Source organism: Pinus tabuliformis, chromosome 3_2 (genome assembly GCF_031772625.1).
Source record: "Pinus tabuliformis cultivar Carrire ecotype Pingquan chromosome 3_2, CPIR1, whole genome shotgun sequence".
NCBI lineage: Eukaryota > Viridiplantae > Streptophyta > Pinopsida > Pinales > Pinaceae > Pinus > Pinus tabuliformis.
In genome coordinates, this window is record NC_142302.1 from 783,666,522 (window position 1) to 783,738,610 (window position 72,089).

Sequence of the window (72,089 nt, forward strand, 5' to 3'; positions counted from 1 at the left end):
TCCAGTAGCTCGTCCACGATCGCCAGTTGCTGCCCCAGCAGCAGAGCCTGCTAGGAGAGTTATTATTCGCGACCTTGGTGATACTGAGATACTTGCAGCTGTGCAGGAGCAGGTTGAGAGCCTTACTCGTGGTCTTCCGAATGTACAGATTGACGAGTTACCTTTACAGTTGCAGCGGCACACCATTGGCGTGCCTAGACAATGGACTCATCTCTTGCGCATGATCGCACAGACCGTGACGTACTTTCATGAGCACCACTAGGCTAGGGTGCCCCCTAGCATCTTTTTGAGTTCTAGGTCATATGACCAATTTTGTTTTGATTACAGCACATTATGTACAAACTATAAACAGCTTTATATATTTTGATTTTCGGAGTTTATTTCAGTTTATTTGTGATCCACTTACATAGCACCGATGCATCTCTTTTTATATATGTTGTAAATGTCTATCTAATACATAGTTTGCCAATGAATCTGTTAATGTGTTCAAGTTTCTGGAAATATGCTGGTATTGAATTGAATCAAACTCTCTTTCCAAAATCTTAACTCTTAGAAACATACGATAAATAGCTGGATTGCGGACTGAATATATACCCGTGAGTTGTAGTATCACAAGTTGTGAGTCTAGCCTAACAATTAGTCGGCGTATACCATGAGCGATGGTATCAGAGAGGAGTTCGATCAACGCACTTATACTCAGCGATATTGTTTGTTGACCGTCCAATACACACGCCTCTGAAACTCACTAACTCGCCGCTTGGATAAAAAATGGCCCAGGCAGCGGAGGACAAATTCCGCGTACTACGACTCGCTCCGTCGGCATATCCCACATATGTATCAGAATAATTCGACATCTGCAACAAACGAGAAGGGTGGATTACTACCGAAACAAACATTTTAGCGAAAACAAAATACAACAAAAGCACTCAGGTTACCATTTAGGCATAGTAACGCTTGAGGTACAACCCGTTACGAGGTTGCGCCAGTGGTATTCCGTCATAATCCATTAACTCGTAGGCTCCTTTTGCTAACACCCTTTTAACAATATAGGGACCCATCCATAAGGACTGAAATTTTCCTGCTCCTAATTTATCGGATTCTTGGTCGTAAAGCAAAACCAAGTCACCCTCAGAGAAGTTGCGTGGTTTGACATTCTTGTCAAACTGTGCTTTGACTCGTTTCTTATGAGCCTCGTTCGCCAAAGCGGCATCACGACGGTTTTCATCCAACTGGATCAATTCCAGGAAACGAGCCTCTTCTTCTGAGGTTCCGGGGAGGAGGTCAATTGCGAGTTTAAGAGACGAAATTTCGCACTGGATCGGTAAGACTGCCTCTAGGCCATACACCAATTGGAATGGTGCAAACCCAGTGGCGTTCTTTACCGAGGTTCGGTAAGCCCATAATGCTGAGTACAGGATTAGATGCCATCTTCTTTTGTGAACCCCGATCATCCTTTGCAACATTCGCTTCAGGACCTTGTTGATCGCCTCAACTTGTCCGTTGGCTTGTGGATAATACGGGGTAGAGCTGTCGTGTGATAGCCCTAGTTTGGCAGTTAACTCAACCATCATGTGATTGCGAAAATGCGATCCATGATCTGTCACTATAGCTTGCGGAACGCCGAACCTGGCGACTACATGATTGAAAAAGAAAAGGGCATCTGTTTCACCAGTGTTATCCAATGTAGGCATCGCCTCGGCCCATTTGGTAAAATAGTCAACAGTGACTATAATATACCCATGCCCCCCGGTCGAGGTGGGGTTACATTGCATGAAATCGATGCCCCACTTGGCGAAGGGCCCAACAACAACTATTGGCTGTAAGGGTGCGGGCGGTCTTCTGGTTTTGCTATCAAAGATCTGACATGCATGGCAACTTCTGACAGCTATTATGCAATCTTTAAACATAGTTGGCCAGAAATATCCTGCTCGTAAGATTCTTTGTGCTGTTGCATATCCAGATTGATGCCCCCCGCACGCGCCTGAATGACAATCATTCAGGGCTTTTTCGGCCTCCTCATGGGTAAGGCAGCTCCTCAGAACCGTATCGACGCCACGACGGTAAAGTGTATCACCGATGATCATGTAGTCTTTAGATTGGTATCGTATACGTTTCCGTTCCGAGTGTGAGGTATTAGGCCTAAATTTTTGGGTTTGGAGATAAACAATGATATCTCCATACCACTCATCGCTTACTGATATCAGAAACAAATTTTCATCCACGATTGACTCTTCTGATGTTTCATCGTTGGACGATGATGGGAGATCGCACAATAATTCCGCAAAAACTAGAGCTTTCTTCGATTTGGATTTTACAAAATCTAAATCAAACTCTTGAAGGATGGCTATCCTTTTTGAATATTTGCCCCCAAGCAACTGTCGCGACAGTATATATGTCATGGGATTGCAATCTGACAAAACGGTAGTTTTCCTAAAGAGGACATAATGTCGAAACCTTTGAATCGCTTGAACAACAGCAAGTGCTAGTTTTTCAACATAGGAATATTTACTTTCTGTATCATTTAAGTTTTTACTTAAATAATATATAGGATGTTCAATTCCATCGACTTCTTGCACTAAGACCATCGCAATGGTCGTATCTGCTGCAGCTAGATACAGGTTAAAATCTCTTTGATAGTCCGGGGCGTAAATTAATGATGCTCTTACTAGACAATCTTTCAGAGCGTCAAAGGAAGCTTGCGCAACCTGGTCCCAGACAAAAGGTACATCCTTTTTCAAAAGACGAGTATAACCTTTGGCAAGTTCTGCATAATTTGGAATGAACCTCCTCAGAAAGTTTGCTTTCCCTTGGAGTTTCTGAATCTGAAGCAAATTTGAAGGTGGAGGCAAATTAATGATTGCCTGAACCTTATAGGGGTCGAGACGAATCCCATCCTTAGAGACCACAAAGCCAAGTAAACGACCAGAACCGACGCAAAACACACACTTGTGCGGATTGAGTCTTATCTTGTAATGTCGGCAACGTAGAAATATTGCTCTCAAATGACGCGGATGATCGGTCTGCTTCCGCGAATGAGCCGGAAGATCGTCGAGGTAAGGTTGAACAATGTTCTTGATGTCATGGAAGGCATAATTCATTGCCCTCTGAAACGTCGCCCCTGCGTTCTTTAAACCAAAGGGTAATTTTCGATAAGCGAATGTGCCCCACGGACAGATGAATGCAGTCTTAGACTGGTCCTGTGGGCGGATATTTATTTGATTATACCCGGAAAATCCATCCATAAAGGAAAAGATTTCACATCCGGCGCATTCATCAATTATCTGGTCGATGAAGGGTGTAGGGTAGTTGTCCTTTGGACAAGCTTTATTCACATCCCTATAGTCGATGCACACTCTTATCCTCCCTTGTTTTTTCATAACAGGGACAATATTCGATACCCAATCGGTTAGAGGAACCGGGTAGATGAATCCAGCATGGAGGAGTTTTTCAACTTCCGCCTTAATGGCAGCGGCTTTCTTCGGATGTACCTGCCGAAGCCGTTGTCTTACTGGTTTGACATCAGGATACATTTTAATCTCATGTTCAACTATGCTCGAGTCAATGCCTGGCATTTCATCATATGACCATGCAAAGACATCTCTAAATTCGCGAAAGAGAGCACTATATATTTCCAGTTCTGAAGGGGAACAACTTTTGCCGACATGAATATTCTCAACAACATTAGATTTCGTCGAGATGTTTATGGCTACTGTCTCTTCAATATTGGATAGGTTTCTCTCTGAATCCACCGTATTTACAGTATTTGTTAGGAATTCAAACACTGAAGGGTGGTATAGGTCGTGATGAGTTTCTTCTTCACACTCTGGAAGAAGGGAACGATGGTGGTGATCATTCCATGGTGCCCCCTCAATCATCATTGATTGTAAGATTCCTTCGTCAGTCCCATGAACTTTTGACCATGGATCTAATGGGGTACCATATTCTTCGGACCTATCTACCCAAACGCTTGACGAGCGTTCATTTGGGCTCACCTCCCATGCCTGAAACATTGATTGCTACAATATTTCAATGGGGCTAGGAGGCAATACCACTTGATGATCCATGACGACTTTGTCTTCTGCGACTTTCGATGAAGATATCATGTTGCATGTTGCTACAAACGGGATATTCCCTTCATGGAAAGGAGGTGGCAACGCGAAAGTTCCCATCATTGTGGGATCTTTTAGCAAGCCTACTCCTATATCTTTTATCGAATGGTCGCTCCCATGGATCAGGGGAATGCTTCCAGTAACTTGTGAACCATTAGGGAGGAAATTCTGTTGGTCGACGATCGTAATTCCCCCTTCAAATGGGAATGCGATCTTCCTAAAGTATGTCGACACTACAGCTGCCATGGCATATATCCATGGTCTTCCCAGTAGGATGTTATAGTCAAGATTGCCATCAATGACTTCGACATCAATTTCCACTGTTTTTCCTCCTAGTTCAACCTTAAAGTTATTTAGGATACCGTACGGAGTGTACGATCTACCGTCAAATGCTTTCAATGTCGTCGAAGATCGCGACAAGGTTGGAGATCCAAGAGTTTTCCAACAACTCATCGACATGATACATGTCGATGCGCCCTCATCAATAATCGTTCTATGAACAGTTTTGTTGAGTGCTTTCACTTGAATAAGGAAAGCTAATTGCGCTGGTAACTGAGGATCATATCCTTTGTGATCAAAGGATAGAAGACTGGAATCTTTAGGATCCACTCCACCAATTGCAGATAACAATGCCTGTCTTTGGGATGGGCAATTTTGTAGTACCTCAAGAGTCGACATAGCAGATGGCGATTGGGCCAAATCCTCCACTATATTATAGTGTTGCGCCGCTCTGGCGCGAGGGTTGAATGTCGATTTGTGGACTACTCCCTTAGGTGGCTTTATTGTTAATTCATGCGTGAGGGGGGGTACAACTTCTGCCGAAGTCGTTGTCGAACTACTGGGTTGATCTTTCCCTTTGTCGTTCGACACCGGCGGATTCCCATAATCTTTATTCCTAGTCGAGATCAAAGCATCACTTTGCTTAGAAACCGACAGCATAAGCACTTGAGACGGGGAAGCATTTCCACTATCAACCATATTCTGACCTGGGGTGGGAAACGGATCAGTCAACACAGCTGAAGTTTGGGAACTTTTTAGGAACCTCTTTAACTCAGCCTTGAACGGACAGTTCTTTGTTGAATGATTTTCATCACATATTTGACATGGAGGAAATTGTTTCTTTTGCCCAGGAGGGTTTGAAGAAGTTTTTTGAGGGGATGATCCACCTTGTTTCTTCTTCTTCCCTTTGTTTTGTTTCTTCTTGCTTCCTGGTTGATTGGAGTTTTTGTCTTTATCCGTAGATACAGCATTTACCTCCGAAGCAAGAATCTCCTGATTTGCTTTTTGATTCGAAGTCTTACGGGCTTTCTTATTCGAATCCCTTGTCGACTTAGCGTTTGCAGTTCCAATCACGCCGTCACCGGCATGAGAGTCACTGTTCGATCCGGGAGGAGGAGGGATTGAAAATTCCGGTCTGGGGGCGTCAGGTATCTTATCATAGAGCGTGCCCGACTGAGTATACACTAAGTCCAAATATTGAGCACGAGCAATAACTTGCTCCTCTGTTACGACGCCTCCCTTGGCCACATCTTCTGTTATTGCCGGCAGAAGCGACTTTATAAACCACTCAGCTAATAGCTGATCTGGAACATAGGTCTTTACCATTCTGCGACGACGACGCCACTCATGTATATGATCAGATATATGTGTGGCTGTTGTCTTCTTGAAATTGGTCAAGATTTCTGTTCCAGTTTCGTACCTTATAGGTAACTGAAAGTGTGTTAAGAAAGTCGTGGCTAGGGAACTAAAATTGTCGAAAGAGGCTCTAGGTAATTCAATATACCATTTGGCCGCCGGACCAGTCAATGTCCTCTGGAAAAGGCGAAGCCTTATCGAATCATCATTCAAGGTATTCGACGAACACCACAGATGGAATGTCATCACATGATTCGACGGGTCTTCGCCCGGATTTCCATTGAATTTAGGAATGTCCGAAGGAAGTTTGTGAGGAATCGCTGGCCACCAATGGGCATAGGCGATTGGATCGTTCGTCAATCGATGTAAATCTAGTAATTCTAAGGTCGCCACGAATGGCAACTGCTGATTCAGGTTTGGCGAGGCATACCCAGGATATGATGGAATCGCCTGAGTAGTAGGTCTTTGCACACCAGCATAATGCAACTGGTGTTGATATGATTGATATGGCTGGTGGGCTTGGCCACTGTAAAGTGGTTGGTTTAACCCGTTCTGAATATAGGGTTGCCCACTATTTGCAAAGATCTATTGTTCAGACCCTTGGTACACCTGTTGAAACTGAGGTTGTTGGTATTGCACCATCCATGGTTGTGAAGCCATGTTTTGCTGTGCGACACTAACCGACGGACCAAGATGCGGGGTTATGGTTCCCGTTTGTATCTGTGTCGTCCCGGCAGTTGGCGATTGTGGCTGTGTTGCAGGGTCAATAGGCTGTTGCATTACAACTTGGGGTTGACATACAACAGGCATCGATTGAACTTGCGACACGGTTACAATTGCTGGCGTCGTCGGGATACTGGACATAGGTACACATTGTTGCATGGAATATACAACTCTTGGTTGTTGGGGTAACATAGGTACCCAACCACTCGTCGTTACCTCAGTTAAACTTGAATGTGGTTGAAAACTGCCGTATGGGTATCCCCCCGGAAGGGGAAGTGAAAGGGCATATTGCCCCCCATACGGTAACAATCCGGAGCTCAAGGGTGTAGATGGCCTTTGAGGACTGGATGGCCCAAACTGATTCCCAAAGGGATCAATTTGTCTAGTTTCAACATAAGAATTACCGGGTATTATACCGGAAGAACAAACTGGAACAGACCAAGTTGTCATAATAGTGCCTGGGTGGACTCCTTCTAGCTGATGAGAGCTAGTCGGGACGGCTGGTATGCCGGCAAACATCGTTGGATTGGCAGCAGGAACTTCTGCTGTCACTGTGTCGTTTGGCACAGTCCTAGATGTCGACGGTTGTTCAGACATTTTAAGTCTATCCAATAAACTTCCTAATGATTCTTCAGGAACTTCTGGTGGTGATAGACAAACTTCTGATGCAGAAGGAAAAAGAGGGGTACCTACTCCAAAATGAATTGGAGTATTTGCTTGTTGGTCCTCTACGATTTCCTCTATTGCAATCAGACCAGGAGGAAGAGGAAGACTGTCAGGTCCGTAAAAGATTTCTGGTGCCGAAGAAGGGGTTGCTTCGACAGCGACAGTCGTTTGAACAACAAGACTCTGTGGACCGGTTTCAGATGGAACTGGTTCAGTTATGCAAGTACTTGTCTTCAGACTAGGATCAGTACCACTGTCCTTCTGTTGCTGTTGAACTTCTTCAATAGAGGCAGGGATTCCAGAAATATTGGGAGTGACCAGAATCTCAGATGTTGTTGGAACTTCCGTTCTAACTTTAAAAGGAGATTTTGACCTGGTCAAGCGAGTTCGCTTTGTCCGTACTACTCTCGGTTCCGGAGACAAAGGCGGTTGACTCGCAAGCCTCCCTGAACGACGGGGTTTTAATTGACTTTCCTCCACGGTTGCGGATTACTTGATCAACTAAAATACAAAAAGGGGAATTATGTTTCCGTATTGAATGAATTTTATTAGACGCTTTTAGACACAACTTTGCTTTTTCATGTTTTAAGAGTCGAGAAAAAGCTAAAGATGACTCTAGTCGCCTTCGATGTATTAACGAGCCCGAAGTGACAAATGCTCGGTTGGACCTTTTCAGTTATAGAGTTTGAAAAAGGCCAAAAGAAACTGCTCTGGAGATCCGATAAATTAGGAGCAGGAACTTCTGCTGTCGCTGTGTCGTTTGGCACAGTCCTAGATGTCGACGGTTGTTTAGACATTTTAAGTCTATCCAATAAACTTCCTAATGATTCTTCAGGAACTTCTGGTGGTGATAGACAAACTTCTGATGCAGAAGGAAAAAGAGGGGTACCTACTCCAAAATGAATTGGAGTATTTGCTTGTTGGTCCTCTACGATTTCCTCTATTGCAATCAGACCAGGAGGAAGAGGAAGACCGTCAGGTCCGTAAAATATTTCTGGTGCCGAAGAAGGGGTTGCTTTGACAGCGACAGTCGTTTGAACAACAAGACTCTATGGACCGGTTTCAGATGGAACTGGTTCAGTTATGCAAGTACTTGTCTTCAGACTAGGATCAGTACCACTGTCCTTCTGTTGCTGTTGAACTTCTTCAATAGAGGCAGGGATTCCAGAAATATTGGGAGTGACCAGAATCTCAGATGTTGTTGGAACTTCCGTTCTAACTTTAAAAGGAGATTTTGACCTGGTCAAGCGAGTTCGCTTTGTCCGTACTACTCTCGGTTCCGGAGACAAAGGCGGTTGACTCGCAAGCCTCCCTGAACGACGGGGTTTTAATTGACTTTCCTCCACGGTTGCGGATTACTTGATCAACTAAAATACAAAAAGGGGAATTATGTTTCCGTATTGAATGAATTTTATTAGACGCTTTTAGACACAACTTTGCTTTTTCATGTTTTAAGAGTCGAGAAAAAGCTAAAGATGACTCTAGTCACCTTCGATGTATTAACGAGCCCGAAGTGACAAATGCTCGGTTGGACCTTTTCAGTTATAGAGTTTGAAAAAGGCCAAAAGAAACTGCTCTGGAGATCTAGGCAGAGGGTGTGCCAAACCTTTCGCGAAACCACAGAATACGTTTTACGGTACGGGTGGTCGATCTTCGTGAATGTTGTGTTCACTGCATCGCGATTAGTAGGGCGGTCGACACGGCTTCCTAAGGATAAAGGATAATTGCCTATAGGGATCTCCCAATATACGCGACGGTACGCGGGAGCACAAGTCCGTATTAGTGCTATCGTCCCTCAGGAGGAATCACCCACCTTCGTAGAGATCGACAGTCACTACGTTTAACGACGCCGGAACACGTCTCTACCTAGACCTCTATTGTGAGCGTTATGTTACAATGCGTTTTTAGATTCATTCAATATATTTTAAGTTGATCTTGTTTATCAGTTTGTCTTTCAGGATCACCAGGAGATGTATTGGTACAAATTCCTAAATGCAACTAAAATGATAAGCAAGCTTTCACAATCCTTTTTTAGATTTGAAAATCCTAACTACTGAGGGGAGAGAAAAACAATATCTTTCCACACAGAGCACCAAACACAAACTAATGCACTTTCTCCTAGATCAGACACCCAAACTTATCAAAATGCAAATGCAAGATGCATGTATTTCTTTTCTTTCCCTTTAATGTTGATGTAGACAAAAGGGAAACTGTTGTATGACTTTCGAATTCAATTTGAAGTGTAAACAAACCAATTTTTTCTAAAATGAAAAAACGCTTTACAGGTACTTGTTTCAACACTAAAAATATATGAATTCAAACCATAAAGTGAAAAACAAACAAACTCAAACAGCCATGAACAGTAATAAAACTAGCTCATAAGATCACAAAGACACTTTTACAGTTCAGGATCTAAGAGGTCACAGCTATACTGGTTCGCTTTTCACAATGGGAAACTGTAACTGAAACAAGAAATACTGAAAGAACATTCATAGTTTCATCACACAACTGAGGCGGAATAATGTCAAGGAGAAGTGGCTTACATCAAGTACAATAACCAGCAAGCAATCAGCCAAAAACAAGTGCAAATAGGGCCAAGACACAATAGGAAGACTGAGCAAGACAAGGGCTAACTGGACCAGCGCAGGTTCTAGTCTGCCAATTTCACTCTCAGCGCAGTTCCCGAAGGGAGTACCTGCACTGTAATGCAGACTGCCTGTGTACAGCCTGCACTGACTCACGAGAGTTTCGTCTACAAAGTTTTCCGGGTCATAAAAAGCTCAAAAATGCACTGTTTTTGATGAAATAAAAAGCTATAGGTCAAGTACAGGCTAAGGTATGATCAAGATGATGAAGATCTATCACAAAGAGTAAAGAGTCTTTTGTAGATAAGCTCTTCAAATCTTGAATTTGCTCAGCAAATGAGCAAGAGTAGCAGTCCCTCTACTTCGCTTTTGATATAGTCAAAAGCTTTTCGATTTGGTACTCTTTTCTTCAAGAAATGAATAGCAAAATACTACAAACACCAACAAGATACTAGGCTCCCCAGCGGAGTCGCCAGTTTGTTGTGGGGAAAAGTATCCGATGCGGATGACCCTATCCCTACTCTAAAGGTGATAGTCTTTAGCAACAACTGAAAGCAAAGCTTTGATGTTATCCTTTATGAAAGTACAGAGAGGGGGAAGAAATGATCAACCAACCTGGTATCCTTCGCTTAGTCGATCTTGATCCTCTCTCTTTGTCTCTTGTTCCCAGCTCCTTGCTCTCTTTGCCGGTCCAGCTACACACAAGCCCTGCACAAAACGAGAGAGGAAACTACAAGATACAAGTACTCATAACTGATGCATGGATTAGAGTGAATCAAATATACATGTAAATACAATACATCAATGCAATACAAGTATATAGGAGAACATGCAAAACTTTATTGATAGAAGTAACAGGGTTCTGAGAAGGTTACAACCAATGATGGCTCCAATCCAGCAGCACCTCCCCAGCAGCAAGAACTCTCCTCTTCACCTCTAGTAAAACAATCACCCAATAGCTCTAACTGTAATCCAACAGCACCTCCTTGCTTTACATAAAATTCCAGCCTCCTTAGACCTCATAGAAGAGCTCTATATATAGGAGAGAAGAAGAGAGGATGAGTCAGCTTGAGGCTGGCATAGAGCTGACTAGTGTCCTCTCCCTCTTCAGTTAATCTTCAGTTCTTGAGTCCACTTGGAGATCCTTGGTTACACATGGTGATCAAGTACCTCTTACTCATCACAAGGCGAATCTGATGAACCAAGTGTCAGTTTGGAAGCTTCCTGGGCAGTTGACACCTTGCAGGATGACTATGCCACTTGGCCAATCTCGCCCAGCGCAGGTAGCCTTCATTACTTTTGACTTCCAGCGCAGGTACAGAGTGGGACAGTTGCATTACAGCGCAGAAGCTCAGTTAAGCAGCTGACATGATCCAAAATAAGCCTGTTTTGAAGTGTTTTCAGGTGGAGAACTGATTGGAAGTGCTGTTGTTTGATGACCTTGTTCTTTTAGGGGTAAGAACAACATGTTTAGGGACTGAGGATCCCTGTGATTATTGACATTTCATGCTCCATGATGCGAGGCACAAAAATGTCTATAACAGTCAGGGTCATATCCGACCGTCTACTCGGTCCCACCTACAAGCAACCTAGTTGTTTCCTTCGATTGGAACCTACTAGGCAGACCCCGTCTACCGGCTAGTGTACCATTTCAAATCATTGCTCAAATATACAGAATCATCATGGCCGGTACCATCATAGATGAAGGGGCTTCTGTGATTATCCTTTCCTCAATTTCTTGGGAAGCGCTTGGTTCACCATCGCTTCTGCCTGAGATGAGAAATCTGACAGGCTTCAACAAAGGAACCAGTCAACCGTTAGGGATCCTTCCCAATGTGACCATAACATTGAGAAGGAAAATCGTTCACATGAATGTAATGGTAGTCCAAGGACCCTTGGATTATAATCTACTCCTTGGGCACGACTATATTTATAGCATGGGAGCCATTGTCTCCTCACTATTTAGAGTAATGTGTTTTCCGCATGAAGGCAGAGTGGTCAAGCTCGTAGACCAGCTATCGTTTCCTGGCTCACACATAGCTAATAGTCAAATACCATCCCTGAATGGTCTTTTCACGCAAGGAATGTCTCATCAATCCCCAGTCCATCCACCTGATGAGCGCGAGTGATTCAGGAGGACATGACTGAAACCCAGGGGGCATGCACCCTGGTCTGTTTCGGCAGGAAAACCTTGGGTATAGGGTAGGTTTTTGCGAAGGATATATGACTAGTTTATGAGTTTAGACTGGAATAAGATTCCTCCGTCAAAGTTATGTGAGTGGAGGCAGTTTCCACCACTCACCTTTGTCTATTTCGGTAGACATCGCCGAGGAAGTGTTTTATCTGAAGTATGGATAGAACAATCTTTGGTAACCTAGAAATTTTTCGCTATACCTAGGGGCATGCAAACCTTTTGGCATGGAAGCGATGAGCAACCATTTATTTTTTTAAATTTATAGGTCCTCTAACCCTTTAAACTCATAGGATTGGTCGTTTCCTAACTTGCATAAAGGACGGATGCGGGGCAAAGCTTTGAAAAAATGCCATCTTAAATGAGACATCCTTATTATACGACTAGATCGAGCAATTTTTACGTGGAGTCCAAGCTCGTTAAAAATTAAACATAAGCAATGAGCAAATGTTTCCCCTAGAGTTTAAGCTCATTAAAAAATGAACCAATTTCCGGTAAATAACCATTGTGAATGTATTATCATCATTCCCGGATGCGGGTGCAAAGGGGATATGGTAATGGCGCGCGCCATCACGTGGGCAGGTGGCATGCCTATGGTGTCCGATGGTACCATGAGCAGCAGGGTATTAACCCGCTTGAATGCAGACGGCCGACGGCATTAATGCTTGTCTACTCGGCTTGAGGGAGAAAGATTCTTTTCGATGCAGAGAAACGTTTAGAACAGAGCAAGATGGATCGACAGAAGAATATGTGCGCACATTGCAGTGAGACCCTGCTCCGCTCAGACGGAAATGGGAGTGAGAATCTGAGGGGTATTCCGCCGGTTTATGAGCATGGTAAGCACACCACCTGCAATGGTGTGGAGCTGAGGGCGCTGGTGTTGGTTCTTGCAACTGTAGGAGCTCAGAGTGCTTGTGTTGGTCTCCAGAGAGGAAGGAGTGCTGTAATGCCGAGGGAAAGGCCGCGAATGGGTAGCCGAAGAGGGGGAATTAGAGGCAGGGCCCTCCCGCAGCAGAATGATTATAATTCACCCTCTTCCTCCATTGAGGTAACGTCACTGCCTCAGAGATTTCAGGGCACCAATGAGGAGGAGGGAGGGCATAATGGCAGAAGCCCATATTCTGAAGAAGGGCAGATGGAGCTCCCAATGCTCAGGTATTGGCTCCCCTGCCCTCAAGTTAATTCCACTTTGGTTGTTTCTATAATGATAGAGCCTGGCGTCACTCAGAACATGGAGGCCGAGCCTCGGCCGGATGGGCAGCGCTCCAGCAGAGAAGAATCTCCAATTGCGTGCCTTCCGGTTGGAGCTGGAACGGGTTGGTTGGCACCTGGACGTGAACATGGGCCGGATCTTGAGCGCCCAGCAACCAATTTCGACCCGGACGCTGGCCCTTCTATGCATGCTGGTTATTCACTTGCTGGTCCGAGCAGGCCAGCCCAAGAGGGAAGCCCAGACGCGGTCATCCAGCTTTCTGACTCCGACGACATGCTCCGTTTCGGGTGCCGAATTGAAGAGGCGCCCCAGACTACTGAAGATGATTGAACTCGCCTCGGTAATCTCTGCTATTTTTGTTGGGATTTCGTTGTATAACTCGGCTAAGTGGCGGCATTATCTCTGTCAATGTGTCGGCTGTAATGTTCAGGTGTCAATTGTAATTGTTCAGGTGTCGATTATCTTTGTCCAGCTGTATTTTTGTCTTTGTCCAGGTCATTCCAAGGCCCTGGTGTCTGTTCAGTTAATACATGTTATGTAATTGTGTCGGCAATGGTCAAGCAACAACTCCAATTTTGAACTTTTCAATTTTGGAACTGATAGCAGGGCAAGGCAAGGGCTGACAGGCAAAATTTCTTAGCCTTGCCCAATGTACTCTATTTTGTATCTTTGTTTTGTACGATAATAGAATTAGTCACATTCAGAAGAAAAAAAAAATGTATTATCATCAGCCTCTGAAACCTTGGTCGTGTTCTCATCATCACCTCCACTCTGTTTTGGTTGATCATTCACCTTCATTTGATTGTTTATCCTTTTTGAGGAACAGCTACGAAGAGTGATCCTGTTAGCCATCCTTGTGACACTGCCGTGATTGGAAAATTCCAAACCTTACCTGGAATCAGCTGCTACCCAAATTTATCACTCGTTTCTTGAAAAACGAGTCTCCTTTAAGCTCTTTTCATCTGACTCGTAAAATATGAAAAGATTACTGAGCAATTGGCCTCTCTAGCTCGTTAAAGTGACCGGAAGTGCTATCCCTCCTCTAGATTTTAATCTTTTTGGACCTGAGGGATTATTACACAAAAAGATCGAGCGCTTGTCTTGTTCGGCTCGTTAAAATTACCGAAAATTCATCCCTTTCGTATTGTTTTATACTTTTTCGGAGCTAAGGGATTATATGATGAAAAAGGATTATTGGAGTTTTCTTTACGTCCCTTTCGGACTCTCTAAAATTGAAAAGGACCGAGTTATCTTTGTCGTTAGACTCGTTAAAACCTAATAGCAACAAACTTGTCCACACAGACAAGAATGAGTTTCACTATCGCTAGGCTCGTTAAAACATAGCGATGGGATTGCCCGAAGGGCGAATCATAGAACAAGAATATGTTATCCTCCTCAAGCTTGACAAAAATAAAGAGGTACCGGTCAGCAATGACTGGGGAAAAATTGGGAAGAAAACTTGAAGAAACTTTATTGGTAACAAGTCGCTCTTGAACATGACACTTTCACTCCGCATCTGAGTCGGGTTGGGTTGTTCCGTTCACTGGTCATATCACCATTGGTCCATCACACCATCCACATTTGGGGTTAACACTACCAACCCATCATGTCAGTGTCACCAGTATGTTCAAGAGAAGTGTTATAGACATTTTTGTGCCTTACAGCTCTAAGCATGAAATGTCCATAAACCAAGGGATCCTAAGTCCCTAAAAGTGTTGTTCCTACACCTAGAGGGACAAGGTCAACCAATTACAGCTTCTCCCAGAAGTTCTCCACCAGAAACTGCTAAGAAACAGTCAAATCAAGATCATTTCAGCTGCTCCACTAGCTAGCTGCGTTGCATAGCACCCCAGTACACTAGCTAGGTACGTTGCAATGCACCTAAATGCACTACCAGGGTGCGTTGAGCGGGAAATGACAAATGGCAGTGTCATTCTGCGAGGTGGATAGACAATGGAAGCTTACAGAATCTTCCCCAATGACACTTGCCTCACTGAGTTCGACCAAGGATGAGTAAGAGGCTCTCAGTCTCCAAGTGGAAGCAAGAACTGACAGAGAGAGGCCACTAGTCAAATCATAAGCTGACTCATCCTCTTTTCATACATCTATATATGGATCCCTCATCCCAGAGATCCAGAGGCTGGAATTTTGTACATTGCAGAGAATTGTTGTAGGTTTTGAGATAGAGATCAGTGTATTGGGTGATTTATGCTTTGTTGGAGGTGAAGAGGGGATTCCTTTGCTGGGGGGTTGATGCTGGATCAGGAATCATCGGTTGTAACTCCTCCTGGACCTTCTTGTTATATCAATAAAACTATTTGAGTTTCTCCTACATGCTTGTGTACCAATGATGTTTTGTTATATTTGCATGTTTAGCTTAAATCTGATCCTAAGCTATTTATGAATGTAAATCCATGTCTTTGTGTAGTTTTCCTCTTCTGTGATCTTACAGGAACTTGGTGAAGCTGGGCAAGTAAGAGAGCAGGTATCTGGAAGCTGCCAAAGAGGAGAGAGATTGGATCAAAGGACTAGCGCAAGACACAGGTTGGTTCATTCTATTCCTCTTCGTTTATAGTTCATAAAGAAGAATACGAAAGTAGTTTTCCTTGTTTGTTTCTAAGGTACTGTCACACCTTAGTGGGATAGGGGCGTTCTGAGTAGACACTTTTCCCGTTAACAAAATGGCGACTCCACTGGGGATCGTGTCTAGTTAGTTTGTTTGTGTTTCTCTTGTTGTTTGTTTCATAAACACAGAAGTAGCAATCGAACTGCATTTGCCATTATCAAATGCAAAGTAGACACCTGCTACTTCAATCCATTCACTGGATTTGTTTATGATTTGAACAGTTGATTCACAAATGATCTGATTACCCTTTGTGATAGCTCTTAGACCTCCTTTAAATCCACCCTCTGATTGTGCATTACTGATTGCTTTTACTCGGCCAAAAACCATAGATTAAACTGCAAACCGTGACCCAGAACCCGGATAGAAGTCTCGTTTCTGCCCCAGCACAGGCACAGTGAAGAGATTCTGCATTTCAACGCAGTTCCTGAGAGGGATACCTGTGGTGCAATTCAGTTTCTCTGTGTAACGGGTGCGCTGATCAGACTAGCCCTGTGCAGCTGAGGTTCTTTGCTTCATTTTTTCAGTTTTGTCTCTGATTTTGTAGCCTGTGATCAGTGTGTGTCTGTTTAAAAAACCCCTTTTCTTTGCCTTAATTCCGCCTCCTTTGTACAAAAAGACTGTAGATGTTCTTTGTGTGTTTGTTACATCATTTACAGTTTTCCATTGGAAAAGTAGAATAGTCATACTGTCGTCCTTGGATTTAGATCTGTCGCAAGTGTCGATTTTGATCTTAGGAGAAAGTTTATTTGCTGTTGACAGTCGATTATGCTTTTACTTTTACCTTTGGTTTGAATTTGTCACTTTCTAGTGTCGAAACGAGTGTTTATTTCAAAATCATAAAGTGTCATAATCTTCTCTACCTTTTGATTTCGAAAAGAAGCTTGTTTGTGTTTGTCGCTTGAAAGCAAATTCAGATTTGTACATCAACTTTCTTTCTGGTGGGTTTGTTGTTGTTTAGATCTTGTACATCAACGTTAGGGTGTTTGAGATGTGGAACCTTGTTTAGCTATTGTGTATTTGGTTCTAGCAATGAATTTTGTGGTTGTTTTAAAGAAGTTAGGATCTCATCGTCAAATTGTTATACAGATTTATAGTATAATATGGTAAATTTTAGACCACTATTTATCAGTTTCGATAATATTATCTTATATATGTTTAGAGAATTAGGACATATCTTAATCTTAATTATAATATTAACCACGCGATACCAGCTTCCTAATGTTGGATCTGATATGGCCTTGGGAGAATTTTGATTTCATTCATGACGTTATCAGTTGCACTTCTCTTGTTAGTTTCCTTTATTCTTTGGTGTCATTGATATCACATCATGGTGCTTTTGGCATAGTTATCTTGCATTTCATTACATTTTAGGATTCACTAGTTTCCACTACATTAAAAAAGAAATCAATTTTCAGGGTGTTGAATCAATGTGAGTTCATGGTGGGTATAGAAGCATCTTCATATTTAAAATCAAGTAACTTTACATATATTCAATTATCTGGTTATGATGGGTTAATATTAGCTAAGGATTTGAAAGATGATTGGACTTGTATCGAAGTTTTGAATTATTGTGAATTATAGTTCTAGGGCCAGATTTATCAGATCTTTTTTTTCTTCAATTTTTTCTATTTGAGATGCAGTTTGTGTTGATTCTGATTCTCTTTCTTATTTTGCAGTTTGACAACTTGTATGGATGTAGGCACTCTCTCCCAAATCATCTTATGAGAGCCACAAATGTCATGATTGCTGGTAAGGTTGCTATTGTTTGTGGGTTTGGAGATGTTGGCAAGGGTGGTGATATAGCCTTCAAGTCACTGGAGTGAGGGTTGTTGTTATAGAGATTGATCCTATCTGTGCCCTGCAAGCGCATATGGAAGGCCTTTCTATTCTCACCCATGAGGATGTAGTTAGCACTGCTGATATCTTTGTGACAACCACTGGAAACAATGACATCATCATGGTAGATCACACGAGGAAAATGAAGAACAATGGCATTGTTTGTAACATCGGTCACTTTGACAACAATATTGATATGCAAGGCCTTGAAACTTTCCATGTCGTTAAGAAGATTACCATCAATCCTCAGACTGATAGGAGGGTGTTCACTGACACCAACAATGGCATCATTTTTCTTGCAGAGGGACGTCTGATGAAATTGGGTTGTACAAGTGGCCACCCATGTTTTGTCATGTCTTGGTCCTTTACAAACGAGGTAAATATTTCTAATGACCTGCAACCATTAATTTTACATACTAGATTGCTCAGGCATACCAATCCCTTGATTATATTGTTGTGTATGATCCATTCCTATTTGCTAGAAATCCCCATTCCCTGTACCTAGCCCCGTTACATTCAAACTCATGCAACATATGGTAGAGTGGGTCATGCATGTCATAGGAGTGTCCACTTTTAGCAATAAATGTCATAGCCATGCTCTCTCTGCTTTTTCATAAAAATTCTGCTATTTTTTAATATATGTTTTCAAGTGGGCATGGTGGGGATGTTGAGATCTCTTCTAGAGTTTTTGAAATGGGATATTTCTTATATGTTGTGATTTGGATTTGGATTCTTGCCTCATTTTGTTTTCTCTTGTTGTTTTTAATAGATGTTTTCAGGTAGATGCGTGATTTTTTAGATCTGGTCAGGGTGCTTTGAAGTAGGATCTTGTCTAGGTGTTGTGGTTTGGATTTTAAATTTGTTCTCATTTCATTTGAACTCACACTTTTCTGGTGGGTTTGTTGTTGTTTAGATCTTGACAGGGTGTTTGAGATGTGGAATCGTGATTAGTTGTTGTGTTTTTGGTTCTAGAAATGAGTTTTGTGGTTGTTTTAAAGCAGTTAGGATCTCATCATCAAGCTGTTATACAAATTTATAGTATAATATGGTAAATTTCAAACCGCTATTTATCAGTTTCGATAGTGTTATCTTATATATGTTTAGATCATTAGGACGTATCTTAATCTTAATGCTAATATTAATCATGCGATAGCAGCTTCCTCATGTTGGATCTGATGTGGCCTTGGGGGAATTTTGGTCTCATTCATGATGTTATGAGTTGCACTGCGCTTGTTAGTTGCCTTGATTCTTCGGTGTCATTGAGATCACATCGTGATTCTTTTGGCATAGTTAGCTTGCATTGCATTACATTTTAGGATTCACTAGTTTTCACTACATTAAAAAAAAATTCAATTTTCAGGGTGTTGAATCAATGTGAGTTCATGTTGGGTGTAGAAGAATCTTCATATTTGAAATCAAGGACCTTTACATATATTCAATTATCTGATTATGATGCATTAATGTTAGCTAAGGTTTTGAAAGATGATTGGACTTGTATCAAAGTTTTGAATTATCATGAATTATAGATCCAGGGCCATATTTCTCAGATCTTTTTTTCCTCAAAATTTTTCTATTTGAGATACAGTTTATGTTGATTCTGATTCTCTTTCTCCTTTTGTAGTTTGACAACTTGTATGGATGTAAGAACTCTCTCCCATAGGGTCTTATGAGAGCCACAGATGTCATGATTGCTGGTAAGATTGTTGTTGTTTGTGGGTTTGGAGATGTTGGCAAGGGTTGTGTTGTAGCCTTCAAGTCGCTGGAGCTAGTGTCGTTGTTACAGAGAATGATCTTATCTGGGCCCTGTAAGAACTTATGGAAGGCCTTTCTGTTCTCACCCTTGAGGATGTAGTTAGCACTGCTGATATCTTTCTGACAACCACTGGCAACAACGACATCATCATGGTAGATCACATGAGGAAAATGAAGAACAATGGAATTGCTTGTAACATCGGTCACTTTGACAATGACATTGATATGCAAAGTCTTGAAACTTTCCTTGGTGTTAAGAAGATTACCATCAATCATTAGACTGATAGCTGGGTGTTCCCTGACACCAATAGTGGTGTCATTGTTCTTGCAGAGGGACGTCTGATGAACTTGGGTTGTGCAACTAGCCACCCAAGTTTTGTCATGTCTTGATCCTTTACAAACGAGGTAAATATTTGTAATGAACTGCAACCATTTCTTGTACATACTAGATTGCTCAGCTATACCATTCCCTTGATTATATTTTTGCATATGATCTATTGCTATTTGCCAGAAATCCCCATTCCCTGTACCTAGCCCCATTACATTAAAACTCATGCAACATATGGTAGAGTGGGTCATGCATGTCATAGGAGTTTCCAATTTTACCAATTAATCTCATAGCCATGCTCTTTGTGCTTTTTCATAAACATTTTGTTGTTTTTTAATAGATGTTTTCAGGTGGGCGTGGTGGGGATGTTGAGATCTCATCTAGAGTTTTTGAAATGGGATATTTCTTATATGTTGTGATTTGGACTTGGATTCTTGCTTCATTTCTTTGTCACTTGTTGTTTTTTAATAGATGTTTTCAAGTAGATGCGTGATTTTTGAGATCTAGTCAGGGTGTTTTGAAGTAGTATCTTGTCTAGGTGTTGTGGTTTGGATTTGAAATTTGTTCTCATTTCTTTTGAACTCACACTTTTCTGTTAGGTTTGTTGTTGTTTAGATCTTGTGAGGGTGTTTGAGATGTGGAATCATGATTAGCTGTTGTGTTTTTGGTTCTAGCAATGAGTTTTGTGGTTGTTTCAAAGCAGTTAGGATCTTATCATCAAGTTGTTATACACATTTATAGTATAATATGGTAAATTTCACACCGTTATTTATCAGTTTTGACAATATTATCTTATATATGTTTAGATCATTAGGATATATCTTAATCTTAATGCTAATATTAATCATGCAATACGAGCTTCCTCATGTTGGATCCGATATGGCCTTGGGGGAAGTTTGGTCTCATTCATGATGTTATGAGTTTCACATCTCTTGTTAGTTTCCTTGATTCTTCAGTGTCATTGAGATCACATCATGATTCTTTTGTTATAGTTAGCTTGCATTGCATTACATTTTAGGATTCACTAGTTTCCACTACATTAAAAAAAATTGAATATTCAGGGTGCTAAATCAATGTGAGTTCATGGTGGGAGTAGAAGCATCTTCATATTTAAAATCAAGGACATTTACATATATTCAATTATCTGGTTATGATGGGTTAATATTAGCTAAGGTTTTGAAAGCTGATTGGACTTGTATCAAAGTTTTGAATTATTGTGAATTATAGATCTAGGGCCAGATTTCTCAGATCTTTTTTTTCTTCAAAATTTTTCTATTTGAGATGTAGTTTGTGTTGATTCTGATTCTCTTTCTTCTTTTGTAGTTTGACAACTTGTATGGATGTAGGCACTCTCTCCTACACGATCTTATGAGAGCCACAGATGTCATGATTGCTTGTAAGGTTGTTGTTTTTTGTGGGTTTTGAGATGTTGGCAAGGGTTGTGCTCCAACCTTGAAAGTTGCTCGAGCTAGGGTAATTGTTATAGAGATTGATCCTAAATGTGCCTTGTAAGCGCTTATGGAAGGCCTTGCTATTCTCACCATTGAGGATGTAGTTAGCACTGCTGATATCTTTGTGACAATCACTAGAAACAAGGACATCATCATTGTATATCAAATGAGAAAAATGAAGAACAATGTCATTGTTTGTAACATCGGTCACTTTAACAATGAGATTGATATGCAAGCCCTTGAAACTTTCCCTGGTGTTAAGAAGATTACCATGAAGTCTCAGACTGATAATTGGGTGTTCCCCGACACCAACAGTGGCAACATTGTTCTTACAGAGGGACATTTGATGAACTTGGGTTGTGCAACTGGCCACCCAAGTTTTGTCATGTCTTGCTCCTTTACAAACCAGGTAAATATTTCTAATGCCCTGCCACCATTTCTTGTACATACTAGATTGCTTAGGCATACCAATCCCTTGATTATATTGTTGTGCATTGTCCATTTCTACATAGGTGGATGTTCCATAGATGGTGGATAATCTCTACTTTTTGTTGTAGGTCATTGCTCAATTAGAGCTCTGGAAAGAGAAGAGATCATGGAAGTATGAGAAGAAGGTCTATGTGCTACTTAAGCATCTAGATGAGAAGGTGGCTGCTCTGCACTTTCCCAAGTTGGGTGCCAAGCTAACAAAGCTTTCTCCTGATCATGTAGAGTATATCAATGTGCTTGTTGAGGGACCTTACAAGCTTGCTCACTACCGATACTGAAAAGATCTGAAATTTGGGATGGCTTGTTGGACGAGTAGAAAATGTCCTCGCTGTTTCCAAAAAAAAGAAACTGTAGCATTTATTTTTGGCAGCTCCGTTGCTTTAAGGGACTTTACAAGCCTCCTGACTACATACTAAAGAGATGACATTTTGGGTGAGACTTGCTCGATGAGTATCAAGTAGCAATGCTCCTCGACATCTCCATTGTTTCGGTAGAATTATAATAAAATTTTTCCATAACTCTTCACGTAATTCTTTAAAGTGTGTTGGCTCAATGGAAGAATGCCTGCCTTACAAGGAGGTTGGTGGTTCAATTCCAGTGTGCACTAGCATGATTTAATCAACTATTTTGTAGTTTATTTTTTATTAAATGTTTTTATATCGATTTATTTTAATGGTGATATATTTCTGGATTCACTGTTTTATATTGTCTCTAGAGAGACAAAACTGATCTTTAAATAAAAAATTTATTGTCTCTAGAGAGACAATAGCTAGTATTAAAAACATATTGTCTCTAATCTGAGTGTTGTCTCTAGAGAGACAAAAATGAAATTGTCTCCTAAGAGACAATAATGCTTGTGTTATATATTGTCTTTATAGAGGCAAGTTTTTAAGACAATATTTTTTAAGACAATAATTTTTTAGATGCCCGCTTAGAGACAATACACAAGTTTTGTTTCGTCTCAAGTTAAGAAAATTTACCCAAAAATTGTCTCAAATATTTTCTTAAAACCCCCCTTTATGTAGTAGTGACAATACTGCAATTGGATGGATTTTCATGGAATTCAACTTCTGCTTTATTTTCCATGATAACTTATGGACTCAACTTGCTCCATTTATCATGGAAAATAAGAGAGAAGTTGAGTTCCATGCAAATCCATCCAATTGCACTATTATGGGAATGTAATATATGACATTGCTCAATGCCTACAGATTGTTGACATATCTGCTCAAGAAAGAGCCATAATGAATTATCATGTGTATGGGATACAAATTTATGGCATTATTGTATGCAACATCACTTTTTGAACCGAACATTGAATTAATATATTTATGAGCACTGATCCATTTTAAATAAGGATATGCCAGAGAGGTATCTAATTTCTCATCTTACAATAAATGCAAATCCAAGCCAACACCCTAACACTTAGCATGCCCCAATTATATAATATAAGAAAGTCGTAGGTATCCCAAAGGCGCAAAGGGGATCTAATGGATAGAACTCTCCATAGTCACAAGCCTTCCAATCAATATATAAATATATAAATGTAGATTTACTATAATTTTTAATTGGAAATCTTTAATTAAATAATAAAATATAAGTACATCTCTCCCAATCTATATTGCTTATTAGCATAATTCGATACCATCATAAGTCTCGCATTCTTTAACTAAGAATACTAGAGAATATGAAAGGTGCTACAAACCAACATATTTTTCAAACAACTAATCCAACATCAGTACCTTATAACTTTTTCATGAACATATCAGATTTAGAAACATTTGAAAAATGGTTTGCAAGATTAATATGAAAATCTATATCCAAGAGTGCAGTATCTCATGGGAAATCTGGTCAGCGACGATATCCACTATGGGAGTGTGTGGAAAGAGTGATAGGACTTCACTTTTTTGAATTTTTTTGTGTTAAATGAGAAAAACCAATATTAATGGAGATATTGGTATTTTTTCCTAAATTTTGTGAAGTGAGTAAAAGTAGCTTTAACCATTCACCTCAAGATGTTTCTTACAATATAATTTCCTAAGTCTATTTAATATCTTCATTATCATAAACACCAACCTATATCCATCTTAACCCACATCTACCAAGCTCTTAGAGGGATCAAGTGTATTTATCAGTATCAAGCACTTGGTAGATCCGCAGTTAAGATGGATCTAAGTTAATAGAATTTCCGCCTTTAAATAGTCTATGCTCACATGAATACCATGGTATTACCATGGGTCAATACCATGAGTTATCATAATACCAGAGCTTAAAAACTACTAGTAGTAATTTATAAAAATTACTAGAATTAATAATTGATATATATATATATATATATATATATATATATATATATATATAAATATATATATATACTTTAACGGAGTTAAATTTTTTACGTGATGTTAAATTAGAAGATCCATCTTTACTCTTGATCTACCAAGCGCCCAAAGGGATCAAATATTTTTTACTCTATGCTAAGTAGATGTAGAGTAAAGATGGATCTATTGTCGTTTAATTCCCCCTTTTAAATAGTCTGCATTCCACTTGAATAGCATGGGTCAATACCATTGTATCTAAATACCATGGGTCAATACTAATATTAGAGTTAATAATTTTTTTTGCATGGTATTAATAATAATTTGGTCCATGGTATTTGGGCCATACACTTCACCTAAATAAAACCTCTTTTTTGAGTGTACTTAAATATAAGGTGACTTATGGAGTAAATATAAAAAATGTAAAAAATGTTTTATTTATTTACCATACATCCACTTTATTTATATTTTTATTTATTTACCATACATATATTTTGGGTGTTTGTAAACCTCTTTATATTTTAAATTTATATTATGTTTATATTTACTAATAATTAGATTGATTTTTAAATAGGGCCAACATGCCAACATTAGATTAGAAATGTTAAATTTTGAGCATTTCGTTTACATGTTTAATTTTTATGTGAAATCTACCCCCATACTGGGTTGTTTACATTTACGTTATAAGGGGGGGGGGGGGGGGGGGGGGTTTTAAGACAATATTTGAGACAATTTTTGTGTAAATTGTTTTAACTTGAGACAAAAAAAAACTTGTGTATTGTCTTAAATATTTTCTTTAAGGGGGTGTCTCAAAAATTATTGTCATAAAGATTATTGTCTTAAAAAATATTGCCTTAAAGATTATTGTCTTAAAAAGTTGTCTCTATAAAGACAACATATAACACAAGCATTGTTCTCTCTTAGGAGACAATTTCATTTTTATCTCTCTTGAGACAATTTCATTTTTGTTTCTCTAGAGACAACACTCAGATTAGAGACAATATGTCTTTAATACTAGCTATTGTCTCTCTAGAGACAATAAATTTTTTATTTAAAGATCACTTTTGTCTCTCTAGAGACAATATAAAACAATGAATCCATAAATATATCACCATTGAAATAAATCGATATAAAAACATTTAATTAAAACTAAACTACAAGATTGTTGATTAATTCATGTTAGTGCATAGTGGAATCAAACCACCAACCTCCTGCTTGGAAGGAAGCAACTCTTCCATTGAGCTAGCACACATTAAAGAATTGCGTAAAGTGTTATGGCAAAATTTAATATAATTCTACCCAAACAATGGAGATGCCGACAAAGAGAGGCCAGATCTTTATATGTCAAGGAGAATTTCTACTTGATACTCACTAAACAGGTCTCACCCAAAATGTCATCTCTTCATTATGTAGTAAGGAGGCTTGTAAAGTCCCTTAAAACAGAGGAGCTGCCAAAAATAAATGCTAGAGTTTCTTTTATTTTGAAACAACGATTACATTTGCTACTCGTCCAAGAAGCCATCCCAAATGTAATATCTTTTTAGTATTGGTAGTGAGCATCCTTGTAAGGTCCCTTAACAAGCACATTGATATACTCTTCCTGATCAGGGGAAAGCTTTGTTAGCTTGGCACCGAACTTGGGCAAGTGCAGAGTAGCCACCTTCTCATCTAGATGCTTAGGCAACACATAGACCTTCTTCTCATACTTCCCTGATTTCTTCTCTTTCCAGAGATCTAATTGAGCAATGACCTGCACCAAAAATTAGAGATTATGCACCATCTATGGAACATCCACCTATGTAGAAATGGATCATACACAACAATATAATCAAGGGATTGGCATGCCTGAGCAATCTAGTATGTACAAGCAATGGTTGTAGGGCATTAGAAATATGTACCTAGATTGAAAAGGAGTAAGACATGACAAAAATTGGGTGGTCAGTTGCACAACCAAAGTTCATCAGACGTCCCTCTGCAAGAACAATGATGCCACTGTCGATGTCAGGGAACACCCACCTATAAGTCTCAGGCTTGATGGTAATCTTCTTAACACCAGGGAAAGTTTCAATGCCTTGCATATCAATCTCATTGTCAAAGTGACCGATGTTACAAACAATGGAATTGTTATTCATTTTCCTCATGTGATCTACCATGATGATGTCGTTTTTGCTAGTGGTTGTCACATAGATATCACCAGTGCTAACTACATCCTTAAGGGTGAGAATAGGAAGGCCTTCCATAAGTGCTTGTAGGGCATAGATAGGATACATCTCTGTAACAATGACCCTAGCTCCAACGACTTTCAAGGCTACAATATGACCCTTGCCAACATCTCCAAACCCATAAACAACAATAACCTTACACACAATCATGACATCTGTGGCTCTCATAAGACCATTTGGGAGAGAGTGCCTACATCCATACAAGTTTTCAAACTGCAAAAGAAGAAAGAGAATCGGAATCAACACAAACTACATCTCAAATAGAAAAAAATTGAAGAAAACAAAGATCTGAGAAATCTGGCCCTGGATCTATAATTCACAATAATTCAAAACTTCGATACAAGTCCAATTAGCTTTCAAAACCTTAGCTAATATTAACCCATCATAACCATAAAATTGAATATATGTAAATTTCCTTGATTTTAAATATGAAGATGCTTCTACACACACCATGAACTCACATTGATTCAGCAACCTGAAAATTGATTTTTTTTAATGTAGTGGAAACTAGTGAATCCTAAAATTTAATGCAATTCAAGATAACTATACCAAAAGCATCATGATGTGATCTCAATGACACCTAAGAATAAAGGAAACTAACAAGAGGAGTGCAATTCATAACACCATGAATGAGACCAAAATGCCCCCCAGGCCATATCAGATCCAACATCAGGAAGCTGGTATCACATGACTAAGATTAGCATTAAGATTAAGATATGTCCTAATTATCTAAACATATATAAGATAATACTATCAAAACCGATAAATAGTGGTTTGAAATTTACCATATTATACTATAAATCTATATAACAGTTTGATGATGAGACCCTAACTGCTTTAAAACAACCCCAAAACTCATTTCTAGAACTGAAAACACAACCGCAAATCATGATTCCACATCTCAAACACCATGAAAAGATCTAAACAACAACAAACCCACCAGAAAAGTGTGAGTTCAAAAGAAATGAGAATAAATTTCAAATCCAAACCACAACACCTAGACAAGTTCCTACTTCAAAGCACCCTGACCAGATCTTAAAAGTCACACATGTACCTGAAAACATCTATTAAGAAACATCAAGCAACAAAGAAATGAGGCAATAATCCAAATCCAAATCACAACATATAATAAATATCCCATGTCAAAAACTCTAGAAAAGATCTCAACATCCCCACCACGCCCACCTCAAAACATCTATTAAAAAATAGCAGAATTTTATGAAAAATCACAGAGAGCATGGCTATGACATTAATTCGTGAAATTGGACACTTCTATGACATGCATTACCCACTCCACCATATGTTGCATCAGTTTTAATGTAACGTGGCTTGGTAAAGGGAATGGGGATTTTTGGCAAAGAGCAATGGATCATACGCAACAGTATAATCAAGGGATTGATATGCATGAGCAATCTAGTATGTACAAGCAATGTTTGCAGGGCATTAGAAATACGTACCTGGTTTGAAAAGGAGTAAGACATGACAAAACTTGGGTGGTTAGTTGCACAACCCAAGTTCATCAGACGTCCCTCTGCAAGAACAATGATGCCACTGTCGGTGTCATGGAATGCCCACCTATCAGTCTCAGGCTTGATGGTAATCTTCTTAACACCAAGGAAAGTTTCAAGGCCTTGCATATCAATCTTGTTGTCAAAGTGACTGATGTTACAAACAATGGCATTGTTCTTCATTTTCCTCATGTGATCTACCATGATGAAGTCCTTGTTGCCGGTGGTTGTCACAAAGATAACAACAATGCTAACTACATCCTCAAGGGTGACAATAGGAAGGCCTTCCATAAGCACTTTCAGGGCATATATAGGATTAAATCTATAACAATGACCCTACCACCAATGACTTTCAAAGCTGCAACACAACCCTTGCCAACATCTCCATACCCACAAACAACAACAACCTTACCTACAATCATGATATTTGTGGATCTCATAAGGCCATCTGCGAGAGAGTGCCTACATCCATACAAGTTTTCAAACTGTAAAAGAAGAAAGAGAATCAGAATCAACATAAACTGCATCTCAAATAGAAAAAATTTGAAGAAAAAAAAATATGAGAAATCTAGCCCAGGATCTATAATTCACAATAATTCAAAACTTTGATACAAGTCCAATCATCTTTCAAAACCTTAGATAATATTAACCCATAATAACCAGATAATTAAATATATGTAAAGGTCCTTGAGTTTAAATATGAAGATGCTTCTACACCCACCATGAACTCACATTTATTCAGCACCCTGAAAATTGATTGTTTTTTAATGTAGTGGAAACTAGTGAATCCTAAAGGTAGTGCAATGCAAGCTAACTATACCAAAAGCATCATGATGTGATCTCAATGACACTGAAGAATCAAGGCAACTAACAAGAGGAGTGTAACTCATAACACCATGAATGAGACCAAAATTCCCCCAAGGCCATATCAGATCCAACATTAGGAAGCTGGGATCACATGATTAGGATTAGCATTAAGATTAAGATACATCCTAATTCTCTAAACATATATAAGATAATACTGTCCAAACTGATAAATAACGGTTTGAAATTTACCATATTATACTATCAATATATATAACAGTTTGATGATGAGACCCTAAATGCTTTAAAACAACCCCAAAACTCATTTCTAGAACCAAAAACACAACAACTAATCAAGGTTCCACATCTCAAACACCCTGACAAGATCTAAACAACAACAAACCCACTAGAAAAGTGTGAGTTCAAAAGAAATGAGAACAAGTTTCAAATCCAAACCACAACACCTAGACAAGATCCTACTTCAAAGCACCCTAACCAGATCTCAAAAATCACGGATGTACCTGAAAACATCTATTAAAAAACAACAAGTGATAAAGAAATGAGGCAAGAATCCAAATCCAAATCACAACATATAAGAAATATCCCATTTCAAAAACTCTAGACAAGATCTCAACATCCCCATCATGCCCACCTGAAAGCATCTATTAAAAAACAATAAAATATTTATGAAAAAGCATAAAGAGCATGGCTATGACATTAATTGGTGAAATTGGACACTGCTATGACATGCATGACCTACTCCACCATATGTTACATGAGTTTTAATGTAACAGGGCTAGGTACAGAGAATGGGGATTTCTGGCAAATAGAAGTGGATCATACACAACAATATAATCAAGGGATTGATATGCCTGAGCAATCTAGTATGTACAAGCAATGGTTGAAGGGCATTAGAAATATTTACCTAGTTTTTAAGGAGCAAAACATGAAAAAACTTGGGTGGCCAATTGCACAACCCAAATTCATCAGACGTCCCCCATAAGAACAATGATGCCACTCTTGGTGCCAAGGAAGACCCACCTATCAATTTGAGGCTTCATGTTAATCTTTTTAATGCCAGGGAAAGTTTCAAGGCCTTGCATATCTATCTCATTGTGAAAGTGACTGATGTTACAAATAATGGCATTGTTGTTCATTTTCATCATGTGATCTACCATGATGATGTCCTTGTTGCCAAAGGTTGTCACAAAGATATCAACAATGCTAACTACATCCTCAAGGGTGAGAATAGGAAGGCCTTCCATAAGCGCTTGCAGGGCACAGAGAGGATCAATCTCTGTAACAATGACCCTACCTCCAACGACTTTCAAGGCTGCAGCACAACCCTTGCCAACATCTCCAAACCCATAAACAACAACAACCTTACCAAGAATCATGACAGTTGTGGCTCTCATATTACCATCTGGGAGAGAGTTCCTACATCCATACAAGTTTTCAAACTGCAAAAGAAGAAAGAGAATCATAATCAACACAAACTGCATCTCAAATAGAAAACTTTTGAAGAAAAAAACGATCTGAGGAATCTGGCCCTGGATCTATAATTCACAATAATTCAAAACTTCGATACAAGTCCAATAAGCTTTCAAAACCTTAGCTAATATTAACCCATCATAACCAGATAACTAAATATATGTAAAGGTACTTGATTTTAAATATGAAGATGCTTCTACACCCACCATGAACTCACATTGGTTCAGCGCCCTGAAAACTGATTTTTTTTTTTTTTTTTTTTTAATGTAGTGGAAACTAGTGAATCCTAAAATGCAATGCAATGCAAGCTAACTATACCAAAAGCATCATGATGTGATCTCAATGACACTGAAGAATTAAGGAAACTAACAAGAGCAATGCAACTCATAACATCATGAATGAGACCAAATTTCCCCCAAGGCCATATCAGATCCAACATCATGAAGCTGGTATCGCAAGATTAAGATTAGCATTAAGATTAAGACACTTCCTAATGCTCTAAACATATATAAGATAATACTACCAAAACTGATAAATAGTGGTCTAACATTTACCATACTATGTTGGAAATAATACTGAGAGGGGGGGTGAATCAGTATTATCAGATCAATCAAACTTTTTCAATTTCATACTCAGAAACATATACGCTACTTCAATTAAGTGAACCTGCGTGTACACGCTACTGTGTCTAATGAAACTCACGTATATCCAGAGATCTTATAATTCAGTTATCTTAATCTTCAGTAAATGCATCAGATCATTATTAAGCATATTAACAGTAAACAGGTGCAGAATAACAGAACAGAACATCACACAAGAGCCACACACATGAACACCATGATATAAGGTGGAAACCCAATGTGGGTGAAAACCACCTGCTGCAATTCGTCTCTTTCTTCTTTAATAAGAAACTTCTTTTACAATGCACTGGTGCAGTCATTTACCAGCACGCAGGCTGCAACCTGCAGAGGGCTACAACCCTCATAGCTCTTGTACTAGCCGATCCATTTACTAGTACGTAGGTGCCAACCCTACAGAAGGCTACAACCTTCACTCGTTTTCCAGCTGCTCCTGGAAGGGAGCTACAACCCCCTTGGCTCTTGTACTGGCTGATATGTTTACCAGTACGTAGGTGCCGGCCTACGATCTTCCCGGGACCACGTTTCATACATTTTCATACTGGATCCATGAAACAATCATCATTGTAGAACACCCTGCATCATCAATCACTGAAACACCCAATTCTGAATCACTGCAACCCTGTCAACAACAACCAGACAACATAACAACAACCAGATCCAACTTCATCTTCAAATATCATACTTCACATTGTATACGCTACTTGGATGAACCCAACCTGCGTGTATACGCTCTTTTACCAAAGCCAACCCGCGTACAGATCTGCAAATTCTAACTTATAACTCTGCAGCTATATCAGACATCAAAACATACCCAGATCATAATAATAAACATGCGTCAGTAGATCTGATCTATCCACAGTCAAACCATATGAAGATAATCATTCCAAGCCTTGAGATCTCGTTCCATCATTCATCATCCTCCACATGAGTGAAACCTTGGTTCAGATCACCAACCCATAACCAGCACTTGGATCTCACACTTCCTCAGATCTTCATCACTCACACACACTCTTGCACCTTGCCTCTATTCATTTGCCTAATGATCTTCTCCTTATATAGCCTTAGGCCCTTTACAATACCACGGTCCAAAACCATAGTAACACAATACCATCAACTTCAAAACTAGGGATCAACACGTCCGTCGAGACGCCATGGTCCAAAACCATAGGCACAACTTCCAAGGACTAACCGCCATGGACCAAAGGTACGTTTTCACATACACGCTCTTTTACTGAAGCCAACCTGCGTGTACACGCGACTTGGGCTTAATGAACCTGCGTGTATGAACTTTCTTGGCCTGCTGTACTAAGATCTGTCTTCTGATTAAGTGCCATCACCTGTACCAACCTCTGAGTACCTGTACCAACCTCTGAGTGAGTTGCCATCAAGGACAACACTTGAATCATAATGCCAACAATCTCCCCCTTTGGACTTGATGGCAACCAACACACCAAGTCACTCTCCCCCTTTGACATCAAGGGCAAAGGGCGAACCAAGATATCCTCTTCTTTGGTATACCTTCTGTTGTCCATACTCCCCCTGAGTACCTGCTGCAATCTCCAAATGTGCTCCCCCTTTGTGTATGCCAAAGTGTACCAATCTATCCATCCCGCTCTTGCTGAATTGTGCTGTTCATGCTCCCCTTGACTGTAGGCAAGATCTGCAAAAGATGTTCTTTAAGAAGAACAAAGACTTATACACCATAGAAGACCTTCCTATCACCAAAAGACTCAATACATACATTCATCACCCAAACTAGTGGGGATATACCAATATTGACTCATCCACCTAACCATGTGGAGATACATTAAGAGTTTACTCATCATTCATCCCAGGCATAGTGGGGAAACCAACATAGGCCGTTACATGACCTTGACACCATAAAAGAGATATCACAAAAGAGATACATGCTGAAGTTTCTGAATGGGCTCCAAGTTGTATCAATCCATCCATGCTCCCCCTGAGTAGATGCAAGTTCTAGGACCAGCAATTCATTCAAGACCATGACTATCATTCATCATATATGATCTGTACCATCAGCCTGCAATTCCATTCCTTTGATTTAGCTTCATAGACTTTATCAACAACTTCTAACCATAATGCCAACAATGCATTATTTGAAGTATATGCTCCTCCTGAGCCTGTGCCATCTGTAGTTAGATCTGATCATGCATACATCAGTAATAAGCATCAAGATCTCATCATCATCAAGTTAGGATTAAACACTTCTAACATCTTACAAGTATCAAAACATTTCCAAACATCCTCAGCAGACTGTAACTATTAACCAATAGAGCATATATTGGACTGGATCATATCAGACCCCTTTTCTGAGTCTATCCCCACTGCTTTTTCAAAAACTGACATATACGCGACTTTGCAGTGTGAAACTCGCATATATACGCGGCTTTACTTCATGAAACTTGCGTATGAGAATTAGAACACTGAAGTTTTACATCTTCAGCTCCCCCTGAGTCTGTTATGTCTGTGCTGTGCTGAGTACCCTGTGCTGTGCCACATCTTTCTGGCTGAACTTCCTTCTTCTTCCATATCTTCAAGCATGTTGATGATTTCTTCTTATCATGAGCTTTGTTCCTGCAATCCTTTGCTCTATGTCCAAACTTGTTACATGCATAGCATCTTACATGTTTCATATTCCTCCTATAGCAATCAGCAGCTTTGTGGCCAAACATATTGCAAGAAAAGCAATATCCATTAAAGTACCTTGAATGTGATGATCTTTCTGCATGATGGTCTTGAAACCTTCTTCTTCTACATATGGCTGCAACATGTCCAAGATTATGACATACATAACATTCAACATTATTCATGGGAGGAGTAAAAGATTTTCTTTGAGGAGTCTCTTTCCTTGATTGTTGATGAGGTTGACCTTTCATCTCCTTGTAGAGCCTTTCAGATTTTGCATTAGAGATTCTTGTCTTAATTTGTGAACCAGATTCACCTTCAATAGACTCATGAAAACCAAGACCAGTTTTGATAGCAGGGGACCTTTGACTACTAAGAATATCATCCAAGATCTTAGTACTATCTTGAAATCGTAATAGTTTATCCTTTTCTTCTAATTTACTTTTCAAGATATTTACCTCGACTTGATGTTGTTCTTCTTTGTCTAGACATTGCTTCTTCAAGGTCTCTTCAGCTTTCCTTCCTTCATCCAACTGATGCCTTAGTTTGAGGATCTCGTTTTCTTGCTCTTTATTCAGTGCTAGCAGCATTTGTCGAGTTCTGGAGGCACATTCCAACAGATCTTCTAATTTGATGATTTCTTCTTTGAGGGCATTCTCCTTTTTGCTAGGTAGATCTTGCTGATCTATGGTTTGATCTGATGCTTCATTTGTTTGTCCATCTTCATTCTGAGGTGATTCAGGATTTGAATTCTTACTTCCACTCAACGGCAGGTTGTCATTGTTCCTTTGAGCTGTCTTCTTCTTCTGACGTGCTTTCTTCCCCATTGTTCTACGAATCTCCTTCAAGCGATCAAGCTTCTCTGAAGGACCTGCTCTGATACCAATTGTTGGAAATAATACTGAGAGGGGGGGTGAATCAGTATTATCAGATCAATCAAACTTTTTCAATTTCATACTCAGAAACATATACGCTACTTCAATTAAGTGAACCTGCGTGTACACGCTACTGTGTCTAATGAAACTCGCGTATATCCAGAGATCTTATAATTCAGTTATCTTAATCTTCAGTAAATGCATCAGATCATTATTAAGCATATTAACAGTAAACAGGTGCAGAATAACAGAACAGAACATCACACAAGAGCCACACACATGAACACCATGATATAAGGTGGAAACCCAATGTGGGTGAAAACCACCTGCTGCAATTCGTCTCTTTCTTCTTTAATAAGAAACTTCTTTTACAATGCACTGGTGCAGTCATTTACCAGCACGCAGGCTGCAACCTGCAGAGGGCTACAACCCTCATAGCTCTTGTACTAGCCGATCCATTTACTAGTACGTAGGTGCCAACCCTACAGAAGGCTACAACCTTCACTCGTTTTCCAGCTGCTCCTGGAAGGGAGCTACAACCCCCTTGGCTCTTGTACTGGCTGATATGTTTACCAGTACGTAGGTGCCGGCCTACGATCTTCCCGGGACCACGTTTCATACATTTTCATACTGGATCCATGAAACAATCATCATTGTAGAACAACCTGCATCATCAATCACTGAAACACCCAATTCTGAATCACTGCAACCCTGTCAACAACAACCAGACAACATAACAACAACCAGATCCAACTTCATCTTCAAATATCATACTTCACATTGTATACGCTACTTGGATGAACCCAACCTGCGTGTATACGCTCTTTTACCAAAGCCAACCCGCGTACAGATCTGCAAATTCTAACTTATAACTCTGCAGCTATATCAGACATCAAAACATACCCAGATCATAATAATAAACATGCGTCAGTAGATCTGATCTATCCACAGTCAAACCATATGAAGATAATCATTCCAAGCCTTGAGATCTCGTTCCATCATTCATCATCCTCCACATGAGTGAAACCTTGGTTCAGATCACCAACCCATAACCAGCACTTGGATCTCACACTTCCTCAGATCTTCATCACTCACACACACTCTTGCACCTTGCCTCTATTCATTTGCCTAATGATCTTCTCCTTATATAGCCTTAGGCCCTTTACAATACCACGGTCCAAAACCATAGTAACACAATACCATCAACTTCAAAACTAGGGATCAACACGTCCGTCGAGACGCCATGGTCCAAAACCATAGGCACAACTTCCAAGGACTAACCGCCATGGACCAAAGGTACGTTTTCACATACACGCTCTTTTACTGAAGCCAACCTGCGTGTACACGCGACTTGGGCTTAATGAACCTGCGTGTATGAACTTTCTTGGCCTGCTGTACTAAGATCTGTCTTCTGATTAAGTGCCATCACCTGTACCAACCTCTGAGTACCTGTACCAACCTCTGAGTGAGTTGCCATCAAGGACAACACTTGAATCATAATGCCAACATACTATACTATAAATCTGTATAACAGTTCGATGATGAAATCCTAATTTCTTTAAAACAACCACAAAACTCATTGCTAGAACCACAAACACAACAACTAATCAAGATTCCACATCTCAAACATCCTAAAAAGATCGAAACAACAACAAACCCACCAGAAATGTCTGAGTTCAAAAGAAATGAGAACAAATTTCAAATCCAAACCACAACACCTATAGAAGATCCAACTTCAAAGCACCCTGACTAGATCTCAAAAATCACGCATCTACCTCAAAACAACTATTAAAAAATAGCAAGTGATAAAGAAATGAGGAAAGAATCCAAATCCAAATCACAACATATAAGCAAGATCCCATTTCAAAAACTCTAGACAAGATCTCAACATCCCCACCACGCCCACCTCAAAAAATCTATTAAACAATAGCAGAATGTTTATGAAAAAGCACAGAGAGCATGGCTATGACATTAATTGGTGAAATTGGATAGTGCTATGACATGCATGACCCACTCTAAAATATGTTTCATGATTTTTGAAGTAACGGGGCTAGGTACATGGATTGGGGATTTATGGAAAATAACAATTGATCATACACAACAATATAATCAAGGGATTGGTATGCCTGAGCAATCTAGTATGTACAAGCAATGATTGCAGGGCATTAGAAATATTTACCTGGTTTGTAAAGGAGCAAGACATGGAAAAACTTTGGTGGCCAGTTGCACAACCCAAGTTCATCAGACATCCCTCTACAAGAACAATGATGCCACTGTTGGTGTCAGGGAACACCCACCTATCAGTTTGAGGCTTGATGGTAATCTTCTTAACACCAGGGAAAGTTTCAAGGCCTAGCATTTGTAAACAAAGGGGTACTTCCAAGAGTTGATGTCAAAATAGGAGGTTTTCTACCAATGGCCATACAAGAAAACAAGTCAAAAAGCTTTTAATCTATATTTGAAAAGTAGAAAGCAATTATGCCAGTTATCATAGAATATATAAAACCATAAATGCAGCTTTGAAAACTTAGTTTTCATGTGAGAGATTAATGAAACTTCAGATGTAAAAATAAAATGTCGAAATAACTATTCTAATTTGACATTCATAATGCAAAATTTAGAATATCTTACACCGCAATCAGGCTGACCAAACCTCTCTAGTAGTGAAATGACAGCATGTTTGACCTACAAAATCAAGAGCCTATAAATTCTATTAATTTCTAAAATGGAGCCCCAAAAAATCCTTTTTATTATAAGGGAGGTTGTTCTTTAATACAATTCATACATTGTACAAGTAGAAAGATAGCAAAATAAAAAAGCAATGAAGCAAAAGGATGAAGCCTAACTGACAAGTTCATTATGATGTTATGTCATGAGGAGGTTGCACGGAAAATTCACTCAACTAAAAGCTCAGAACAAAGAAATACATGAGCTAATTTGGATCTATAATCTCTAAATAAAATTCCAGCTAAACTGGATATGTCCACCACTTCCCATATAAGTTTAGCTTCCATCTTCATGCAACATCAATTTCAGTAACAACAGGCATGACCTCTAGTAAATGTGCTTCAATTTATGTAGGTTGGGTTGTGGTCTAGCAGAAGCTTGATGTGAGTTTACACCAACTAACCCAGGTTTGATTCTTAGTGTATGCATGGTTGGGCATCCCCAAAGTGATGCATGACAAGAATTTTGGACCCACTCAGGCCAAAATTTGCATAATTCTTTCAAAAAAATAAAAGAGAAGGGGATACTTCAGTATGTATTCAGGTTGGGAGGGAGGGATTGCCTCAGAAATCAGTTGTTGTAGAGAAAACAAAAATAAACAATACGAAAGCATGATATAAACATGGTACAAAATCTCAAGCCAATCACCTGGCCATGTGGATGGTCTCACCTTTTAGACCATGTATATTGTGGTTGATATGCACCCATAACAATCTCAGTATCTCTTGAACCATCCATTGAACCTTGGTTAATATTTGTAGGTTAGTTTTTTTCTACGAAGAATAACTACCGTGTTGTATACTGGTTATAGTGAGCTTGTATTTTTTGTTTTGGTTGTGACATTCGTTTTATTTTTTAGTATATGCTCTTGATGTATATACATCTTTTTAAGATCTACTGATGCTTTTGAGTAATGCACTCCTTGAACATGTATCTTCAAAACAGTTTGCAGATCATCCTGCCGAAACACTCAACCCTATAGACCACACCCTATATACCACACCTACTGCTTAATAATATCTATAAAATAATATCAAATTTTATCCATTCAATTATTAAAAAATCAAAATTCCTCACTGCCCTATAAACCACACCTACGGCTTAATAATAATATCTATAATATCCAGTGTCCATACAACATGGGAGTGCCATGGCATCTCCTAAAACAAGTCCATATAGCTTATGAAAAAATCCATATGGACTCCTTTCCCTTCTTACGAGGATAATTCTCTGCATGGAAAGCTGCAAATAGAAGTAACAAATTTTGAACACAATTAATATGACCACATTCTCTGATGGTTGTCTTAGGCGACAAATATAGACTGCAAATGTAGTTCGTTCTCAGAATACCTTAAAATACTTTATCTTCAAAGTATGTAGTTTCATGCCATCTATTTGTGTAAAATGAAAGGTTATGGTCATATTAAGATGTAGGTCATTCTCACTACCTCACAGAGAAATACTGGAGTTTCCTATGTTACTAGAGATAAAAAAAAACTGAACGACAAATGGGAACTGAAACAAACTCGAAATATGGCTCAAGAGTCTTCGGGATTGGTGAGGTGAATCCCCATTACTAGCATATAAAACTGATTAGTAATGTACTAGTGCAGTGCTAGTGGAAAGAGGGGAATGGAAAGGGAACTTTCTGCAGCTATCCTCTACCAACGGTTTTGAACATACTTTTCAAGGTCTGGAAAATATGAAAAATACATGAACAGGTACACTAAACCTGCTAACTTTCGGTAATTTCATGGAAGAAATGAGAGGAAGGTTCATTCTTTTCAGAAAGGGAGGGTGGAGAATCCTTACAAATTGTTGCAATGAAGTACATAATATAGCCACCATAGCACACAAACTCTTTTGAGATTGACCTTCACAACTGTGACAATGCAGACACCAACATCAATAATCACAACAATCACATCTACCTTGACCTCTCTACTATAATTCTTGTTGTGAAGAATCCATTACATCACACAAACCACAGGAATCATGCTCAACTTTGAAATATGTACCCAAAAAATCCACAAGCCCAAGATAAGAAATAGTTTCAAAGATCTGATGTTGAATCAAATTAATGCAGATCTGCGAAGGGAGTGGATTGAAAAATGTTCTGAATTGATAAAACCCAATTAAATATATTTTCACCTGATCAAATAATATAAAATAATTAATTAATCAAATTATTTTAAAATGATTCGAAAGAATGTGAATATCCTCCACATCTCAATTTAATTCCTGTTTTACACCTCTCAAATATATTCTATTCTTATCAAATATAAATATATTATTGTAGAAATATTTTCACAAAAACAAATATATCACAATTTAAATTTTCTTTTTTAATTAGGAATACATGTTTTTCCATAATACACTTACACTTTTTAATAATATAACAAATTTAATATAAACACTCCAACTACCAACTTGAAAATGTTAACATTGAGGATCGACATCTATAATGCTGCATATTCTCTTAGTGATTTGAGTTCTACTTTGTACTCATTCCTATCCCACTGTGTAGGAAAGTTGTTTTTTTTTTAAATAAAAAAACTGATAAGTTATACATCAATCCATTCTTATGGAGGAAGCATCATGTGGTTCAAGAAGAAGGTGATGGCTTATGACGGGGATAAATCTCATGCTAGGCTCATGCCCACTAAACCATCTTTTGCATTTTTCATTTTTCCTTTCATTGTAACCTTCTTATGTTTTTATCTATCTTTTAGTTGCATCAACCTCCAGGGCTATGTTTTCTAGGCCTAGACTCAAAGATGAGGATGAAGGGTACCAATCCCAATGACTAATGGCCACCAGCCCCAAGAATGGAGACAAATAATGTGGAAGATGAAGAGAAATAAGTATGGAATATATTGGACATGCTACTTCAATCAATGCTTCGCCAGTAGTGCCCTTCCTAAAAGCCTAAGGCCTCAGAGGAGGTCCCACTAGACTAAAGTCAAAGACTAACCTCCAAGGTGAGGAAATAAGAATACAACTGAGATCGATCAATTAGCCAGTTTCCTTGATAAATAGTTCTTTTGAACTAAGATGTCACCACTAAAACCAACTTGCTTGTCTTCATTTTACATCATAATCAATGCCTAACTTCTGTGCAAAAGCTTTTACTACTAGTGGTTATATGGTCAGGTGTGGACTTATTTAATTTGTTTTATTGGGTACTGTCGAAGGTGTAAAAATGAGCTTTGGAATAAGGCATCAATAACTTTCCCCACTGATGCAGAACTGTCTACTACATAGATAATATCATGGTTTGATAGTCACATTCTTTGTAGTCAACATATGCATTGTACATTATCCCTCTAGCTATTTTTCTATCGTGACATGTTTCAGGTGTTGAAAAACTGAATATCTAACATTCCTAAAATTTTCATTCTGTTTTACCTCTTAATTTACTAAATGTAAAACCCTTTATATTTTATAATTTTGACATATAAATTGATTTTTTTATATTAAAGCAATTTTGTAATCAACAAATATTTTAATTATATTTTACTATTCATTAATAGACTTTTTCTAGTTTTAGTTTTATATTTTCTTACTATTCTGATATCTTTTAGTATTAGTTGTAAGTTTAGTTTCAAGTTTAGGTTTTAGTTTTAATTTTTATATTTTTCTTTAAGGTTTTAGTTCTTGGTTGCACATGTTTTGGGTTTTAGTTTTTGGTGTATAAACTAGGACAACCATTTTGCCTACAACCATGAAATGAAAGGTAATTGAGAGAGGTAACGAGAGTCAAAGTGAGCATCTCAATTAAGACAGATATGTCAAAAAGCAATAAAAAGTAAACAATAGTTGACATTGATGTCTATCAACTTATATCAATAATCTACAACACAAAATAAATTAATAATTAATTTAATAGCTTTTTATGTTACCTATTAAATATCCCTTTAGTTAAATCAATTACACAATTAAGATTACATTAGTTACAAACATAATACTATTTAATCTTTATTATAAACCAACACAAGAGTCAAACCCAATACCCATCTTAATAGAATAATAGTTGCCATTTAGACGCATCTCAGCGCATGCATAGAATGGACTTCGACTTAACCTCCTTTACCCAGTTCACAGCACCATTATAAAATGGTAATGGGAAACTTCTAAATTATTTTTAGGAGAACCAAAAAAAAATATAACAAATAACTTGTGGAGAAACCAAAATCGCATGCATTCGAAACCTTGTTTTACACGTCCTTCCACAACGATAGGCACTACTGAACACCAGAGTATAACCTTCCGAATAAGGGAATAGAATTATAACTTAACTATATAATCCAAGTTAATTTCTTTACAGTAAATATATACAACCATATGTGAAATAAGAAAGAAATTTGATTTGCACTTATTGCCGTTGTTGGGTTTTATGCTATTTTTTTAGTCTAGATGTTCATTTTGTAGCCTAGTATGATGTGCAAGGGTGTGTGTCCAAGTTGTGATCTTTTTATGTATGTTTAAAAAAAAAAATGAAAAAAAATAATTAAATAACTATACAAAACTTTTAAATAATGTGGTTTCATAAAAGCCCAAGTGGATGTGTAAGGGTGTCTCTCCAAGTTGAAATTTTGCTCATGTCTCTTCAAGTAAAAATTTTAAAAAATCTAAAAAAAACATAAATAAGTATAAAAGACATTTAAATAATATTGGATCATAAAAAAAATTGCATGTGTAGAAATTGGATCTCTCGGATTGTGGTAAATCTCTATTTAAAATGAATCTATGCTGATAAATACTTCAATCCAATGTTCATTTCAGAAAGTGATCTTGCATAATTTGGGATGCCATAAATTTATATCTAATACACATTGTAATTCATTCCAACTATTTTTTTCAGCAGATTTTTCAACAATCTGTAGGCATAAGTAGTGCAATTGGATGGATTTTCATGGAATTCAACTTCTCCTTTATTTTCCATGATAACTTATGGATTCAACTTGCTCCAATTATCATGGAAAATAAGAAAGAAGTTGATTTCCATGCAAATCCAGCCAACTGCACTATTATGGGAATGTAATACATGACACTGCTCAATGCCTATAGATTGCTGATATATCTGCTCAAGAAATAGCCATAATGAACTATCATGTATATGAGATACAAATTTATGGCATTATTTTATGCAAGATCACTTTTTGAACTGAACATTGAATTAAGATATTTACCAGCACAAATCCATTTTAAATAAAGATATGCCAGAGAGGTATCCAATTTCTCAGCTTACAATAAATGCAAATCCAACATCAATTTACCTCAACACCCTAACACTTAGCAAGCCCAAACTATATAGTATAAGAAAGTATTAGGTGTCCGAAATGACTGAAGGGGATCTAATGGAAAGAAGTGTCCATAGTCACAAGCCTTCCAATCAATATATAAATACTTAAATGCAAATTTACTATAATTTTTTGGAAAGAACTGTCCGCAGTCACAAGCCTTGCAATCAATATATAAATATATAAATGCAAATTTACTATATTTTTTAATTGGAAATATTCAATTAAATAATAAAATTTAAGTACATCTCTGACAATCTAAATTGCTTATTAGCATAATTCACTACCATCATAAGTCTTGCCTTCTTTAACTAAGAATACTTCTAGAGGATGAAAGGTGGTACAAACCAGCATATTTTTCAAACAACTAATCCAACATCAGTACGTTATAACTTTTTCATGAACATATCATATTTAGAAACATTTGATAAATGGTTTGCAAGATTAATAGGAAAATGTATATCCAAGAGTGCAGTATCTCATGGGAAATTTGGGAAGCGATGATCTCCACTATGCAGTGTGCAGAAAGAGTGATAAGATTTCACTGATTTGATTTTTTTGTGTTAAATGAGAAAAACCAATATTAATGGAGATATTGGTATTTTTTACTAAATTTTGTGAAGTGAGTAAAAGTAGCTTTAACCATTCACCTCAAGATGTTTTTTACAATATAATTTCCTAAGTCTATTTAATATCTTCATTATCATAAACACCAACATATATACATCTTAATTCCACATCTAAAAGCTCGTAGAGGGATCAAGTCTATTTATCAGTCTAAGCACTTGGTAGATCCATTAAGATGGATCTGAGATAATAGAATTTCCCCCTTTAAATAGGCTATGCTCACATCAATACCATGGTATTACCATGGGTGAATACCATAAGTTATTATAATCGTGGAGCTTAAAAACTGCTAGCAGTAATTTATAAAATTTAATAAAATTAATAATTGATTTTTTTTAACCGAGTTAAAATGTTTATGTGACATTAAATTACAAGATCCATCTTTACTCTTGATCTACCAAGAGCCAAGAGGGATCAAATATTTTTTACTCTATGCTAGTTTCCATATCACGATATTTGATCCCTCTTTGGGCTAAGTATATCCAGAGTAAAGATGGATATATTCTAGTTTGATTCCCCACTTTAAGTAGGCTACATTCCACGTGAATACCATGGGTAAATACCATTGTTTCTCAATACAATGTTCCATCTATATTTTTATTAATACTAATATTAGAGTTAATAATGTTTTTTGCATGGTATTAATACTAATTTGGTCCATGGTATTTGGGCCATACGCTTCACCTAAATAAAACCTCTTTTTTGAGTGTAGTTAAATATAAGGTGACTTATGGGGTAAATATAAAAAAATGTTTATTTATTTAGCATACCACTCATTTTTTATATTTTTATTAATTTATCACACCTCTTTTATAAATATGGTTTTTGGCCCATCGCTTCACCTAAATAAATCTCTTTTTTGAGCCTTCCTAAATAGAAAGAGGTTTCTGAACTAAATATAAAAAGAGATTTTATTTATTTATCATACCTTTTACCATACATCCACTTTATTTATATTTTTATTTATTTACCATACATATTTTTTGGGTGTTCGTAAACCTCTTTATATTTTAAATTTATATTATGTTTATATATACTAATAATTAGATTGATTTTTAAATAGGGCCGACATGCCAACATTAGATTATAAATGTTAAATTTTAAGTATTATGTTTACATGTTTAGGTTTTATGTGAGATCTACCCCATATACAACATATCTACCATATTTTTGTGTATAGCACATCTAGTGGCAAACCCATGAGCCACTAAACTATCAATGTTGATCTAAATTATTATAATATAAAAATAATATTATTATTTTATACATGTGATATCCAAACATTAAAATGGAAAAAGATTGTTAATTGTATATTAACATTTTTGACTCAATTTTGTGAAGTCAGTAAAGTGACATATGATCATTGACCACTCACTTCAATTTTTTTTTTATAATGTGGCATACCAAACATATTAAATTCCTTCATCTCATCAAAAACTTGTGTCTCCATATAAATTAAATGGTTGGGATAATAATGTATCCATGATAATCATCAAAATACTCACCCCATGATATATCTCACACTGTTACCATGAAGATTCTTAACTTCTAAAATGGTTTTGTTATAATATCACGGGCCAATACCATGGCTTATGAATACCACATGCCCAATATGACATGTAATATAAATTTTCCTTCAATTAGTTAATTTGAGATAAACTAATGAAATCGCCATAACTAAATTGAAGATAAAATTCAACCCTTGAGTTGTGAATACTACTATAAATATTATGTAGTTCGTGGAACCAACAATGTTGACCATAATACAATGATTAATTTACCTATTCAAAGTTAATGTAACTTTAGCATATTTAAATGTGATTTGGAGTAAATATTAGTCCTAGTCGCTCAAAATTTTAGGCATTAACTTATTATTATTATGATTAAATAAAAAAATAATTAATATATATATATATATATATATATATATATATATATATATATATATATATATATATTTTATTTTTTTATTTTTTTTTTCCAGTTGGTTCACGGACCCTGGTCAGTTGATCCGCTACTCCAGGTTTGAGAAATCTGGGTGGACCCCACCCGAAGGGGGTCCACCCATCGGTCACCACAGACCTAACCCCAAGAGCTTTCGGGTTTCGACCCTGTGACCTCCCATTGGCGAGGCCCCGACTTGACCGATTGAGCTAACCCTTGGGGCTAAAAATAATTAATATATTAGTTCAATAGATATACATTTAAAAAACCATGTAATAATATTCTTATCCATGGATACGTTTGAAACTTGAATCAACATTAATATTAAATTTGTAGTTATTGCCAATTTATAATTTTACTTTTACTTGGAAACCATTTATGTAAACAACCAACAACATGTCATCTAAGCAACAATGTAAATCAACACACATTGTACATGAAATCATTCCACGAGAAAAACAAAAAACAATTGGTTATATGATCATGTACATATAATGTCACTACTCTATTTGCATAAGGTTACATGAACTTTCGTTAATACCCACTCACAAGAAGCACCAACTCATTACATTGTTTTGCTAGCACCAATAAGAAAGAAGCACCAACCCCCTTATGTGTTTTGCTAGATATCACTAGTAAGAAACATCAACTCCCTTTTTGAAAACACCTAAACAACTTACAAGAAACACCAACTCCTTGAGAAAGCACCATAGGAATTACCAAATCCTTGAGGAAGCACCCAATTACATGAGGCACCCACTTCCAAATTTTACATCATACACTCACTATGATGGAATCAATGACTTCCTATTATGCAAGAACAAACCTATTGTCCGTAAAGAACTTGTTGTTTTTTGTTATGGATGTCACTCATCACGATGCACAACTTGAATAAGCTCACAAATTAATTTTTGTCACAACAACCTTTCATCTAGATTTCCCATGCAACTCTTCTACTTTGAACCTTCTTCATGAATCTTACACAAATAAGCTTGGTGTGCTATTATAACGTACAAATTAGCAGCATGTAACATTTACTAACCATAAAAAATTATTTCATACACACGGCTAATTAATTTATTGCAATGAATACTTTATCATTATAACATAGAATTCTTCTTTAGATTAACTATGCTAATATGCATATTATTTGATATTATTTCAAAACTATTACACTTTTTGAACTTGCCAATCTCTAATTCTTTTCTCGGAAATATGATTGTGGCTAGGTTATTGTTCTATCCCACATATTGTTAGCCTCACTCTAGGTGCCCCAACACTTCGTCATCCAAATAATATTTAATTCACTACTATTATACAGGGTCTTTTATAACCAAAGATTACAGAGAAGTGCAATTATCGGATATATTACGATTTCTTTTCTCCACCCATGGTTTTGTATTTGTCCTCTCCTATACCATAGTCTTATCAACATTGATTATTTCCCATTCTTGAATCTCAATGCTGCGTATCTAGAAAAGACTGGCTTCATGAGCACCATGCGATCTCTTACCCAAGATCTGACAGTCTTGGCTGAAAGTGGAAGTTGTGTAACTACTCCTCCTACCTTGAAATTGCAAAGGGATTCATTATGTCGATGGTTTTTTTCTCTGTAGTTGCTCTGCAACTGTCATGGTGGACTGAGGAATTCAACTTACATGAAGGGCGTTCCTTTAGGTATTTAACCAATAGTTACCAAATTAAGCTCTTACATTCACCGTAACAGGTTAAGGATGGACTAAATTTATCAAGATTACCTCTTGTTGATACAAGTGACCTCCAACACTATGGAGAATACGACCGTTCATCAAGTTTGGAAGGTGTTGAGCCTCGATAAACCTCTCTTCTCATACTCACGAGACAATAAATCTGAGAGAGGTTATAACTTGAACTTGGTTTTCGTGACAAGGGTATTGGATGTCACATCTTTATTTGCAGGCTTCTTTTCCATGCTTTCTAGGTAGCGTTTTTATGCTGGTACACTGCTAAGGTAAGAATGAGGGTTTTATTATATTTTTGCTCTCTTACCGCATTACCGTTTCGTTCAAGTATGCTCGTCTTTTGTGATGTTTCTTATAGGTTTTCTTGATTTGGTTCGAATTGAAGTTATTCCTACAAATCTCATGTCCATTCAAACTTTAATCCTCTTTTGGTTGAATAGTTTTCTTGAGGCATGCCATTGTTAATTGTGTAGTCACTTATTACTTCCATCATGGGCAATTATCCACTACTTGTTATGATTAGGCTAAATTAATAATCATGCAATACTCAACTATCCAACTACACAATTATATCCTTTGATTTCATAAATGAATCTAGTGCTCATCACTTCATTGAAATATTTTGCTGATTTGTAATACATTTTCTTTCAAACTATAGTTTCGGTGCTCTAAAATTATTTTACCAATCTTGGTTATGCTACCAATGTTGATCTGAATTGGATCTTAAACATTCTCTAAGTTTTCATGACTGTTTCAGATTATGTCAAAAATTCAAGTCTATGTATGTCAAGCTTATCAGAAATAACCTCTGAACAATGGAAATTTGTGGTCAACACGGAACAACGAGGACCCTCGGTCAAGCGCGCAAACCATTGGCCCATGGTGACCACGCGCTGGCACAAATTGACAATCGGGAGGTCAAATCCAGAAACAGTGGTGGTTTCTAATATGTGATTAGCACTAATTGCATATTGTTGGGCATCCCTCTTAGTGAAGGAAAGCACCAAGCACTCGGTCATGAGGAAAGTACAAAACCGTACGGAAATCACCAATTATGTCAGAAGGTGGGTCTCGCACTAAAACCGACAGGATATCAGAAGGGCTTCAAGGCGGTAAGAAATTTTGATTGAGACCCGCTCGATGCCACACACCAAGCGACACGCGATTGACGAAAGAGAGATAAAACCACCCACATTGGATGGGTGAACACCATGCGACTTGTCCGCCCGATATGAAAGATGACCATAGGATCTAGAGGGCCCAGATCGACGGTGGAGATTCATCTCAATTACTAACTGGATTTGAAAGGTTAAAAAGCAAGGTGAAAAAGGATTTGAATTCCAACGTGGATGATGAGTTCACAAACGGAATTAACGATCATTCGAGTATGATTCAGGTAATCTAACACCTGGTTCATTCGCAAATAGGTGGCCACCTCGCTGCGAAGCGTTACTCAGTGATGATGACACAGATCAAAGGAATTCAAATGAGCATAGGTAAAGAAACTGGAAGGTCGGGGAAGCAGAAACGAACAGTCACAAGTAGACTGGCTTTAAAGCCATGAACTGACAAAATCAGAGGGAGGCAGAAATCGAGAAGACAAATAGAGAGGCAGTGACAAGAGTTAGTTAGACAAATCTAGCTAAGCATAGAGTAGAAGCCGAGCTGACCTGAAGGCAGTATCAAACCAGACAGAGCCTGAGTAGAGCCAAAGAGTCTATGTACTCTAGAAGGCTTGCGAGGTTCAAGCAAACTCCTTGATAGAGGCCTGTCATACTACTGTGACCTCAAAGGTCAAGAATCAGTAAGGAGAGTTTGTGTACTCTAGTCCTACTAATCTTTATCTGTGTAGTGAGACTCAGTTGAGCTCACAATTGTAAAACACTGCTTGCAAACATAATAGAGAGGCCACCACTGAAAGGCTGGACTAGGAGATGTAGCCCAGGAGTATTGGGTGAACTCCTTATTAAACTTGTTGTGTTTTGCATGTTTGACTATTATGTTTTTCTTTGATTGCCTCAGTGTCTATGTATTCTAGCAATCTTATTGATCCGTTGCATAAGTAGCATAGGCACATCCTAGCACATGAGTCTGGAATGCCTTTTAAATTCTTCATTCTAGATAAATTCCAGATCAAGTGGTATCAGAGCATCTAGTTTGTTAAGGTTAGACAAGCTTGTTCTGGATTTTGTTGTTGAATGTTAACTAGATCAAAGCTTAAATTAGGAGAAGGATAGTTGGTTGAAGCTAACCCAGAAATTGGAAGAGGCTACTCTAAGAGGAAAATGTTAGAAGAGAATCCCTTGGAATCAGACTCCCAGTTCATGGATAGTTTTATGACCATGAAATCCATGGTGGAGGAAATGTATAGAGATTCAAGAAAAGTAAGGATGAAGAGTCATCCTACTCTAAACAAGACAAAGGAGTAGAAGAATCTCTCCTCCATGACCACTCTAAAGGCAAAGGGAAAGAAGAAAAACTTCTCACCCCTCCTAATAGCCCTGATAATAAAAAGAAAGCATCTTTGATTAAATCAGATGTTAAATTTGACTTACCAATATATGATGGAGAGTTGAATGCAGAGAAGCTGGATAACTAGATCAAATAGATTGACGTTTATTGCAAAGTACAGAGCATTGAGTCAGACAAGAGTAAGATTTAACTAGCCAGCCTACGCCTTGGAGGCACTACCTTGGTATGGTGGGAAGGTAGAACACAAGCTGACATGAAGAAACATGGTAAGATTATTTCTGTCTCGAGTGAATTTGTTTCTGCAATTAAAAAAAAGTTCTATCCACTAGCCTATATGCATCAAGCCATGATGAGATGGAAAAATCTTCGCCAATTGAAAGGGAAAAGTGTACAAGGTTATACTCAAGAATTTAGAAAGAGAGATTTGATTTTAGGAATTTCATTAGACTCACCTGAGACTCTGTTGAAGTACATAGGTGGTCTACACAGCTACATGAGGTACACCATCCTCATGTTTAATCCCACTAATATAGATGAGGTATCCATTCAGGCTACACATCTAGAAGCTAGAGGTAAGAATGGGAACCCAGAAGTTGGGGGATCATCCAAACCCACTGCAAGCAAGAATAAGGAGAAAAGAAAATAGAAATGGAAAGAGAGGAAGAAAAATATTGTACTGAAGAGCAAATCTTCATGCACTCACTATAAGAAGGATGGGCATGATGATGAACACTGCTGGATTCTGCATCCGGAGCTGAAACCTAAGAAAAACGAGGGCAAAAAGAAAAGAGTTGCTGCAACTATTTAGAAGGATTTGGGGTTAGACTTAGGAGATGAAACAATGGTCGCAACCACAGGTATGAGAGGTAAAAATTCTGAAGCATCTACTAGTAATTCTGCTACTGATAATGAAGAGAATGAGAGGAAAAGACATGAGCTTTTTCATATTCGAGTTATTTCCAATCACCAAAAGATTGATACTTTGTTTGATAGTGGCTCACAAGTAAATTTAATTTCTGAAGCAATTGTAAAGAAATTGGGATTATTAACCACACCTCACATGAAACCATATCCATTAGGTTGGTTATATGATAAAGCAAAGCTACAAGTGACTAGACAACGTAAACTTAAGTTTTCTTTTGGGTCAGCATTTGTAGATGAGGTTGAGTTAGATATAGTTCCTTTGGATATATGTGGAATTGTTTTAGGAAGTCCTTACTTGTATGATAGAAAACATATTTTCTATAGAGCTGAGAACAAGTATCTACTCATTAAAGATGGAATCAAATATATTGTAAGGGCTCATAACCTCAAGAATAATTATACTCTCATAAACTTCAGGCAGATGAAATGAATTGTAAATTCATGCAAACAATTTTTACTGATGGTTGTAAAGGACAAGAAACCTGATAGAACCAATGTATTTGAGGGCTGTGATGCTAAACAACAAGCTGATTTAGAAAAAGTTGTTTCAGAATATGATATACTATTTCAAGAACCTAAAGGTTTGCCATCCAAAAAGGAAATAATTCATGATATTAATTTGCATGTACAGAAATCAAGAAGCAGGTACAGGAGTTGCTTGAGAAAGGGTTCATAGGACCTAGCACATCACCATATGGGTCTCTAATCGTCTTGGTGAGAAAGAAAGATGGCTCATGGAGAATTTGCATTGATTATTGAGCACTCAATAAAATAACCACCAAGAATCGTTATCCTCTTCCTCGTATAGAAGATCTATTAGATCAATTGAAAGAAGTTGTTTATTTTTCCAAGTTAGACTTGTATAGTGGATATAATCAGGTCAGGGTTGCAGAGAAAGATGCATGGAAGACTGCTTTCAAAACAAAGTAGGGATTGTATGAGTGGCTGGTTATGCCTTTTGGCTTAACTAATGCTCTTGCTACTTTCATGAGAGTAATGAATGATGTACTCAGACCTTTTCTTGATTATTTTGTTATTGTATATTTGGATGGCATTCTTATATTTAGCAAGACATGGGAAGAACACTTAAAGCATGTTAAGCAAACTCTAGATGTTTTGAAAAAAGAAAACCTTTATGTTAAACTCTAAAAATGTGAATTTGGCAAAACATCTTTGAATTATTTGGGTCACATAGTCGAGGGTGGTGAATTGAAGATAGATTCCTCTAAGGTTGCAGTCATTGTAAACTAGCCTAAACCCAAATATGCTACTGAAGTTAGAATCTTCCTATGGGCAGCACAATATTGGAGAAAGTTTATTGCTAACTTTTCCTTAATTGTAGCACCTTTACATGGTTTAACAGGATTGAACAAGGTGTTTCGGTGGGGAGCTAAACAACAAAAAGCCTTCAACACCTTGAAAGAAAAGATAGGTACAACACTAGTACTAGCACTGCCCGATCTTCAAAGACTATTTGAGATAGAAACCGATGCCAGTGACTATGCCATGGGAGCAGTTTTGATGTAGCATGGTAAACCCATATGTTATCATTCTGAGACATTTAATTCTGCAGTAGTTAACTATCCCACATATGATAAGGAATTGTATGCATTAGTACAGAGTGTGAAAAAGTGGAAACATTACTTATTGGGGAAAGAGACAACTATACATGCTAATCATCAACCACTTCAATATTTACACTCTCAAAATAAGTTGCAGCAATCAAGACACTATAGGTGGATTGGTTTTCTACAACAGTTCCATATTGTCATCAGATATAAAAAGGGCATACACAATAAAGTTGCAGACATGTTGTCCAGATCAATTATAAATGCATCTACTATACTTAAGCATAATTCAGTATTGCATGAAAGCTACATTGAACAATATGCTCAAGATATGGATTTTAAAGATGTATATGCAAATTTGAGTCAAGGAAAACAAGTAGGAGAATTGGACTATCATGTTAAGGACTAGCTCTCATATCATTTGGGAAAGTTATGCATTTCACAAACTGAAAGAGTAAAGATAATTTGAGAAGCACACACTTCTCTAATATCAAGTCACTTTGGTGTAGGTAAAATAGTTGCACCACTACAAAGATTTTTTTATTGGCCAAAAATGAATGAGACAGTTTCTAGATATGTAAGAGGGTGTACCATGTGTGCTAAGAGAAAGCCCAACAATAGAAAACAAGGCTTGTACACTCCACTACCAGTACCTTCTCATCCTTGGGAAAGTGTTTCCATGGACTTTGTTGGAGGATATCCTAAATCTAGGAAAGGTCATGATTATTTATATGTTGTTGTGGATAGGTTCAGTAAAATGTGTATTTTAATACCTTGTAACAAATAAATTACAGCTGAACAAACTACAAAGTTGTTCTTTCAGCATGTATGGGTTCATTTTGGATTACCCACATCCATTATATTGGATTGAGATACCCGATCTATTGGGAAATTTTGGTCGAGTCTGTGGGAACTAATGGACACCAAACTGAAGAAGAGCACAACCTTCCATCCACAAACAGATGGCCAAACAGAAGTGGTCAATAAGACAGTGATCCAGTTGCTTAGAGGCTATTGCAGCAAGCATCCCAAGCTTTGGGATGAACATTTATGTTATGTGCAGCATGCTTATAACCGAGCCAAACATTCTTCTACACAAAGATCTCCTTTTGAGACCTGTTTTGGTTTCACACCAAGGTCTCCCTTTGATTTTGTCTTTGGTAAAGACATAGCAGTTGATGGACACAGTGATGTAGACAAGGCAACCAAGTTCATTGAACAAATCGAGGAGATTCACCAGGAAATATAGGAACAGCTGGAAAAGAGCCAAGCCAAGTGCAAGGCAAGGCATGATAAGCATTAGATGGAGCATAGTTTTCAAGTTAGTGACCACATCTGGCTATATATCAGCAAGGACAGAATGCAAGGTGAAGGTAAGAAGCTTAAGCCAATAAGGTATGGACCTTTCAAGATACTTGAGAAAATTGGTGAGAATGCTTTTTGCCTTCATCTACCAGCTTACATGCACATCTACTCAGTTTTTAATTAAGACAGCTTGAGACTATTTGAACCTTCACTAATCGAAGATCCCGAGGAGCGGAGTCAATTTCCTTCTATCGATGATCTGTTACCTGAATATCTCAATGAATTGCAAAAGGACACCGTTCTAGACAGGAAAGTGAGGATGACACACAGGGGAGATGTTGGGCACCTCAGGATTGGACTCAAGGGTTCAAAGCCAAGCAGTGCAAAATGGATAGAGATTGGACAAGTGAGACAACTATACCCTTAATTAGTTGATGCTTGAAAACCAACTTTTGGTGGTCCAAAAGCTTTTTCAGTGGGAAGGTCGTGATCTGAATTGAATCATAAACACTCTCTAATTTTTCATGACTGTTTCAGATTATGTCAAAAGTTCAAGTCTATGTTGTCAAGCTTATCAGAAATAACATCTGAACAATGGCAATTTGTGGTCAGCACGGAACAACGAGGACCCTCGGTCAAGCGTGCAAACCATTGGCCCATGGTGACCGCGCACTAGCACAGATTGACAATCGAGAGGTCAAATCCAGAAATAGAGGTGGTTTTCGATACGCTATTAGCGCTAAAGCGTTAATCACGTATCGCAGGGTGTCCCTCTCAGTGAAGGAATGCCCCAAGCACTTGGTCACGAGGAAAGTACAAAACCGTACGGAAATTGCCAATTCCATCAGAAGGCGGGTCCCATGCTAAAACCGACAAGATATCGGAAGGGCTTCGAGGCGGTAAGCAGTTTTGACTGAGTCCCACCTGATGCCACACACCAATCGACATGCGTCCAACGAAAGAGAGAGAAAACCACCTGCATCGGATGGGTAAACACTGTGTGACTTGTCCGCCCGATATGAGGGACGACCATAGGATTTGGAGGGCCCAGATCGACAGCGAAGATATGTCCCGATGATTGACTGAATTTGACAAGTTAAAAAGCAAGATGATAGAGGATTTGAAGTCCGACATGGACAATGAGTTAGCAAACGGAATTAACGGTCATTCGAGTATGATTCAGGGAATTTGACACCCGGTTCGTTCGCAAATAGGTGGCCACCTCCTTGCGAAGCGTTACTTAGTGATGATGATGTAGAGCAGAGGAATTTGAACGAGCAGAGGTAAAGAAACTGGAAAGCTGGGGAAGCAAAAATGAATAATCACAAGCAGACTAGCTTTAAAGCCATGAACTAACAAAATCAGAGGGAGATAGAAGCCGAGAAGACAAACAGAGAGGTAGTGACAAGAGTTAGTTAGACAAAGCTAGCTAAGCACAGAGTAGAAGCCAAGCTAACCTGAAAGCAGTATCGAGCCAGACAGAGCCAGAGTAGAGCCAAAGAGTCTGTGTACCCCAGAAGGCTTGCGAGGTTCAAGCAAACTCCTCGACAGAGGCCTATCATACTACTGTGACCTCAAAGGTCAAGAATCAGTAAGGAGAGTCTATGTACTCCAGTCCTACTGATATTTATCTATGTAGTGAGACTCAGTTGAGCTCACAATTTGTAAAACACTGCTTGCAAACATAGTAGAGAGGCCACCACTGAAAGGCTAGACCAGGAGACGTAGCCCAGGAGTATTGGGTGAACTCCTTATTAAACCTGTTGTGTTTTGCATGTTTGACTGTTATGTTTTTCTCTGATTGCCTCAGTGTCTATGTATTCTAACATCTTATCGATTTATTGCATAAGTAGCATAGGCACATCCTAGCACATGAGTCTGTAATACCTTTTAAATTCTTCATTCTAGATAAATTCCAGATCAAATGTTAGCCACTTTTCACCAAATTACATTAAGCCTCCTTTTCGTTGATACCTTTATAAGCCTACCTTTCATGTGCCTCACTCTTTATAGCATTTTCATATGGTGATAGGTTAACCTAATGCACCGCTAAGACAAATCTGGAGGATGACCCATCGCTTCATTTGTGTCATTCAATCAATCATTCTCTTTCTGATGCCATGATCTCATTCACTTAAGCCTTAGCATCATATGCCTGAGGGGCCAAGACGAAGGAATTATCACATCCCAATTTATCACACCTTCCTTTACAAATAAAATTAGTTCAAGGTGCTACTTTGTTGTTAACATACAATGTTGGAACAACTCTCATTCCCCAGCTCCATATCACGGGACCTTAACTACACTGCATCCTTTCGCAACATCTTGGGGTTCAAACTTCTACTCTATTGTTGGTGTCATGAAAATTATTTACCTCCTAGCTCCTATTGAGAAAGGGACCACACTAGCCAAACGCTTTCTCCAAACATTGTTTCTCGGGTTTGATGAATTAGCACTATTAAATATGCCCCCGCATGTTGGCTCCAATAGTTGTGGAGCCACCAACTACACCTTCTCTTTTGAGATTTTCCATTTTTCGTTGTTTCTACAATAGTTTGGGAATTCTCATAAAGCAAGAATAGACCACCAAAAATGAGCCCCTTTGCACAAAATTCAAGGACTACCACATCAGCCAATGTTGTCACCATCATCACGTGTCCATTTTCAAGTGGTGGCATGTGTAAGCTTAATATGGCCTACTTGACCACCTAAAAAGTCCAAATCAACATGTCACATGTCACTTTCCTACATGCCACATCATCACTATGTTGATGTCACGACCATGGTAGCTACCACACCATTTCACTAGGATAATGCCATTTGTCTTCCTATCATTGGTCCACATTGCGAATGTGTGTCCAATAAGAGAATTCTGTGATATGAACGTTTTCAATCACCTTGTATAGAAGAGGGGTCCCAAGAACCTGTTTTCTATGACAATTTCCTTTGTTAATTTAAAATATCTAAGATTCCTAGAAACGCATATGTTAATATCAACTTATTTCTAACTAACAAGATGCAATAAGTAACAAATTGTACATTTATAATCATTAGTTGGTTATATATATATATATATATATATATATATATATATATATATATATATATATATATATATATATATATATATATATATATATATATATATATATGTTGCTAATTGCAAATGATTAATAACATTGGTATTATTGTATCCTATTAAATGCACATGTTTGCAAAATACTTAATCCATCTCTTAATGGCTCTCTGAGTTTATTTGTTATTTTCCCTCTCTTATTCATATGTTTGATATATAGGAAAAATCAATTGTCAATAAAATACAATTTATGTTTAGAAGATAGTCTGAATGATAACAATGGATAAAGTTCTTTATTCATGTGTTGGATATATAGGAAATATCAATTGCCAAGAAAATACAATTTATGTTTCTAAACCATAACAATTGATAAAGTTCTTGATTCGATAATTTTGACACGCCTTAATTATAATTTGGGAAGCTTAGGAAAATATCTTTTGAAATTAACTCTTGGGTCATATTGAAATAAGCTAGAAGTATGTATTCAAATCCTGTAAAACAACTTAGTACAAGATGATTGGATATGAAATATTGCATAAGATTAAAAAATATGAAACAAATAAAAAAATAAGGATGCATGAGTCTAAAATAAGGATGCACCAAGTCTCAATTCCAACAAAAATTGCACATATGGAAATCTATGATACAACTCCTACCACATTTTAAGCTTGGACTCATGCAAATTAGCTACTAAGGCTATGGGCACTCTTTTAGATTTTTATTAAAATAATAAGTTATCACGTGAGTCATCTTCTTTTTATTTTATTTTTCAATTAACTTTATAATTCCTAAAATTTTCATTCTATTTTACCTACAACGAAGAAATGAAAGGTAATTGAGAGAGGTAAAGAGAATCAAAGTGAGCATATCAATTAGGATAGATATCTCAGAAAGAAATAAAAGGTAAACCATAGTTGACACTGATATCTATCAACTTATATCAATAATCTACACCACAAAATAAACTAATAATTAATTTAATAGCTTTCTATCTTACACATTAAATATCTCTTTAATCTCTACCTTCCTTAAGGGTAAACTAATTACACAATTAACATTACATTAATTACAAACATAATACTATTTAATATTTATTATAAGCAAACACAAGAATCAAAACCAATACCTATCTTAATAGAAGATCCGTTGGCATTTGGACGCAGCTCAGCGCATGGTAGGGATTCCGACATAACCTCTTTTATTGAAACCTTTATAAAATGGCAATGGGAATCTTCTAAATTATTTTTAGGGGAACCAAAATTATTTTATAACATAATAAGTGTGGTATGACATCTGAGTTGTGGAGAAATCAAAATCGTATCCATTTGAAGCCTTGTTTCACATGTCTTCCCACATCTACTATAACATAACTATATAATCTAAGTTAATTCCTTTATAGTAAATATATACAACTATATTTGAAATAAGAAAAAAATTTGATTTGCACTTATTGCACTTGTTGGGTTTCAGACTTTTTTTTTTAGTCTAGATGTTACTTTTATAGCCTAGTATGATGCGTAAGGGTGCCTTTCCAAGATGTAATTTTATTTATGTATGTTTAAATAAAAAAAATTGAAAAAATAAATATAAAAAAATTAAATAACACTACAATATTTTTAAATAATGTGATTTCATAAAATTCTAGTAAGATGTGTAAGGGTGTCTGTCCAAGTTGAAATTTTTCTCATGTCTCTCCAAGTAAAAAAATTTAAAAATCTAAAAAAAGAAGTAAATAAGTATATAAAACATTTAAATAATATTGGATCATAAAAAAATTTCCAAGTGTAGAAATTGGATCTCTAGGATCATGCTAAATCTCTATTTAAAATGAATCTCTGCTAGTAAATAACTTAATCCAATGTTCATTTGAGAAAGTGATCTTGCATACTTTGGGATGCCATAAATTTATATGTAATACACATTGTAATTCATTCCACTATTTATTCAGCAGATTTTTCAACAATATGTAGGCATCAATAGTGTGATATATTACATGCCCACAATAGTGCAATTGGATGTATTTTCATGGAATTCAACTTCTCCTTTATTTTCCATGACAACTTATGGATTCAACTTGCTGCAATTATCATGGAAAATAAGACATAAGTTGAGTTCCATGCAAATCTAGCCAATTGCACTATTATGGGAATGTAATACATGACACTACTCAATGCCTATAGATTGTTGACATATCTACTCAAGAAATAGCCATAATGAGTTATCATGTGTATGATATACAAACTTATGCATTATTGTATGCAAGATCACTTTTTGAATCGAACATTGAATTGAGATATTTTCGAGCATAGATCCATTTTAAATAAGGATATGCCAAGAGGTATCTAATTTCTTGGCTTACAATAAATGAAAATAAAATTTCTTTCTTATTCCAAAGACTCCAACTCCGAGATCACAAAAAACTACATCACTTTACGCCAACACGCTAACAGTTAGCAAGCCCCAACTATATAATATAAGAAAGTCGTAAGTATCCCAAAGGCTTGAAGGGGATCTAATGGAAAGAAGTGTCCATAGTGAGAAGCCTTCCAATCAAAATATAAATATATAAATGTAGATTTATTATAATTTTTAATTGGAAATCTTCAATTAAATAATAAAATTTAAGTACATCTCTCCCAATATAAATTGCTTATTAGCATAATTCACTACCATCATATGTCTTGCATTCTTTAACTAAGAATACCAGAAGGTGGTACAAACCAACATATTTTCAAAAAACTAATCCAAAATCAGTACCTTATAAATTTTTCATCAACATATCATATTTAGAAACCTTTTAAAAATGGTTTGAAAGATTAATAATAAAATCTATATCCAACAGTGCAGTATCTCATGGGAAATCTAGGCAGCGACCATCTCCATTATGCCAGTGTGTTGTGGAAAGAGTGATAAAATTTCACTATTTTGAATTTTTTTTTGTTAAATAGAAAAACCAATATTAATGGAGATATTGGTATTTTTTACTAAATTTTGTGAAGTGAGTAAAAGTAGCTTTAACCATTCACCTCAACATGTTTTTTACAATATAATTTCCTAAGTCTATTTAATATTTTCATTATCATAAACACCAACCTATATCCATATTAACTCCACATCTACCAAGCTCTTGACTGATCAAGTCTATTTATCACTCTCAGCACTTGGTAATCCGGAGTTACGATGGATCTAAGCTAATAGAATTTCCCCCATTTGTGGGTCAATACCATGCGTAGGAGCTTAAAAACTACTACTAGTAATTTATAAAAATTAATAAAATTAATAATATATATATATATATATATATATATATATATATATATATATATATATATATATATATATATATATATATATATATATATATATATATATATATATATATATATATAACCGAGTTAAAATGTTTACGTGACATTAAATTACAAGATCCATCTTTCAAATATTTTTTTACTCTATGCTAGTTTCCATATCATGATATTTGGTCCCTCTCGCGACTAAGTAGATACAGAGTAAATATCGATCTATTCTGGTTTAATTCCCCCCTTTAAATAGGCTACATTCCATGTGAATACCATGGGTCAATACCATTTTTTCTCAATACCTTGGCTCAATACCATGTTCCATCTTTATAGTTAATAATGTTTTTTTTTGCATGGTATTATTAATAATTTGGCCCATGGTATTTGGGCCATACGCTTCATCTAAATAAAACCTCTTTTTCGAATGTACTTAAATATAAAGCGACCTATCTCCCAATCGGAATGCAGGTCGATGTTAGAGAGGCTAAGATGGGATTTGATATAGGTAGTACGAAGGCTATAACGACCATCACCCCCCACATGCTTAAGGCAGGGGGTGTGGTTTCTCTTTGGAATGAATGCATGGATGGTGAGTGGGCAAGATGGTGGAGAAAGGAATAAGGAAGGGTGGTGGAGAAGGTTAAGTCATTTAGTGTGCATGATAGGGGAGAGCAACTATGGAGACGGGAGGCGATTTAGAGTTAGGAAGGGCGAAGAAAAGAAAGGAACCTTGGTTGTGGACAAGAAACAGATTCTCGGTATGCAATTTGGTCCTACTCCTGCATTGATTCCATGATTTGGCTGGGGTTCTGCTGGGGGGAAGGGAGGGGCAAGCGGTCCTCGCAATGGGGATTAGTTTTGTATGGGATGCATTCGAGGCGGAAAGTGTATTCCATGGCCTAGCTCTGCATTCTGATTCTCTCCCACTCGAATCAGAGCCATGGTTGTAGAGTGGGAAAATGGGGGTTGAGAAGATATGTGGGTCTATATTTAGTTTCTCAGGCTAGGGAATAAGGGATAGTGGTATTGTAATTCCTGGGGGGTTGGGCGTTGAAGAGAGAGGCACAAAAGAGCTAAGGGTAGGGGGATGGGAATTTAATTATGGCAGTAGGATTCAGAGTGACTCTTGGGAAAATGGGAACCCGCATGGCACTGAGGCAAAATCTAGGGACCCCGGGAAGCAATCTCGGCAGAGGGGAAAGCAAAGACATTACTCGTATATGCTAACTAAGGGTGTAAGAAGTGAGTATAATTTCAGGCATCCTACCAGGCTCTGGAAGGGCCTGTGGGCTTGGCTCCAGATGCAGCGGGACAATTGACATATAAGCCATAGCAAGGGGGGGTACTATGAGGAGCCCTCATAGAAGAGTCTGAAACCCACTTCCCTTGGCCATCTATGGGATCTAGGCTACCCTAACACTCAGGTAGAGAAGTATGTAAGAGAGGCAATGCATGAATGGAAAAGGTGGGACGTTGAGTAAGGTTTGATGAACCTATCTTCATTTGGATGTCAACTGGGCTCTACTGTGCATGTTATGGATTGAAAAGTGAGAGGACACAGGCATGGTAGGAGCGATCCAGCCCCCCTGATAGATAAGGGGCTGAGCATGTCGGAAGCTCACAGGGCTCGTAAGCCATTAGAGCACCTCATAGAAGAGGCAGCAATTGCATACCGAAACAGGACGAATGCGAGAATTCGGATGTTGATAGAAGACTGGGAAGCGGAGAATAAGCAAGAAAGTGAATCAGAGGATGAGCTTGAAAATTGGAGGACATTGGTCCCAGATCCAGCGAATACCCGTGGGAGAATTACTCAGTTTAAATACACCCTCTATCTGTATTTCATAATGAAAATCCTTCTTGGAAAAGCGATGGAAGAAATATTTGCGGGGATGGTGGTTACAATGAAGTGCCTGCCAAACTATAAAAAATATATGGAGAAAATCCTCTTCCAGTTTCAAAAACAGGACATCAGGATGGATAGAATCGACCGCCACATCCCTTTCATTCTGGAGTTGTATGGAATGCCAGGGATGACTACTGAAGATATTGCTCCAGTTGCTTATGTCTCAGATGAGCAGAAAGGCTAGATTCCTCATGAATATTTTTTGTTTATGTGGTTAGCCTTTAATTTTCCTCTTGCATATGCTAGTTTTTGTTGGACACCTAATCCTCAATGGGTTAGTGTGGAAGCTGAATGGACAAAAGGAGTCCAGGAGACCTTGGGATGTGAAACCCAATGGTCACAACAATGTACTATAAATGTATATCTCCTGTTAATAAAAAATGCACTCTCATGTTTTATCTTTCCTATTTGTTGTTGTCCATGTGTGTTTAACATGGTATCAGAGCTAGTACGTTCATAACCTTCTCAATATTGTGTAAGCCACTTGTTTTTGTGGCCTGTGTAAACCAACGCTTCTATGTTTTAATGAGTTTTATGATGTGTGTCCTTCCATGAGTTTTATGGTCTAATCAAGCTCAACATTAAGTTTTCTACATTGACTTGTTAAGTTCTGTGTGTAATGGTGATTATAGATTCCTTTAGCCGTTCCATTTTATTAAGCGCACTCTGCACATGTCAGTGTTGTCAAATCTGAAACTAGTTCTGATCTTCCTCCTCTGCTTGTGCCTGGTCTCTATTTTTGGTCTTTGACACACTGTCCATATACGTTATATCAGCGTTGTCCCGTGTTATAGACATTTTTGTGCCTCGCGTCAAGGAGCAGGGAATGTCGATAATTACAGGGATCCTCAGTCCCTAAACATGTTGTTCTTACCCCTAAAAGAACAAGGTCATCAATCAACAGCACTTCCAATCAGTTCTCCACCTGAAAACACTTCAGAACAGGCTTATTTTGGATCATGTCAGCTGCTTAACTGAGCTTCTGCGCTGTATTGCAACTGTCCCACTCTGTACCTGCGCTGGAAGTCAAAAACAATGAAGGCTACCTGCGCTGGGCGAGATTGGCCAAGTGGCACAGTCATCCTGCAAGGTGTCATTTGCCCAGGAAGCTTCCAAACTGACACTTGGGTCATGAGATTCGCCCTGTGATGAGTAAGAGGTACTTGATCACCATGTGTAAGCAAGGATCTCCAAGTGGACACAGGAACTGAAGATTAACTGAAGATGGAGAGGACACTAGTCAGCTATATGCCAGCCTCCAGCTGACTCATCCTTTCCTCTTCCCTCCTATATATAGAGCTCTTCTATGAGGTCTAAGGAGGCTGGAATTTTGTTTAAGCAAGGAGGTGCTGTTGGTATACTGCCAGGATTATTGGGTGATTGTTTTACTAGAGGTGAAGAAGAGAGTTCTTGCTGCCGAGGAGGTGCTGCTGGATTCGAGCCAACATCATTGGTTGTAACTTCCTCTGGAACCCTGTTACTTTCTATCAATAAAGTTTGCATGTTCTCCTATATACTTGTTTTACATAGATGCTTTTGTGTTTACATGTATATTTGATGCAACCTAATCCATGCTTCAATTATGATTGCTTGTATCTCGTAGTTTGCTCTCTTTTGTTGTGCAGATTCTGTGTGTAGCTGGATCGGCTTGGAGAGCAAAGGGCTGGGAACAGAATACAAAGCGAGAAGGACAAGGATCGACTAAGCGCAAGACACCAGGTTGGTTGATCCTCTTTCCATTCTCTTTGTGCTTTCATAAAGTGGAACATGAAAACTTTATCATTCAGTTGTTGCTAAAGACTGTCACCTTTAGAAAGGGTTAGTGTCATCCGCATCGGATACTTTTCCCCACAACAAACTGGCGACTCCGCTGGGGAGATCCTAGTATCTTGTTGTTGTAGAATTTTGCTATTCATTTCTTGAAGAAAGGAGTACCGAATCGAAAAGCTTTTGACTCTATCAAAAGCGAAGTAGAGGGTTTTGTTACTCTTGCTCCTTTGCTGAGAAAATTCAAGATTTAAAGAGCTAATCTACAGATGAATCCTTACTCTTAGTGATAGATCTTTATCCTCTTGATCATCCCTTAACCTGTACTTAACCCATAGCATTTTATTTGAGTCAAAACAATACATTTTTGAGCTTTTTATGACCCGGAATTCTTAGCAGACGTAACTCTCGTAAGTCAGTGCAGGCTGTCCACGGGCAGTCTGCATTACAGCGCAGGTGCTCCCTTTGGGAACTGCGCTGAGAGTGAAACTGGTGAACTGGTACCTGCGCTGGTTCAGTTAGCCTTTGTCTAGCTCAGCTCTTCCTTTGAGTCTTGGCCCTGTTTGCACTTGTTTTTGGCTGATTGCTTGCTGGTTATTGTATTTGTTGTAGACCACTTCTCCTTGACATTATTCCGCCTCAGTTGTGTGATGAAATTGTAAACGTTCTTTCAGTATTTCTTGTTTCAGTTACAATTTCCCATTGTGAAAAGCGAACCTAGTAGCTATGGCCTCTTAGATCCTGAATTGTAAAAGCATTTTTGTGGTCTTATGAGTTAGTGTTATTACTGTTCATAGCTGTTTGGATTGGTTTGCTTCTCACTTTATGGTTTGAATCTATACTTTTCCTGTATTTAAAACAAGTCTTTCATAAGGTGTTCTTTTGATTGTGGACAAGCTTGTTTATTTCTACTTGAAAGTTGATTCAAAAATCATACAACAGTTTCCTTTTGTTAAGCATCAACATTAAGGATAACGAAAAGAAATACATGCATTGTGCATTTTGCATTTGACTGTATGCTTGACGATTTAGGAAAATGTGCATTTTAGTGTGTGTTCTTTGATCTGTGGAAAAAGTTGTGTCTTGCTCTTTCCTCAAGTAGATTAAGGTTTTCAAAGTTGAAAGATTGAAAAGATTTTGCTTCGCATTCTTAGATTGCATATAGGAAGTTGTATATATACATCTCGTGGCGAACCTGAAAGGCAAACTGTTAAGAAAGATCAACATTAAAATAAACTCAATTTACATAACAACGCTTTGGAATTTAACGCAAACATCTAGAGGTCTAGGTAGAGACGTGTTCCGGCGTCGTTAAACATAGTGACTGTCGATCTCTACGAAGGTGGGTGATTCCTCCTGAGAGTCGATGGCACTAACACGGATTTGAGCTCCCGCGTACCGTCGCGTATATTGGGAGACCCCTATAGGCTTTTATCCTTTATCCTTAGGAAACCGTGTCGGCCGCCCTACTAATCGCGATGCAGTGAAAACAGCATTCACGAAGATCGACCACCCGTACCGTAAAACGTATTCTGTGGTTTCGCGAAAGGTTTGGCACACCCTCTGCCTAGATCTCCAGAGCAGTTTCTTTTGGCCCTTTTCAAACTCTATAACTGAAAAGGTCCAACTGAGCATTTGTCACTTCGGGCTCGTTAATACATCGAAGGCGACTAGAGTCATCTTTAGCTTTTTCTCGACTCTTAAAACATGAAAAAGCAAGTTTGTGTCTAAAAGCGTCGTAAATAAAACTTATTTTAAAGCGGAACATAATCACCTGTTATTCCCACGTTGATCTTTTAGTTGAAAAGTATGGAGCCCACCAACCAAGGAAGTAACCTTGGCGGAAGTCCAAATCCCTTCTCCTCTTGGGGAGATGTTGGTGCGCCTCATATGGCTACATTGTCACTTCCAGGATTGACAATCGGCCTTCCTGTTTGGCTCTTTTCAACTAATGTTGTCCAAATCGCCACTAATCCTGAGCAGTCGAATCAACTGTCAGAACAATCTAGAACTACCCACCAGCCTTTTACTTCTTCTGATACTTCCTCTGATCCTTCATCTTCGCAGGGTAGAGCCGGCAAAAGTCAGCCTCCCAAGGAGAAGAAGGAAAAGAAGAAGAAAGGGAAGAAGCAGAAGGAGCCTCTGGCGAAGGCGACTGGGGGCAAGCAGAAGAAAACTGACAAAAACCCACACACTGCACCGACCGGGCCTAAATCGCCATGTGTCATTTGCAAAGGGATCCATTTCCATCGTGATTGTCCTTGTATTCCCCGGATACTAAGGGACTGGTCCCCGAGGTTGCACAATCCGGTAGCATCAACCTCTGGTTGTCAAGTTGATTGCATTCCCTCAACTAGCGAGAGTGAAGGACGAAGAAGGGGACCAAGATCACCCTGTCTATTGTGTGAAGGTCACCATGCCATCCACAAATGTCCATTCTTAGATGAGGCAAAGAGAGTTTTGGAAGATCGCCCGGTGTCACCGGTGCAACTTCCGCCTGGATACCGAAAACTCGCGCCTAATCCCTCGATAGTTGAAAATCCAGTTGAACCACTCAAGTGGTCAGCTGATGTGTCAGTCATTGAGAATGAACCTACCGAATCTAGACCAGACGAAAGTCTAAAGGTCGAAACGGCAGTTGACCCGGTTCTTCCTTCAAAGGTTCTATCGCCCAATGACTTCGTCATTGAAGACCCGTCTTCAAATGACACCGTCACCGAAGTGTCATCTTCATGTGACTCCCTCACTGATGAGAACAAGGATGACACCATCCAGGTTCTCTTTATCAGCACCGACTCCGACGAGCATCCGGGCAATGCGCCCATTCCTTTATCGCAGGAAGGAACATCATCAGAGTCGTATCCGGCCGTATATTCGGTCCCACCACCAAGCAACCTGGTTGTATCCTTTGATTGGAATCAACTAGGCAGACCCCGGTTACCAGCCAGTACACCATTTAGAATCATTGTCCAGATCTATAGAATGGTTATGGCTGGTACTATCATTGATGAAGGGGCGTCTGTGAGTATCCTTTCCTCTATTGCTTGGAAAGCACTGGGTTCCCCAACGCTTTTTACCTGAGTTGAGAAATCTCTCAGGTTTTGATAAAGGAACCAGTCGACCATTAGGAATCCTCCCCGATGTACCTGTTACATTGAAGGGGAAGACTGTCAGGATGAACGTGTTGGTAGTTCAAGGACCCTTGGATTATAACCTACTCCTTGGACGCGACTATATTTATTGCATGGGAGCGATAGTCTCCTCACTCTTTAGAGTAATGTGTTTTCCACACGAAGGAAGGATGGTCAAGCTCGTAGACCAACTTTCATTTCCGGGATCTCGCATCGCAAATAGTCAAATACCAATCCTAAATGGTCTGTTCACTCAAGATTCGCCTCCGCCCCCAGTCCTCCTTCCCGTTGAGCGCGAGTAATTCGGAAAGAAAGACTAGAACCCAGGGGGCATGCACCTTGGTCTGCTTCGGGCAGAAGAAACTCCGGGTAGAAGGAAGAATTTCCGCAGAAGAACATGACTAGTCCGTACCCCGTCCGAAGGAAGTGGGGTTGTTCTGGAATAATGATCTTTTGTTAAAGTTATGTGTTTGGGAATCTTTCACCTTTGTCTAAAAAAGTGGGCAATGCCCAAGTAGGAATTCCCTTATTGTAACAAGTAGTCACCATCTTTAAATTCAAGCCTCGCCCATCGAAACATATGTTTTGAAGGATAAGCAGGGGCAGTAAACTAAGAAGGAGACCGTATTGTTGTAACAGAGGGTAACCATCTTTGGACAACCCAATGATAGACACCGCCGAAGAAAGAGATTGATTTGCGGCAGCAAATAGAACCACTCTTCGGATAATAAGAAAGAGGCAAGCCTCCCTCAATAATACCAATGTTTTATATTTGAGTAGTGTTCTTCTATTGTCACATAGCTGTTTGTTAAAAGTGGGCCGACAGGAAGTCTGAGTACTGCGTAAGACCCCTTAAAATAACGAGAAGACAAGTATCGTTAACATTAGATTAGCAAGATGACAAATAAGTAAGAACACCCAAAGAAAAACAGAAGTAGGGGAGAGGAGGGGCAGCCTCGAAATTCTATCCTATACTTGGGGGCATGCAAACTTTCTGGAGTGTAAGCTAGGGGCAGTTATTTATCTGGTTTTAAGATTAGCCGTTTCCAAACTTGCATGAAAGAAAGCCTGTGGGGCAGAAGTAAAATTTGCCAAAAATTTGGAGCATAGCTGTGGTAAGGCCCAAGCTCTATAAAAAATGGATCCTTAGAGGAGGCGTTCTTTTTATGACTGGTATATCGAGCAGTTTTAGCATATAGTTCATGCTCATTAAAAAATAAACGCGAAATTCGAGCAGTTTTATGACTGAATTTATGCTCGTTAAAAAATAGAAAAGTGTGAGCAAAAGTTTCACCCAGAGTTCAAGCTCATGGAAAAAATGAACCGGTAAATAACCTTTTGAGATCGTAAATTCATTAGCCATAAGAACCTTGATCGTGTTTTCATCCACCACCTCCACCGTTCATTTGGCCAATCATTCACTTCCATTTGTGTGTTTACCTCTTTTGAGAAACAGCTGTGAAGAGTGATTTCACCTAGCCATCCTTGTGACACTGCCGTGATTGGAAATTCCAACCTGTACCTGGAATCTGTAGCTATCCCTGTTTATCACTCGTTCCTCAAAAGACGAGTCTTCTTTCAGCTCTTTTCACTGACTCGTAAAATATGAAAAGTTTGCCGAGTTTTGGCCTTCCAGCTCGTTAAATGATCGGAACGCTATCCCTCCTCTAAATTTTAATCTTTTTGGACTTGGAGGATTATTGCACAAAAGGATCGAGCGCTTGCCTGTTTCAGCTCGTTAAAAGTACCGAACAGCCATCCCTTCTGTATTGTTTTATACTTTTTCGGACTTAAGGGATTAGCTGACGAAAAAGGAATTATGGAGTTGACTTTCTGTACCTTTTTAGACTCTCTAAAAATGAAAAGGACCGAGTTTTCCTTGTCGTTAGACTCGTTAAAATGATTAAATAGCGACAAACTTGTCTTTAGACGAGAACGAGTTTCCCTATCGCTAGGCTCGTTAAATCTTAGCGATAGGCTTGCCCGAAGGGCAGGTTATAGAACAAGCATATGTTATCCTCCTCAAGCTTGACAAAAATAAAGAGGTACTGGTCAGAAATGACTGGGGAAAAATTGGGAGAACATCAAAGTTTAGAGGTAGCAAGTCACTCTTGAACATGACACTTTTCCTCCGTATCACATCGGGTTGGGTTGTCTCATTCACCGGTTTCATCACCATGGTCCTCGCCACACCATCCATTCGGGGTAATGCTACCAATCCATCACATCAGTGTCGTTATATGTTCAAGAGGGGTCATTCAGAAAGTGTCAACCGTGTCCCATCCACTACCATACATTGTCCTTCATCCATTTCATGATCGCCACCCTGAATCATATGTCACAGTTTGTTTCCACCTCCACTAAATCATTAGCTCCGTTCCGTGTCATTGATGTGGGATTCATTAAGGCCCTCCTTTGACGGATCGCTTCTTGTCGACATCAGCTCATTATCCAAGAAGTCGATCTAGGAACACCCCCATCAGTACTTTGAAGCTTGCATGCCTCAATGGCAAGTTTCTCACTTCCGGCGACAGGTATACATCAATGACCTTCGACCAGAAGATTTTGCGTGGCGTTCGACGCCAAGTCCTTTATTCACGCCACGTGAATTGTACTGCCGTACCTTGAGGGTCATCGTCATTATTGGTGATTCCTCTCGCGCTTGTTAACGGTTTTCATTATTGACCGGTAATCAAGCGATGTCTTTTCATGTTCGACTTCAACGCAATTCTCACATGGATCGACTTGTACTTAGAGTGAAGATCGAACGAGTTTGAAGACCCCGGATCTAGTTTCATCCATCCGGGCTGCGATATATATTCAGGAAATATAAAAGCATTTGCCATGTACATCATTGCAGCAGATGATCATCCTCCTCAAAGGATGATAATTTTAGCGGAAGATTATCAGTCTGTCTTCAGACGATCGTCTGTCATATGTACCAAAATGTATTTATAGAAAGCTGAGCATGGGAATGCCCGCCTCAGCTAGATCATGAGAATAATGATGAATGAAAGATAATGTATTGTATTGTATTGTATTACAGGGCACTCTCCTCAGCACTGGAACGAACTTCGGACCCTCTAGCTAAAGCATTTCACCCGATTAACGGCCTCATACTTTAGGGGGCAACTGTTATAGACATTTTTGTGCCTCGCGTCAAGGAGCAGGGAATGTCGATAATTACAGGGATCCTCAGTCCCTAAACATGTTGTTCTTACCCCTAAAAGAACAAGGTCATCAATCAACAGCACTTCCAATCAGTTCTCCACCTGAAAACACTTCAGAACAGGCTTATTTTGGATCATGTCAGCTACTTAACTGAGCTTCTGCGTTGTATTGCAACTGTCCCACTCTGTAACTGCGCTGGAAGTCAAAAACAATGAAGGCTACCTGCGCTTGGCGAGATTGGCCAATTGGCACAGTCATCCTGCAAGGTGTCATTTGCCCAGGAAGCTTCCAAACTGACACTTGGGTCATGAGATTCGCCCTGTGATGAGTAAGAGGTACTTGATCACCATGTGTAAGCAAGGATCTCCAAGTGGACACAGGAACTGAAGATTAACTGAAGATGGAGAGGACACTAGTCAGCTATATGCCAGCCTCCAGCTGACTCATCCTTTCCTCTTCCCTCCTATATATAGAGCTCTTCTATGAGGTCTAAGGAGGCTGGAATTTTGTTTAAGCAAGGAGGTGCTGTTGGTATACTGCCAGGATTATTGGGTGATTGTTTTACTAGAGGTGAAGAAGAGAGTTCTTGCTGCCGAGGAGGTGCTGCTGGATTGGAGACAACATCATTGGTTGTAACTTCCTCTGGAACCCTGTTACTTTCTATCAATAAAGTTTGCATGTTCTCCTATATACTTGTTTTACATAGATGCTTTTGTGTTTACATGTATATTTGATGCAACCTAATCCATGCTTCAATTATGATTGCTTGTATCTCGTAGTTTGCTCTCTTTTGTTGTGCAGATTCTGTGTGTAGCTGGATCGGCTTGGAGAGAAAAAGGGCTGGGAACAGAATACAAAGCGAGAAGGACAAGGATCGACTAAGCGCAAGACACCAGGTTGGTTGATCCTCTTTCCATTCTCTTTGTGCTTTCATAAAGTGGAACATGAAAACTTTATCATTCAGTTGTTGCTAAAGACTGTCACCTTTAGAAAGGGTTAGTGTCATCCGCATCGGATACTTTTCCCCACAACATCCCGGCTGACATCTCATTGAAAACGTTGGCCTGACAGCTCATGCAGTTTTAATATGTAACGTTGGTTTTTCCTATTCTGGATTGGGCATTTTATCTTCCCAAGGAAACTTAACGCTCCTGCGCACTTGAGCTCTGCCAATTTGTTGACATTAATTATTGCCACCGCTCTGCTCCATTGAACCGTTTGCAGCTTGTCCCAATGAATTTGCATAGTCGAATCTAGTCTACGAACCGACCTCTCCAATTATTTCGAAAAGCGTTGAAGATTGGATTGTCTTGCTGGACTGTTGCATTCCCATACGCAACGTTTTGCTATCCCTCACCTGGTAGCAACGCTCCATATTCTGCTCTGTGTAGCCATCATAAAGCCTCACGCCGGTTACCAAATAGTTCTTTTCAGTACTATCATCAGAACATCATATCATTCTGCTCTGTTCTATCTTATGCACAGTAACGCCCTTTGTTTCCCCTTCATCCTGACACCTCTGCTATTTTCCTGTCATTATTCTCTGCTTTCTGCATCGAATAGTTTGGTGTGTGCGTACGTTGCTCTAGCGCTATAATTAAGTGAACGTTGGAATGTGCATTGATAACTGTTGATTGTTGATGCATGGCCCATGTCCAAGATAACATAAATCTAACCGGCAATAACATTGTTGCCGCTTTTATCCAATGTGCATTTGACGACTCATATCTCAGTATGTGAAAATATCTGTAGTCATAAGCTACGAGCAGCACATTTTTCTCAACATTCAGACTATCCTCATATATGTCATGTCTGCGATATACATAAAGGCCACCTGCGACCCGTCTTGAACTACATATATGCATTGGAATATCATATGTAACAGGAGGATAAGTATCACATACTTCCTGCCATTGCCATAAACCTGCGTCAATGTCTAACACAGTAATTCTAGTGATATGATTTCGGCCTTCTAGCTACAGCCTTCCGTCAATAGAAGGGCGCGAGAGATAGTGTTCCATCGCTGTCGTTTAGAAGATACTGGGAGAGGAGGTGTAGTTGGTTCTCCAGTTTTGTGTATTTGGAGGCTTGCCAACGGATAGGGGCCCGAAATTGGGCAGTTCAGAGTCAGATTTGGAGGCGTCTCAGGTAGATTTCTTTGTATTTTGTGGTTGTATTATATGCTGTGTGGTTTGTTGTTGGGATTCAAACGCGGATTTGCTGAGTGCCACCGTCGGCTGATTGTCCTCTGCATAATATGATATTGCCATAAGCAACGACAACCTTGACACCAGTTTGATAAGAAAACTTTTTAGCTTCTTCGTGTATTTGACATGATAATTCTCTTATTGGAGAAAGAATAAGTGCCAGCGGCAATGCTGTTCATGCCCCGCAAAGACGCTGAGGAATCTGACCCCTCATAATTCCTACAATTATAGGGAAACAAAAGGCTGCAGTTTTACCGAAACCTGTCTGCGCACACGCCATGAGATCCTGTTGCTGAGCCTCAAAAATGGATAATTATTTGGGCTCATTCAACCTCCTAATTTGACTTAATCCACCATTCTCATTAGTTTATTGCATGTTTTTGATTATATTTATGCTAATAGAGTGAATTGGGTTAGTCATTATGCCAACAAGTCTAATGTGTGCTTTGTGTAGCCTTTTTGGTCAATTTGGAGACAAAATTGAAGGTTTTAATGAGCACTTGGCAGCCAAATTCGTGGGAGAACAAGAGAGAGGATTTGTAAGAAGGTGTCCCCTTCATTTATGGGCCCTTACCTCGAATTCTCCACCATCAGCTCGGAGTTCAAGGGCCACCAAATCAATTATCCAAGGGTAGCCAAGCAAGTCAAGTAGGACTGCTATTAACTTAAAGTTTTGGGCGGCCGAGTCCCTAAAGTTTAGGAGGATTGTTGGGGTCTTCAATTTGTATAAATAAGAGGGCTTAGGGCCTCATTTCAGTTAGTCATTTTTGTTAGTCACTTTATAGTCATTTTGTAGCTAGTAGTTAGTCATTTTGTATTCATTTTGTAGTTC

The 72,089-nt window shown here is 38.5% G+C and overlaps 3 pseudogenes; 1 reads left to right on the forward strand and 2 right to left on the reverse strand.

Annotated features, from left to right (window-relative positions):
- The first annotated feature begins 17,618 nt into the window (after positions 1–17,618).
- LOC149182947 (adenosylhomocysteinase pseudogene) lies at positions 17,619–21,882 on the forward strand (annotated as a pseudogene).
- Positions 21,883–25,462: 3,580 nt separating this feature from the next.
- On the reverse strand, positions 25,463–27,943 carry LOC149182948 (adenosylhomocysteinase pseudogene; annotated as a pseudogene).
- A 1,499-nt stretch (positions 27,944–29,442) lies between these two features.
- On the reverse strand, positions 29,443–29,871 carry LOC149182949 (adenosylhomocysteinase pseudogene; annotated as a pseudogene).
- Positions 29,872–72,089: the final 42,218 nt, after the last annotated feature.